This window comes from Embiotoca jacksoni, unplaced genomic scaffold, assembly GCF_022577435.1.
Source record: "Embiotoca jacksoni isolate LCO1_2020_lvr unplaced genomic scaffold, fEmbJac1.0.p SCAF_58, whole genome shotgun sequence".
NCBI classification, from domain to species: Eukaryota; Metazoa; Chordata; class Actinopteri; family Embiotocidae; genus Embiotoca; species Embiotoca jacksoni.
In genome coordinates, this window is record NW_027185412.1 from 1,173,722 (window position 1) to 1,245,063 (window position 71,342).

The window sequence follows — 71,342 nt, forward strand, 5'->3', positions numbered from 1 at the left end:
AAACACGCAACGACCAGGAAACAAAGGTATCTGAGGAGCCCGGTGTCGACATAGGAACTCAGAACAAAATAAGAAACCTGAGTGGAGTTCATCATCATCATCATCATCATCATCATCATCATCATCATCATCATCATCATCGCTGTCCTTCGAGTAGAGTTACATCTTCAAACAGAGAAAACAGCAGCTCTCCTCCGTCCTCCTCCATCCTCCACCTCCCTCTGGTCCTCCTTTGAGTCCTGACGGGTTCATATGAAGAAACCCCCCACCCGCCCGACATCAGGCGGCCAATCAGAGAGCCAAATGAAGATGCTTCCACGCTCCTGGGTCAGTGGCCGGAGGACCAGGAAGTGGTGACACAGCTTCTACACAACACACAGTTTGACGTGTCATTATAGGAAAACACAGGTGTTAGCATCACGATGCTACCTGAACTGTGACATCATCAGTAGGTGTGTCTCATTCAAATGGAAAAACAACTTTTCCAGGTCCCCAGGTTATGTTTTCTATTTTTGATCTTTTAACCTTCATTTCCTATTTCATTTTGTTACTCTCCTTGTGTCTCGTTTCAGTTGTCTTCACTTCCTGGTGTCGTCACTTCCTGCCCTAGTGTCTGATTGTCTCCACGTGTCCGGTTGTCCTCCGGCCCTCCTGCAGTCAGCGTTCTCCTGACGTCCACCTGCTCATCATTCAGCAGTCCTTCCTGAAATCGGTGAGTTTTCTACCGACCTGTGTTTGAATTCTTGTCTTTTCTCTCTGTGGTTTCTGTCTGTCCATTTTACACCTAATCCAAGTCCTGAATTTTGCAGGAGAGTTTTTGAGTCCTCCACCTGATTTGTTGCAGAAAAAGCACCAAACCGCCTCGTGTAACTCTGTTGGACTGAAGGAATTAGAACCAGGTCTTTTCTATCCAGGGGACTGTTGGGTTCTCGGTATCCTCCCTGATGAAGCCATTTAACGCTCAGCGGATTAGTGGAGTCGTATACAGAAATATAGCTGCATAACGGTGGAAGTTCATGTAGTGTGCTAATAATTTCACCAGTGAAGCATATATAACATGAAAAGATCCGGTCTGAACCTCAGACTGTTTATAAAAGAGTTCGTAGCTTCAGGTCTGTAAAATGGTTCTGATCCAGAAGTGTCTTCAGCTGTAATACCAGCGAGTGCCACTAGAGGTCGGCTCCAAAAAGCCTCCGGCTCCATAGACTCCCATTCAACTTCTCTCATCAAATCCAAAGTGAATAAAATGTGTCCATCAGTTATCTCGGTGTTGTTAGCTAAAGTCACTCCTTCTTATTAGTTTTCTGGAGGTCCATCTGAAAATAATCCCTCATTCATTAGAAAAGAAGATTCAAGAAGACCTGTTTTTGGGGGCGTGTCTGTTTGATTGACAGGCCTGTGGTGCAGTCAGGTTACAGCTATCGGTGGGCGGGACGTAGTATCGTCAGGTTTCCAATCAGATCGGTCAGATCCACCTCTGGCTCCTCCCCCAGCTCGTCCAAATATGGTCACTTCCTGCTCCAAACCGCTCCGAACTATCAAAGATGGTGACGGACAGAATCTGAACTGGAGGATTCATAACGTTCACAAACCAACGATGACATCACTGATGGTTGATGACATCACTGATGGTTGATGACATCACTGATGGTTGATGACATCACTGATGGTTTACGATTGGTTTACACACAGAGAACCGTGTGGAACTCCATCACCAACTTTTGTCATCGTTGACGTGAACATTTCTGAATTAAACCAGCCGAGTGCAATAAAACAATAAAATGTGATCGATAGCGTGTGAAAGTGAAGCGGTCTGAAAGTTTTCTGAAAAAAGTGTTTCTATGCGTTAGGTTGAAATATATTTAATATTTAGTTACTGTGACATTAATTAAAATGGAAATGAAGTATGGGTGACATCATAACGTCCCTGCGGTCCCTCAGCTGGTGATGATGTTGCTCTGAAGGCGTCAGCTGACTGAAGGTTAAAAGAAGCTGCGGAGTGTTTGAGCTCAGAAGAGCGACGGGGAAACAGAACGATGAGCGTCTCCGCTGGATGTTTTTTTCTTCCACTTCATCCAAACCAACCTCGAGCTCACGGCCGGAAACCCAACGTGACGTGTGCGAGCTAGTTGCCGTGGTGACGGCCGTCGCATCACGATGAACTCCACGCAGCTCTCGTATTTCACTCTGTCGGCCTACTTCGACCTCGGCGTGTTCAGATACCTTTGTTTCCTGGTCGTTGCGTGTCTGTACGTTGTGATCGTGGTCTCCAACGTGTTCCTCCTGGTGGTGATCTGTGTGAACCGCAGCTTACATGAACCGATGTACCTGTTCCTGTGCAGCCTGTTAGTGAACGAGCTGTATGGTAGTTCAGGCTTGTTTCCCTTCCTGCTGCTTCAGATCCTGTCGGACGTTCACACCGTTCCTGCTGCGTTCTGCTTCCTGCAGAACTTCGTGTTGTACGGTTACGGAGGCGTTGAATATTTGACACTGGCCGTCATGGCGTACGACCGCTACGTCGCCATCTGCTGTCCGCTGCGGTACGGCGCACGGATGACGTCGGGTCACGTGGGCGTGCTGGTGGCGGCGGCGTGGCTCGGCCCCGTGCTGCTCTGCATCGTCATGACGGCGCTCAGTAAGTCACTGCAGCTCTGCGGGAACGTCATCCCAAAGGTTTACTGCGACAACTACAGCGTCACCAAGCTGGCGTGCTCCGACACCGCCGCCAGCAACGTGTACGGACTCGTCGTGGTCTCGCTCAGCGTGTTCGTCCCTCTGGTTCTGATTCTTTACACCTACGTGAAGATCCTGCAGGTTTGTTTCTCCGGCTCCAGACAGACGAGGCAGAAAGCCGTGAGCACCTGCTCGCCTCACCTGGCCTCGCTCATCAACTTCTCCTGCGGAGGTTTCTTCGAGATCCTTCAGAGCCGCTTCGACATGAGCGACGTGCCCGACGTGCTGCGCGTCTTGCTGTCGTTGTACTGGCTCACCTGTCAGCCGCTCGTCAACCCGCTGCTCTACGGACTCAACGTGTCCAAGATCCGCGTCGTCTGCAGGAGTCTGCTGTTCGCCGGCGGGTCGATCACACGATGAACCGAAGCGTTTTCACCTCAACGCTTTTAAAGAAAATAACATTTTCTATTTATTGAACGCAAAACTGTTTGTCTGTAAACACATCATTTCCATGGAAACCATTCATACCTGATGAAAACAATTATCTCGACGGTTTCTGTCGGATGTTATTTAAATGTTTTTAATCCTGCAGATCTCCGAATGTTACAAACTTTCATCGTCATCATACGAACATCCGTCACATCTCAATGACTTCATGCTGTTCTGATCTTTTCTACGATCCTCAGATCGACTTCCGTGGTAAATGTGTTCAAGGAGAATCTGCAGAGTAGATCCTGAAAGGAAAATAATAATTACGTGTTTTGAAACTCGATCATCAGAACTAGTAAAACAAAGTGATTCAAATAAAAAAGTCTGATTATGTTCTGAAATGTAGAACTTTTATATCAGACATGTTTACAGTCACAAACTGTTTTACAACCTGTTTTTCCCATAAAATTCAAAATGAGCTTCTTTTTTTGTTTTTTCATAAAACAATCGAATGTTGTCTTTGGTCTATTTTCAATTAAATATGTGTTTAATATGAATAATCATTGTCTTCTGTTGTCATTTACATTTTACACCTAAATACTTTTTACTAAAAACTACGTTGTAAATACAATTTTTAAAAATACAGATTTCTCACTTAGTTTATTGAAAATAAGTTTGACTTTTTATTTGATTCATGAACAGTCTGACTTTTTCTATATTCAAGATAAATCTGCTCTTTTATTTGAGTCCAGATGAATTGATTTAATGAGTCTGTCTTTTGATCTCATCAGTCCGACCTTTGATTCCAGATCAGTCTAATTGTTTTACATGATTTGACATCAGTCTGCTTTTTATTCAATGTAATATAAATTCAACTCAATTGAATTCAATTTTATTTTATAGGTAAGGGAAGTTTATGTCTTGAGAACATTTCAACAACGACGTAATTCAGTGTTTCACGTAAAACAAAAAGCATCAAAACATCTGGCAAAAGAAAAGGACATTTAAAAACATTCACATTAAAGTCCGCACAGCAACTTTACAGCATCTTAGAGAAACCCAACAATACGACAATTCGACAATACGGCAATTCGACAATTCGACAAAACGACAATTCGACAAAACGACAATTCGACAATTCGACAATACGGCAATTTGACAATTCGACAATACAACAATTCGACAATTCGACAAAACGACAATTCGACAATTCGACAATTCGACAAAACGACAATTCGACAATTCGACAATACGACAATTCGACAATTCGACAATTCGACAATACGACAATTCAACAATACGACAATTCAACAAAACGACAATTTGACAATTCGACAATTCGACAAAACGACAATTCGACAATTCGACAATACGACAATTCGACAATTCGACAATTCGACAATTCGACAATTCGACAAAACGACAATTCGACAATTCGACAATACGACAATTCGACAATTCGACAATACGACAATTCAACAATACGACAATTCAACAAAACGACAATTTGACAATTCGACAATTCGACAAAACGACAATTCAACAATTCGACAATTCAACAATACGACAATTCAACAAAACGACAATTTGACAATTCGACAATACGACAATTCAACAATTCGACAATTCAACAATACGACAATTCAACAAAACGACAATTCGACAATTCGACAATACGGCAATTTGACAATTCGACAATACAACAATTCGACAATTCGACAATACGACAATTCGACAATTCGACAATACGGCAATTTGACAATTCGACAATACAACAATTCGACAATTCGACAATACGACAATTCGACAATTCGACAATTCGACAATACGACAATTCAACAATACGACAATTCAACAAAACGACAATTTGACAATTCGACAATACGGCAATTCGACAATTCGACAATACGACAATTCAACAATTCGACAATTCAACAATACGACAATTCAACAAAACGACAATTCGACAATTCGACAATACGACAAAACGACAATTCGACAATTCGACAATTCGACAACACGACAATTCAACAAAACGACAATTTGACAATACGACAAAATGACAATTCGACAATTCGACAAAACGACAATTCGACAATTCGACAAAACGACAATTCGACAATACGACAATACGACAATTCGACAAAACGACAATTTGACAATTCGACAAAACGACAATTCGACAATACGATAATTCGACAATTTGAAAATTCGACAATTTGAAAATTCGACAATTCGACAATTCGACAATACGATAATTCGACAATTTGAAAATTCGACAATACGAAAATTCGACAATTCGACAATTCGACAACACGAAAATTCGACAATTCGACAATTATTATTGTTGTCATACACACCCACGCACACACACAAACACACTCGCACACACACACACACTCTCGCACTCACACAGCCACTCACACACTCACACAAACGCACATGCACACACACACTCACACACTCTCGCACACACACAGCCACTCACACACACTCACACAAACGCACACGCACACACACACACACACACACACACACACACACACACACACACACTGCAGCTGTTTCTGAACATCTCACAAAAATATTATTTTTTTCACCAGACACATTCTGGGTAAAATAATTGTGGATATCAACATAAAACACAACCGTAACCTGAGCAACACCGTGAATATATTTGTTTTAAATGTAGAGAACCTGGATTTAAAAGTAAAAAAGTCTTAACTTTGATATTAATGTAAAAAAGCATTAAGGGTGTTTAATAAAGTTTACTGTACTGAGTTAATTTTAAACAGTTTCTCTTCTACCTGCTGCTGGAAAGTGTGATTAAAGACATTTAAAATAATAATTATTCTGATTGATTTTACTTTTGAAATGACAAAAGATGAAATTGAATTTCCACCAATCACAGCCTGAGGGTCGACATGTGTTTGTATTTTCCTCTCCTCCTGCACAGAGAGAGGGGCGGGGTCGGCAGGAAGAATGGGGCGGGGCCAACATAAAGCTGGGCGGGGCCATCTGTCTGGGCTGCTGAGTGCAGGTCAGATGGTGATCAGAAGTGTGAGGCAGATGGTAACAGTGTTGCTGTTTCTCGGGGATGGCCTGTCTTATGGCTGCCTGGTCCGTCCACAACCCCACCGTCACCAACTCCATCATCATGGTGAGTACAGAGGACACGTAGAGGACATAGTGGACACGCAGTGGACATAATGGACACGTAGTGAACATAGTGGACATAATGGACATAGTGGACATGTAGTGGACATAGTGAATATATTGGACACGTAGTGGACATGTAGTGGACATAGTGAATATATTGGACACGTAGTGGACATAGTGGACACGTAGTGGACATAATGGACATAGTGGACATAATGGACATAGTGGACACATTGTGGATGTAGTGGACATAATGGACATAGTGGACACGTAGTGAACACAGTGGACATTGTGGATACGTAGTGGACATAGTGGACATAATGGACACGTAGTGAACATAGTGGACATAATGGACATAGTGGACATGTAGTGGACATAATGGACATAGTGAATATATTGGACACGTGGTGGACATAGTGGACACGTAGTGGACATAATGGACATGGTGGACACATTGTGGACATAGTGGACATAATGGACATAGTGGACACATAGTGAACACAGTGGACATAGTGGATACGTAGTGGACATAGTGGACATAATGGACACGTAGTGAACATCGTGGACATAATGGACATAGTGGACATGTAGTGGACATAATGGACATAGTGAATATATTGGACACGTAATGGACATAGTGGACATGTAGTGGACATAATGGACACGTAGTGAACATCGTGGACATAATGGACATAGTGGACATGTAGTGGACATAATGGACATATTGTGGACATAGTGGACATGTAGTGAACATAGTGGACACATAGTGGATATAATGGACATAGTGAATATATTGGACACGTAGTGGACATAGTGGACACGTAGTGGACATAATGGACATATTGGACACATTGTAGACATAGTGGACACATTGTGGACATAGTGGACCCGTAGTGCACATAGTGAACACGTAGTGGACACATAGTGGACATAGTGGACACGTAGTGGGAGGTCATAGAAAGAAGTAGAGACACAACCATAAGGGACATTGGAGACATATTGGACACATGCAGGGTTAGTAGATGTAGTCAGAGTGGAAAACCACCATGTTGGACACATACCAGGAGACAGACTGGAGACAGTTTGTCCTTCTAATATTTTAATGTTAAACTGGAATCTTCTTAAAAGGAAAACGTTGATAATCAGTTTGACACGACGTCTCTTCCATCAGGATGAATTCGTACGACTAAAGTCGGAGACATATATCGGTTTAATTGATGTTTACATACAGTTTTAATATTTTAATTGACTTTAAATCTCCTAAAAAAGTCGTCCCCACCGACCTGCTAAGAAATACAGTCACAAAGAAACTGGATTCAAATCTTTTTAACGATCGATCGATTCTTCTGGAAATTAATCAGCAATAATAGTTTTTTGTAATCTTCAACAAAACTGAAATATTTGCCTCGATGAGGACGATGTTGCTGGTTATGGAATATTCAGAGTTTGGACTGCTGGTCCGACAAACGAAGACGTGTTAGTGACCAAATGATTAATCGAGAAAATAACGGCCGGTCGATAATGATGGTCGGTTGATGACAACGTTCGGTCGGTTGATGACGACGGACGGTCGGTTGATCGGTTGCTAACGACGGTTGGTCATTGATGATGGTTGGTTGATGATGACGGTCAGTACAACACATGCTGCCGTTTTTTGGTCCGTCAAACTAAACTATGAGAGTGTAACCCATGACGACCTCCAAACGGCTAGTGTTCATAATGTTCGTAGTTTGAATGATGTATGCTAACCTTGGAGCTAGCTGATGCTAATGCTAAAACAGGACGAATGCTAACGTGAGCAGTTGCATATTCTTCTACAGTCTCAACTCTACCTCCAAAGTGTTGATGGCTCGCTGGAGACACAGGAAGTTACCGACAGTCCTGATTAAATAAAAATTAATTCAAACCAGAAATGCAAATTAAACAAAACAACATCTAAACAAACAAACAAATGAATAATTTTCCGCTGTTAAAGACAGAAAAACACAAACCGCAGCTTTGTTCACGTTTTTTCAGTCGACGTCATTGCTCTGGACTTCTGTCAGGTTCTGGTTCCGGTCTGTTCTCGTTCGGTTATTTGGTGATGTAAGATCTGGAGGTCAAGGTCATCAGGTGAGCGGTAGGTCGGCCTGTGGGTCGGTGTGGTTCTGCTTACAGTGATGTGCTGAATCACAGCAGCCGGCTGGGCGGGATCCTGGCGCCGGATGTTCTTCGGGTCGGTGACTAAGCCGTCCGACACAGATTAGAGCTGCTCAGATTGCGTCCCACGTACACAACAACAACAACACACGGCAGCAGCCGACGATAATCTCACAACAGACGCTGCTCTTCTACTGACTGACCGGACCAGGACCAGGACTGAGGCTACTCTGGACCAGGAACTTGAACTGAACCAGGAACTGGACCAGGAACTGAACCAGGAACTGGACCAGGAACAGGTAAAACCTGCTGCATCTCCAATTTCATTCTCCGCAGTGACTTCCACCTGCTTGTAGACAGAAGAGGGCGTGGCGTCCATTTATGGGTGGCGGCTCCCTTTCACTTTGTAGAACACGGTGGTGTTTGGTCGAGGTTCTTACTGTTCGGCTGTTCTTGATCCTGTTACGGCAGCTGCAGGTTTTAATGAGGGTTTAAATAAAGTTAATAATAACGGAAAACCGGAATCCGGTGCAGGTGCCAGACGTCTTCTTCGCACTGCTGTTTGATGCCACCCGCCTGTCACTCAAAGCAGCCCCGCCCCTTAATTCTGTGGAACTATAAAGCTTAATCCAATATAAATGGTGAGTTCTATAAAAATTCGTACAGTCATCGGTAACTACAGAGACGAAAACTGTTTTTTGTGTTTATTTGTGCTGTAAACGTGTTTATTTTGTGTTGTTTACATGTTTACTTGTGCTGCAGACATGTTTATTTGTGCTGTAAACGTGTTTATTTGTGCTGTAAACATGTTTATCTGCCCCGTAAATGTTTATTTTGTGCTGTAAACGTGTTTATTTGTGCTGTAAACATGTTTATTTGTGCTGTAATCATGTTTATATTGTGCTGTAAACATGTTTATTTGTGCTGTAAACATGTTTATTTTGTGCTGTAAACATGTTTATTTGTGCTGTAAACATGTTTATGTCCTGTAAACGTTTATTTTGTGCTGTAAACATGTTTATTTGTGCTGTAAACGTGTTTATTTTGTGATGTAAACGTGTTTATTTGTGCTGTAAACATGTTTATTTGTGCTGTAAATGTGTTTATTTGTTCCGTAAACATATTTATTTGTGCTGTAAACATGTTTATTTCTGCTGGAAAGTTTTTAACGTGGGGTTCTGATGGAGCCGCTAGTGGACATTTGTGGAACTGCTGGTTTTGGTACTTCTGATGAATCGACACGCCCACTTCACAGCACAACGACATATCTAACCCTAACAACACTTAACACATCTTAACAAACCCTCAGCACCACCACGAGTTCTGGTTAGAAAAGGTTTGGTTTCTTATTATTGGTAATGGTTCGGTTGGTACAGGTTCGGCATTGAATGTTCGGCCGGTGAAGGTTCGGTCGGTGAAGTTTCGATCGGTGAAGTTTCGGCCGGTGAAGGTTCAGCGTTGAAGGTTCGGCCGGTGAAGGTTCGGTCGGTGAAGGTTCGGCCGGTGAAGGTTCGGCGTTGAAGGTTCGGCCGGTGAAGGTTCGGTCGGTGAAAGTTCGGCCGGTGAAGGTTTGGCCGGTGAAGGTTCGGTCGGTGAAAGGTTCGGTTGGTGAAGGTTCGGTTAGTGAAGGTTTGGTCGGTGAAGGTTCGGTAGGTGAAGGTTCGGTTGGTGAAGGTTCAGTTGGTGTAGGTTCAGTTGGTGAAGGTTCGGTTTCTTATTGTTAGTGAAGCTTTGGTTGGTGAAGGTTCAGTTGGTGAAGGTTCAGCCGGAGAAGGTTCGGTTGGTGAAGGCTCGGTTGGTGAAGGTTCAGTTGGTGAAGGCTCGGTTGGTGAAGGTTCGGTTGGTGAAGGTTCGGTTGGTGTAGGTTCAGTTGGTGAAGGTTCGGTTTCTTATCGTTAGTGAAGCTTTGGTTGGTGAAGGTTCGGCCGGTGAAGGTTCGGTTGGTGAAGGCTCGGTTGGTGAAGGTTCCGCCGGTGAAGGTTTGGTTTCCTATTGTTAGTGAAGCTTCGTTTGGTGAAGGTTCAGTTGGTGAAGGTTTGGCCGGTGATGGTTCGGTTGGTGAAGGTTCGGTTGGTGAAGGCTCGGTTGGTGAAGGTTCGGTTGGTGATGGTTCGGTTGGTGAAGGTTTGGCCGGTGATGGTTTGGTTGGTGAAGGTTCGGTTGGTGAAGGCTCGGTTGGTGAAGGTTCGGTTGGTGATGGTTCGGTTGGTGAAGGTTCGGTTGGTGAAGGCTCGGTTGGTGAAGGTTCGATTGGTGAAGGCTCGGTTGGTGAAGGTTCGGTTGGTAAAGGTTCGGTTGGTGATGGTTCGGTTGGTGAAGGTTCGGTTGGTGATGGTTCGGTTGGTGAAGGCTCAGTTGGTGAAGGTTCGGTTGGTGAAGGCTCGGTTGGTGATGGTTCGGTTGGTGAAGGTTCGGTTGGTGATGGTTCGGTTGGTGAAGGTTCAGTTGGTGATGGTTCGGTTGGTGAAGGCTCGGTTGGTGAAGGTTCGGTTGGTGAAGGCTCGGTTGGTGAAGGTTCGGTTGGTGAAGGTTCGGTTGGTAAAGGTTCGTTTGGTGAAGGTTCGGTTGGTGAAGGCTCGGTTGGTGAAGGTTCGGTTGGTGAAGGTTCGGTTGGTAAAGGTTCGTTTGGTGAAGGTTCGGTTTCTTATCGTTATTGAAGGTTTGGTTAGTGAAGGTTCGGTTGGTGAAGGTTCGGTTTCTTATCGTTATTGAAGGTTTGGTTGGTGAAAGTTCGGTTGGTGAAGGTTCGGTTGGTAAAGGTTCAGTTGGTGAAGGTTCGGTTTCTTATCGTTATTGAAGGTTTGGTTAGTGAAGGTTCGGTTGGTAAAGGTTCGGCCGGTGAAGGTTCGGTCGGTGAAGGTTTGGTGGGTCAAGGTTCGGTTCCTGAATTCAGACCTCTATTGATCCACACCAGATTCTCACCTCAGTTTCTGATCCGACCCCCAGAACACCAACGGGCCCCCGGACTTGATGCTGGACCCCCGGACCGTGTGTGTTTGCATGGATGAGGTGGTGAACAGGCATCCGGTGGGTAGCCAGCAGACGCCGCTGCTGCAGGGACACTTGAAGAAGGTGGACAACAACCTGACCGAGGCCCAGAGGTTCTCCTCATTACCTCGGAGACCGGCCGTCAACATCGAGTTCAAGGACGTCTCGTACTCCATCAGAGAGGGTCCCTGGTGGAGGAAGAAAGGTACTGCAACACACCTGGTCCGACTGATACTTTTTATTATTATATTATATCTGCTGACAGGTTCTGGATCAGAACATTTCTCTGTTGATTCCAGAGGCTGGTGAGGAAGAGTCCGAATGACGATGTGTTCACAACAGAGTTTCTGTCAGTGTTTGTTCAGAGGATCAGCTGGTTGTTTCTGAGGACTGTTTGGTTCTGACCCATCAGAGCATCGGAGGTGTTCTCCGGGTTACTGTCGGTCGGTGAACTGCAGTCACCGCAGATAAAAATAGATGAGTTAAAATATCTGCTGCATCTTTTCTGGTCGTTGAGCTTCTATTTAAAAGACCTGAAGACGAGCTGCTCGGTCAGCGGCTTCATACATCCGTCATCTTCTCACACTTGGTTTAAAGGGTGAGAGCCACCACTGGGATGAGTCTGTCTGATCAGGTCTCTGTACATCACAAATCATGTAAACCCATATTTAACTGAAAATAGACCAAAGACAACAAAACTGAGAAATGTTATTGTTTTATGTAAAATATCTTCTCATTGTGAATCTGATGTCAGCAACACGTCTCTATAAAGTTGTTCCAGAATCATGTTCACCACTGAGCTGCAACAACTCTTATTTTAACAAAACTCTGGAAACCTTTGGAAACCGAGGAGACCAGTTTCTGGAGTTTAGAAAGTGAAATGTGGTCCCATTCTTGCCTGATAGAGGATAGCTGCTCAACAGTTCAGGGTCTCCTTTGTTGTATTGTTCATGTCCTGATGCTCCAGATGTTTTCAATGATTGACAGGTCTGGACTGCAGGAGGCCAGTTTATCAGCGGACTCTTCTACTAGAGAACCATGCTGTTGGAATACGTGCAGAATATGGTTGGACGTTGTTCTGCTGAAATAAACAAGACCTTCCCTGAAAGAGACGTTGTCTGGATGGCAGCATATGTTGCTCCAAAACCTGAATATATCATTCAGCATTAATGCTTCCTTCCAGATGTTCAAGCTACCCATGCCATGTGCACTAATGCATCCTGTACCGTCACAGATGCTGGCTTTAGAACTGAGCTGACAACAAGCTGGGTGGTCCCTCTCCTCTTTAACCTGGAGAATGCAGCGTCCATGATTTCCAAACAGAATCTCAGATTGTGATCCATCAGACCTCAGGACAGTTGTCCACTTCACCTCAGTCCATCTTCAATGATCTCGGTCCAGAGAAGGCGGCGGTGTTTCTGGATCATGTTTCTATCTGGTTTCTTCTTTGGAGAGTTTTAACATCATTTGTGGACGCAGCGATGAACTGTGTTCACAGACGATGGTTTTCACAAGTGTTCCTGAGCCCATGCAGTGATGAACTGTGTTCTTTTGTTGATTCTGTCCCACAACATGTGTTGCTGCCATCAAATTCAAAAGAGGCACATATTTTTCTTCAAACAATAACAAATCTCAGTTTCAACATAAGGTTGTCTTTGGTCTATTTTCAATAAAATATGGGTTAACATGATTTGCAAATCATGACATTCAGTTTTTTTTAATATCTATTTATTTGATTTATTTAGTTCTGGTTACTGAAGTGAAAAAACCTCCGACAGTCGAGCAGCAAAACGACGGCGTTTAACAGGATGGCAAAAGACGTTAATTTAGTCTTTGGTGTTTCCCTCAGTGAAACGACAAGCAACCGTGTGTGTGTGTGTGTGTGTGTGTGTGTGTCTGTGTGTGTCTGTGTCTGTGTGTGTCTGTTTCTGTGTGTGTGTGTGTGTGTGTGTGTGTGTGTGTGTGTGTGTGTGTGTGTGTCTGTGTGTGTCTGTGTCTGTGTGTGTGTGTGTGTGTGTGTCTCTGTCTGTGTGTGTCTGTGTCTGTGTGTGTGTGTGTGTGTGTGTGTGTGTGTGTGTGTGTCTGTGTGTGTGTGTGTGTGTGTGTGTGTGTGTGTGTGTGTGTCTGTGTCTGTGTGTGTCTGTGTCTGTGTCTGTGTGTGTGTGTGTGTGTGTGTGTGTGTCTGTGTGTGTCTGTGTCTGTGTGTGTGTGTGTGTCTGTGTCTGTGTGTGTGTGTGTGTGTGTGTGTGTGTCTGTGTGTGTCTGTGTGTGTGTCTGTGTGTGTGTGTGTGTCTGTGTGTGTCTGTGTCTGTGTCTGTGTGTGTGTGTGTGTGTGTGTCTGTGTGTGTGTGTGTGTGTGTGTGTGTGTGTGTGTGTGTCTGTGTGTGTGTGTGTGTGTGTGTGTGTGTGTGTCTGTGTGTGTGTGTGTGTGTGTCTGTGTGTGTGTGTGTGTGTGTGTGTGTCTGTGTGTGTGTGTGTGTGTGTGTGTGTGTGTGTGTGTGTGTCTGTGTGTGTGTGTGTGTGTGTCTGTGTGTGTCTGTGTGTGTGTGTGTGTGTGTGTGTGTGTGTGTGTCTGTGTGTGTCTGTGTCTGTGTCTGTGTGTGTGTGTGTGTGTGTGTGTCTGTGTGTGTCTGTGTCTGTGTCTGTGTGTGTGTGTGTGTGTGTGTGTGTCTGTGTGTGTCTGTGTCTGTGTCTGTGTGTGTGTGTGTGTGTGTGTGTGTGTGTGTGTGTGTGTCTGTGTGTGTGTGTGTGTGTGGATTATCGACCTGTAATCTGTTCATCTCAGTCAGGGTCTCCTGCTGTAAATAGTTGCAGGTCAGATTAGAAGAAGCCGTGTCGCCTTTCTGCTGATCGAAAATAAACCACAGAAGAAGAAAACGATCAACAAGCTGAACATTTATCTATATATATATTTATTTATTAAATATATAGAGTTTATCTTCACATCCCACTGATTTGTTTTTATTCGTCTTAACAAACAGCAAACGACAGACTGAAGGAAAGAAAGTCAATGAAACCTCGAGGTTAATATCTGAACATGACAGAAGATTTGATGAGTCAGCGTCTTTCTGAGGAAAAAAAAGCTGAATGAGGACAGAAAAGCTCGGATCGAGTTTCAGTTCGAAACAAAGACAAAGCGAGAGGAGACACCGAAAAGACACAGAGTCCCGATGTGTCCGCTGATAGTTAACGTCTTTAAAGGACATGTTTAAATTACGTCTTTCTCTTTGCTGAATAACAAGAAATCAAATAGTTTGAATCAAGTCAGTTTTTATTCCATTAAGCAAAGCAAAGCTTCATAATCAGAACTTTTTTGCTGACTCGTCACTAACTTAAGCTAAAACTTTCTAAAAAAAAATACATTTCCACACGCGTGTTATTTTCGTATGTACGTGTTTTCTTTCTGAGGCGCTCAGTGGCAGGAAGAAGAAGGAATTAGCCGATTTCTCATTTCTGCTCACGAACTGGTGTCATCATCAAGTTCAGGTCTACACGCAACACTTCATTAACTTTTATCATAATGCACACAGCAGGACATTTAGACCAGCAGGACATTCAGACCAGCAGGACATTTAGACCAGCAGGACATTTAGACCAGCAGGACATTTAGACCAGCAGGACATTCAGACCGGCAGGACATTCAGACCGGCAGGACATTCAGACCAGCAGGACATTTAGACCGGCAGGACATTCAGACCGGCAGGACATTCAGACCGGCAGGACATTCAGACCGGCAGGACATTTAGACCAGCAGGACATTTAGATCTGCAGGACATTCAGACCGGCAGGACATTTAGACCAGCAGGATATTCAGACCTGCAGGACATTTAGATCGACAGGCAGACCGGCAGGACATTCAGACCGGCAGGACATTCAGACCAGCAGGACATTTAGACCAGCAGGACATTTAGACCTGCAGGAAATTCAGACCGGCAGGACATTCAGACCAGCAGGACATTTAGACCAGCAGGACATTCAGACCAGCAGGACATTCAGACCAGCAGGACATTTAGACCTGCAGTAAATTCAGACCGGCAGGACATTCAGACCGGCAGGACATTCAGACCGGCAGGACATTGAGACCGGCAGGACATTTAGACCGGCAGGACATTCAGACCGGCAGGACATTTAGACCAGCAGGACATTCAGAACAGCAGGACATTTAGACCAGCAGGACATTTAGACCAGCAGGACATTCAGACCTGCAGGACATTCAGACCCGCAGGACATTCAGACCAGCAGGACATTCAGACCCGCAGTACATTCAGACCACCAGGACATTTAGACACGCAGGACATTCCGACCAGCAGGACATTCAGACCAGCAGGACATTCAGACCTGCCGGACATTCAGACCAGCAGGACATTCAGACCTGCAGGACATTCAGACCGGCAGGACATTTAGACCAGCAGGACATTCAGACCTGCAGGACATTTAGATCGACAGGCAGACCGGCAGGACATTCAGACCGGCAGGACATTCAGACCAGCAGGACATTTAGACCAGCAGGACATTTAGACCGGCAGGACATTCAGACCTGCAGGACATTTAGACCAGCAGGATATTCAGACCTGCAGGACATTTAGATCGACAGGCAGACCGGCAGGACATTCAGACCGGCAGGACATTCAGACCTGCAGGACATTTAGACTGGCAGGATATTCAGACCTGCAGGACATTTAGACCGGCAGGCAGACCGGCAGGACATTCAGACCGGCAGGACATTCAGACCGGCAGGACATTTAGACCAGCAGGACATTTAGATCTGCAGGACATTCAGACCGGCAGGACATTTAGACCGGCAGGACATTCAGACCAGCAGGACATTTAGACCAGCAGGATATTCAGACCTGCAGGACATTTAGATCGACAGGCAGACCGGCAGGACATTCAGACCGGCAGGACATTCAGACCAGCAGGACATTTAGACCAGCAGGACATTTAGACCTGCAGGAAATTCAGACCGGCAGGACATTCAGACCGGCAGGACATTCAGTCCGGCAGGACATTGAGACCAGCAGGACATTTAGACCAGCAGGACATTCAGACCAGCAGGACATTCAGACCAGCAGGACATTTAGACCTGCAGTAAATTCAGACCGGCAGGACATTCAGACCGGCAGGACATTCAGACCGGCAGGACATTGAGAGCGGCAGGACATTTAGACCGGCAGGACATTCAGACCGGCAGGACATTTAGACCAGCAGGACATTCAGAACAGCAGGACATTTAGACCAGCAGGACATTTAGACCAGCAGGACATTCAGACCTGCAGGACATTCAGACCCGCAGGACATTCAGACCAGCAGGACATTCAGACCCGCAGTACATTCAGACCACCAGGACATTTAGACACGCAGGACATTCCGACCAGCAGGACATTCAGACCAGCAGGACATTCAGACCTGCCGGACATTCAGACCAGCAGGACATTCAGACCTGCAGGACATTCAGACCGGCAGGACATTTAGACCAGCAGGACATTCAGACCTGCAGGACATTTAGATCGACAGGCAGACCGGCAGGACATTCAGACCGGCAGGACATTCAGACCAGCAGGACATTTAGACCAGCAGGACATTTAGACCGGCAGGACATTCAGACCTGCAGGACATTTAGACCAGCAGGATATTCAGACCTGCAGGACATTTAGATCGACAGGCAGACCGGCAGGACATTCAGACCGGCAGGACATTCAGACCTGCAGGACATTTAGACTGGCAGGATATTCAGACCTGCAGGACATTTAGACCGGCAGGCAGACCGGCAGGACATTCAGACCGGCAGGACATTCAGACCAGCAGGACATTTAGACCAGCAGGACATTTAGACCTGCAGGACATTTAGACCAGCAGGACATTCAGACCTGCAGTACATTCAGACCTGCAGGACATTCAGACCTGCAGGACATTCAGACCAGCAGGACATTCAGACATGCAGGACATTTAGACTGGCAGGATATTCAGACCTGCAGGACATTTAGACCAACAGGCAGACCGGCAGGACATTTAGACCTGCAGGACATTTAGACCAGCAGGACATTCAGACCTGCAGTACATTCAGACCAGCAGGACATTAAGACCAGCAGGACATTCAGACCTGCCAGACATTCAGACCAGCAGGACATTCAGACCTGCAGGACATTTAGACCTGCAGGACATTTAGACCAGCAGGACATTCAGACCTGCAGTACATTCAGACCAGCAGGACATTCAGACCAGCAGGACATTTAGACCTGCAGGACATTTAGACCAGCAGGACATTCAGACCTGCAGTACATTCAGACCAACAGGACATTCAGACCAGCAGGACATTCAGACATGCAGGACATATAGACTGGCAGGATATTCAGACCTGCAGGACATTTAGACCAACAGGACATTTAGACCAGCAGGACATTCAGACCTGCAGTACATTCAGACCAGCAGGACATTAAGACCAGCAGGACATTCAGACCTGCCGGACATTCAGACCAGCAGGACATTCAGACCTGCAGGACATTCAGACCGGCAGGACATTTAGACCAGCAGGATATTCAGAACTGCAGGACATTTAGACCGACAGGCAGACCGGCAGGACATTCAGACCGGCAGGACATTCAGACCAGCAGGACATTTAGACCAGCAGGACATTCAGACCTGCAGGACATTTAGATTGACAGGCAGACTGGCAGGACATTCAGACCGGCAGGACATTCAGACCAGCAGGACATTTAGACCTGCAGGACATTTAGACCAGCAGGACATTCAGACCTGCAGTACATTCAGACCAGCAGGACATTCAGACCAGCAGGACATTTAGACCGGCAGGACATTTAGACCTGCAGGACATTCAGACCGGCAGGACATTTAGACCTGCAGGACTTTCAGATCTGCAGGACATTCAGACCGGCAGGACATTCAGACCAGCAGGACATTCAGACCTGCAGGACATTTAGACCGACAGGCAGACCGGCAGGACATTCAGACCGGCAGGACATTCAGACCAGCAGGACATTTAGACCAGCAGGACATTCAGACCTGCAGGACATTTAGATCGACAGGCAGACTGGCAGGACATTCAGACCGGCAGGACATTCAGACCAGTAGGACATTTAGACCTGCAGGACATTCAGACCAGCAGGACATTCAGACCTGCAGGACATTCAGACCGGCAGGACATTTAGACCTGCAGGACATTCAGATCTGCAGGACATTCAGACCAGCAGGACATTCAGACCTGCAGGACATTTAGACTGGCAGGATATTCAGACCTGCAGGACATTCAGACCTGCAGGACATTCAGACCAGCAGGACATTCAGACCTGCAGGACATTTAGACTGGCAGGATATTCAGACCGGCAGGACATTTACACCTGCAGGACATTCAGACCTGCCGGACATTCAGACCAGCAGGACATTCAGACCGGCAGGACATTTAGACCTGCAGGACATTCAGATCTGCAGGATATTCAGACCGGCAGGACATTCAGACCAGCAGGACATTTAGACCAGCAGGACATTTAGACCTGCAGGACATTTAGACCAGCAGGACATTCAGACCTGCCGGACATTCAGACCTGCCGGACATTCAGACCTGCAGGACATTCAGACCGGCAGGACATTTAGATCTGCAGGACATTCAGATCTGCAGGACATTCAGACCGGCAGGACATTCAGACCAGCAGGACATTTAGACCAGCAGGACATTCAGACCAGCAGGACATTCAGACCGGCAGGACATTCAGACCGGCAGGACATTCAGACCAGCAGGACATTTAGACCTGCAGGACTTTCAGACCTGCAGGACATTTAGACCAGCAGGACATTTAGACCTGCAGGACATTTAGACCAGCAGGACATTCAGACCTGCAGTACATTCAGACCTGCAGGACATTCAGACCTGCAGGACATTCAGACCAGCAGGACATTCAGACATGCAGGACATTTAGACTGGCAGGATATTCAGACCTGCAGGACATTTAGACCAACAGGCAGACCGGCAGGACATTTAGACCTGCAGGACATTTAGACCAGCAGGACATTCAGACCTGCAGTACATTCAGACCAGCAGGACATTAAGACCAGCAGGACATTCAGACCTGCCGGACATTCAGACCAGCAGGACATTCAGACCTGCAGGACATTCAGACCGGCAGGACATTTAGACCAGCAGGATATTCAGAACTGCAGGACATTTAGACCGACAGGCAGACCGGCAGGACATTCAGACCGGCAGGACATTCAGACCAGCAGGACATTTAGACCAGCAGGACATTCAGACCTGCAGGACATTTAGATTGACAGGCAGACTGGCAGGACATTCAGACCGGCAGGACATTCAGACCAGCAGGACATTTAGACCTGCAGGACATTTAGACCAGCAGGACATTCAGACCTGCAGTACATTCAGACCAGCAGGACATTCAGACCAGCAGGACATTCAGACCAGCAGGACATTTAGACCTGCAGGACATTTAGACCTGCAGGACATTCAGACCTGCCGGACATTCAGACCAGCAGGACATTCAGACCTGCAGGACATTCAGACCGGCAGGACATTTAGACCTGCAGGACATTCAGATCTGCAGGACATTCAGACCGGCAGGACATTCAGACCAGCAGGACATTCAGACCTGCAGGACATTTAGACCGACAGGCAGACCGGCAGGACATTCAGACCGGCAGGACATTCAGACCAGCAGGACATTTAGACCTGCAGGACATTCAGACCTGCAGGACATTTAGATCGACAGGCAGACTGGCAGGACATTCAGACCGGCAGGACATTCAGACCAGCAGGACATTTAGACCTGCAGGACATTCAGACCAGCAGGACATTCAGACCTGCAGGACATTCAGACCGGCAGGACATTTAGACCTGCAGGACATTCAGATCTGCAGGACATTCAGACCAGCAGGACATTCAGACCTGCAGGACATTTAGACTGGCAGGATATTCAGACCTGCAGGATATTCAGACCTGCAGGACATTCAGACCAGCAGGACATTCAGACCTGCAGGACATTTAGACTGGCAGGATATTCAGACCTGCAGGACATTTAGACCAGCAGGACATTCAGACCTGCCGGACATTCAGACCAGCAGGACATTCAGACCTGCAGGACATTCAGACCGGCAGGACATTTAGACCTGCAGGACATTCAGACCTGCAGTACATTCAGACCTGCAGGACATTCAGACCGGCAGGACATTCAGACCAGCAGGACATTTAGACCTGCAGGACATTTAGACCAGCAGGACATTCAGACCTGCAGTACATTCAGACCGGCAGGACATTCAGACCAGCAGGACATTTAGACCGGCAGGACATTTAGACTGGCAGGATATTCAGACCAGCAGGACATTTAGATTGACAGGCAGACTGGCAGGACATTCAGACCTGCCGGACATTCAGACCAGCAGGACATTTAGACCAGCAGGACATTCAGACCTGCAGGACATTCAGACCTGCAGGACATTTAGACCAACAGGCAGACCGGCAGGACATTTAGACCTGCAGGACATTTAGACCAGCAGGACATTCAGACCTGCAGGACATTTAGATTGACAGGCAGACTGGCAGGACATTCAGACCTGCCGGACATTCAGACCAGCAGGACATTTAGACCAGCAGGACATTCAGACCTGCAGGACATTTAGATTGACAGGCAGACTGGCAGGACATTCAGACCTGCCGGACATTCAGACCAGCAGGACATTCAGACCTGCAGGACATTCAGACCGGCAGGACATTTAGACCTGCAGGACATTCAGACCTGCAGTACATTCAGACCTGCAGGACATTCAGACCGGCAGGACATTCAGACCAGCAGGACATTTAGACCTGCAGGACATTTAGACCAGCAGGACATTCAGACCTGCAGTACATTCAGACCGGCAGGACATTCAGACCAGCAGGACATTTAGACCGGCAGGACATTTAGACCGGCAGGACATTCAGACCTGCCGGACATTCAGACCAGCAGGACATTCAGACCGGCAGGACATTTAGACCTGCAGGACATTCAGATCTGCAGGATATTCAGACCGGCAGGACATTCAGACCAGCAGGACATTTAGACCAGCAGGACATTTAGACCTGCAGGACATTTAGACCAGCAGGACATTCAGACCTGCCGGACATTCAGACCAGCAGGACATTCAGACCTGCAGGACATTTAGACCGGCAGGACATTCAGACCTGCCGGACATTCAGACCAGCAGGACATTCAGACCTGCAGGACATTTAGACCAGCAGGACATTCAGACCTGCCGGACATTCAGACCAGCAGGACATTCAGACCTGCAGGACATTTAGACCGGCAGGACATTCAGACCGGCAGGACATTTAGACCTGCAGGACATTCAGATCTGCAGGACATTCAGACCGGCAGGACATTCAGACCAGCAGGACATTCAGACCTGCAGGACATTTAGACCGACAGGCAGACCGGCAGGACATTCAGACCGGCAGGACATTTAGACCTGCAGGACATTTAGACCGGCAGGACATTTAGACCTGCAGTAAATTCAGACCTGCAGGACATTCAGATCTGCAGGACATTCAGACCGGCAGGACATTCAGACCTGCAGTACATTCAGACCTGCAGGACATTCAGATCTGCAGGACATTCAGACCGGCAGGACATTCAGACCTGCAGGACATTCAGATCTGCAGGACATTCAGACCGGCAGGACATTCAGACCTGCAGGACATTCAGACCAGCAGGACATTCAGACCTGCAGGACATTCAGGCGAGCAGGACAGGCAGACCAGCAGGACATTCAGATCTGCAGGACATTCAGACCTGCTGGACATTCAGACCAGCAGGACATTCAGACCCGTGAACAGCAGCGTGAGTTCGGTTCTCCGTTCTCCGTTCTGAGAGACCAGCAGCTGTTATTTTGTCCTGAGCTGCTGTTCGTCTTATTCATCGTTAATTATCGGGTGTCGCTCTTCGACGGATCCGATTTCCTGGAAGCAGCAGTTAAACTCTTTGTTTGTGTTCGGATCATTAACCCAGTTTCACCGAGAACAGTTCACACCTGCTCAGGTGAGATTACCTGCTGCTTCCTCAGGCTGCACGCAAGCCAACGCGCCATTACTGCTTATTCAACATGTTTCAGACACACGACTCTGTATGTTCTCTGACATCACTGGTTACCCATGATGCCGTTCTCAGGTCAACAGAAGTCTAAATGTGTGAACTGACTTGTCATGCAGGTTGATGAACCAGTGGTTGATCCGGATACATTGAAGGTTGAGTGTGATAATAAAGAGGTGACTGGAGTCCTTCATGCCTAATCTGAGATCTGAGTCGTTATAAAAGGAGCTCAGCATGTGAGCTGCAGGTCGGCCAGCCTTCTACCTGACAGTCAGCGCTGAGGGCAGAGAACCTGACGGAGAACCTGACGGAGAACCCACAGAAAGTTTTAAAGTATATTCTCTGTCGATCGACTGGATGTTTCATGGGTGCTATAATATTAACCAGATAATATTCACCAGATCATATTCACCAGATAATATTCACCAGATAATATTAATCAGATAATATTCACCAGATAATATTAATCAGATAATATTAACCAGATAATATTCACCAGATAATATTAATCAGATAATATTCACCAGATAATATTAATCAGATAATATTCACCAGATAATATTCACCAGCTAGTATTAACCAGATAATATTCACCAGATAATATTAATCAGATAATATTCACCAGATAATATTAATCAGATAATATTCACCAGATAATATTCACCAGATAATATTAATCAGATAATATTAATCAGATCATATTCACCAGATAATATTCACCAGATAATATTAATCAGATAATATTCACCAGATAATATTCACCAGATAATATTAATCAGATAATATTAACCAGATAATATTAACCAGATAATATTCACCAGATAATATTAATCAGATAATATTCACCAGATAATATTAATCAGATAATATTAACCAGATAATATTAATCAGATAATATTAATCAGATAATATTAATCAGATAATATTCACCAGATAATATTAACCAGATAATATTAATCAGATAATATTAACCAGATAATATTAATCAGATAATATTCACCAGATAATATTCACCAGATAATATTAATCAGATAATATTAACCAGATAATATTAATCAGATAATATTCACCAGATAATATTCACCAGATAATATTAATCAGATAATATTAATCAGATAATATTCACCAGATAATATTCACCAGATAATATTAATCAGATAATATTCACCAGATAATATTCACCAGATAATATTAACCAGATAATATTAATCAGATAATATTAACCAGATAATATTAATCAGATAATATTAACCAGATAATATTAACCAGATAATATTCACCAGATAATATTAATCAGATAATATTCACCAGATAATATTAATCAGATAATATTAACCAGATAATATTAATCAGATAATATTAATCAGATAATATTAATCAGATAATATTCACCAGATAATATTAACCAGATAATATTAATCAGATAATATTAACCAGATAATATTAATCAGATAATATTCACCAGATAATATTCACCAGATAATATTAATCAGATAATATTAACCAGATAATATTAACCAGATAATATTCATCAGATAATATTAATCAGATAATATTCACCAGATAATATTAATCAGATAATATTAACCAGATAATATTCACCAGATCATATTAATCAGATAATATTAACCAGATAATATTAATCAGATAATATTAATCAGATAATATTAACCAGATAATATTAATCAGATAATATTAACCAGATAATATTCACCAGATCATATTAATCAGATAATATTAACCAGATAATATTAATCAGATAATATTAACCAGATAATATTCACCAGATAATATTCACCAGATAATATTAATCAGATAATATTAACCAGATAATATTAACCAGATAATATTCACCAGATAATATTAATCAGATAATATTAACCAGATAATATTCACCAGATCATATTAATCAGATAATATTCACCAGATAATATTAATCAGATAATATTAATCAGATAATATTAATCAGATAATATTCACCAGATAATATTAACCAGATAATATTAATCAGATAATATTAACCAGATAATATTAATCAGATAATATTCACCAGATAATATTCACCAGATAATATTAATCAGATAATATTAACCAGATAATATTAACCAGATAATATTCATCAGATAATATTAATCAGATAATATTCACCAGATAATATTAATCAGATAATATTAACCAGATAATATTCACCAGATCATATTAATCAGATAATATTAACCAGATAATATTAATCAGATAATATTAATCAGATAATATTAACCAGATAATATTCACCAGATAATATTCACCAGATAATATTAACCAGATAATATTAAACATATTACTAGTTACTCTGTTAAACATCTAATAAGTAATTTGAATGGCTTCATCAAAGTAATACAACCTAAAACATTTGGTGGGAAAGAGATTGAATGTAATAAAAGTGATCAATAAAAGAAAACAAGCATAGTATCCGTTCAAGTGTTATGTGTGTTGCTGCATTGTGTGTTGCTGCAGTGTGTGTTGCTGCAGTGTGTGTTGCTGCATGTGTTGCTGCAATGTGTGTTGCTGCGGTGTGTGTTGCAGCAGTGTGTTGCTGCAGTGTGTGTTGCTGCAGTGTTGCTGCATTGTGTGTTGCTGCATTGTGTGTTGCTGCAGTGTGTGTTGCTGCATGTGTTGCTGCAGTGCGTGTTGCTGCAGTGTGTGTTGCTGCAGTGTGTGTTGCTGCAGTGTGTGTTGCTGCGGTGTGTGTTGCAGCAGCGTGTTGCTGCGGTGTGTGTTGCTGCATTGTGTGTTGCTGCATGTGTTGCTGCAGTGCGTGTTGCTGCATTGTGTGTTGCTGCAATGTGTGTTGCTGCGGTGTGTGTTGCAGCAGTGTGTTGCTGCAGTGTGTGTTGCTGCAGTGTGTGTTGCTGCAGTGTGTTGCTGCATTGTGTGTTGCTGCAGTGTGTTGCTGCATGTGTTGCTGCAGTGCGTGTTGCTGCAATGTGTGTTGCTGCAGTGTATGTTGCTGCATTGTGTGTTGCTGCAGTGTGTGTTGCTGCAGTGTGTGTTGCTGCATGTGTTGCTGCAGTGCGTGTTGCTGCAGTGCGTGTTGCTGCAGTGTGTGTTGCTGCAGTGTTGCTGCATTGTGTGTTGCTGCATTGTGTGTTGCTGCAGTGTGTGTTGCTGCATGTGTTGCTGCAGTGCGTGTTGCTGCAGTGTGTGTTGCTGCAGTGTGTGTTGCTGCGGTGTGTGTTGCAGCAGCGTGTTGCTGCGGTGTGTGTTGCTGCGGTGTGTGTTGCTGCAGTGCGTGTTGCTGCAGTGTGTGTTGCTGCAGTGTGTGTTGCTGCGGTGTGTGTTGCAGCAGCGTGTTGCTGCGGTGTGTGTTGCTGCGGTGTGTGATGCTGCATGTGTTGCTGCGGTGGAGGTTACTGTCGGTCAGATCAGACTTAATCCGATTCAGTCAGATTAAATTTGATAATCCCATTAAAGAGCGTTCAGTGTCCATCAGCAGATAAGCACTGCAGCGGCTACTGGAGGCCATCTTCATCACTCTCATCTGGTTTCCATGGTAACCACATCTCCATAATTAATGTGTCCAGATTGATTTTAAACATGAATTTTTCAAAGAAGCAGAACACCCTGTCAGACACTGTCTGATCTGAAGGACTGTGACGGGGAACTGGACTCGGGTCAGTCAGAGCTGAATCCAGACCTGCAGACTGAGCGCTCATCGCATTAAGTGTGTTGCACCTGTCCTGGCTCCTGTCACATTTACCTGTTACATCATCCACCATCCAAACACCAGATCAACATTAAAACCTGATCTGAGGCCGGAAGCACAACAGATCCAGCATTTTTATATCCTGTCTGTGCAGGATGAAGCCTGATCAATAATATGTAACATCAGTCAGAATCTAAGCTGATGGACACAAATGTAAGACATGTAAAAGGTTTTTCCAGGTGAAGTCTGGTTTGAATTAAAATCCCACCATTCATAGCGGTCGGTCGGGTTTGTGTGAATCTTGGCAGACTGATGTGAAAGTGGAGCGAGAGAAAAGCCTCCACACTGATGTGAAACCCGAGCCGAGGACTTGAAGACAAAGAAACCCTCTCGGTCCGGCTGGGAACCTGCACACTGATTGTTTCTCTTCTATCTCAGGTTACAAAACTCTGCTCAAAGGGATCTCTGGGAAATTTACCAGCCGGGACCTGGTGGCCATCATGGGGCCTTCAGGAGCTGGGAAGTCCACCCTCATGAATATCCTGGCTGGGTACAGGTGAGTTTCATCTGTCTGCATTAATCTGTGCTTTATTTTTTATTTAAAGATTCAGCAGAGACCTGAAGTCTGAAGCCAGATGGATATTATAGGAGACAGTGTTGACCTGATGGTTGTAGTTCTCAGCGTGTCCTGATGGGGGCGGTGTTGTAGTTCCCAGTCTGACCTGATGGCGGCGGTGTTGTAGTTCTCAGTCTGACCTGATGGCGGCGGTGTTGTAGTTCTCAGTCTGTCCTGATGGGGGCGGTGTTGTAGTTCTCAGTTTAACCTGATGGGGGCGGTGTTGTAGTTCTCAACGTGTCCTGATGGGGGCGGTGTTGTAGTTCTCAGTCTGACCTGATGGGGGCGGTGTTGTAGTTCTCAACGTGTCCTGATGGGGGCAATGTCTCTGTGAACAGGGAGACGGGGATGAAGGGGGAGATCCTGATCAACGGGCAGCCCAGAGACCTGCGCTCCTTCAGGAAGGTTTCCTGCTACATCATGCAGGACGACATGCTGCTGCCTCATCTCACCGTCCAGGAGGTCATGATGGTACCAAAACACCCCGAATCACATCAGATTCTGGTCCCTGCAGTTTGACCCGTTTCAGTGTTGTTAGCTGAACGTTGTTTTCTGTGCAGGTTTCAGCCAACCTGAAGCTGCAGGAGAAGGCGGAGGCTCGCAGAGAGATGGTGAGTCCAGACCCCCGACTACTTCCTGGTCCCTGAATGCACCCTTTAATCAGCAGGTCTGGTTCTGGTTTCTGTGTTCAGGTCCGGGAGATCCTGATGGCTCTGGGTTTGATGGACTGTGCTAAAACCAGGACATCGCACCTTTCTGGCGGTCAGAGGAAGAGACTGGCCATCGCTCTGGAGCTCGTCAATAATCCTCCGGTCATGTTCTTCGATGAACCCACGAGGTCAGAACCACAACATGGTTTAATTGGACCCGTTTTACCCCCTGATATCGATATCGACCCCTGAAATCTATAAAAGTTAAGACGCTCAGTAAACTAAACAAAAACAGAATGGGATGATTTGTAAATCATGTCAACTCACATTTAATATAAAACCAAGACCAAAGACAACATAGTAAAGACATTTTATTGTTTTATTAAAAATATATGAACATTTTGAATCTGATGCAGCAGCACGTCTCTAAAAGTTGTTCCAGGATCATGTTCACCACTGCACTGCATCACCTCTTCTTTTAACAACACTCTGTAAATGTTGGAGAACTGAGGAGACCGGTTTCTGGAGTTTTGAAAGTTAAATGTTATCCCACAGGCAAATAGTTCAACAATCTAAGAATAATGTTCCTCAACGTAAAACTACAAAGAATTAGTGGATTTCATCGTCTGCGGTTCATAATATCATTAAAAGATTCAGAGAATCTGGAGAAATCTCTGAACACAAGGGACAAGGCTGGAAACCAATATTGGATGGTGGTGATCTTCGGGCCCTCAGGCAGCACTGCATTAAAAACACACTATTCTGGAGTGGAAATCACTGCATGGGCTCAGGAACACTTGTGAAAACCATCGTCTGTGAACACAGTTCATCGCTGCGTCCACAAATGATGTTAAAACTCTCCAAAGAAGAAACCAGATAGAAACATGATCCAGAAACACCGCCGCCTTCTCTGGACCGAGATCATTGAAGATGGACTGAGGTGAAGTGGACAACTGTCCTGAGGTCTGATGGATCACAATCTGAGATTCTGTTTGAAAATCATGGACGCTGCATCCTCCAGGTTAAAGAGGAGAGGGACCATCCAGCTTCTTATAGCATTAAACTGGCCTCCTGCAGTCCAGACCTGTCAATCATTGAAAACATTTAGCACATTAGGAAATGAAAAATACAACAAAGGAGACCCTGAACTGTTGAGCAGCTGAAATCCTGTATGAGGCAAGAATGGGACCACATTTCACTTTCAAAACTCCAGAAACTGGTCTCCTCAGTTCCCAAACGTTTACAGAGTGTTGTTAAAAGAAGAGGTGGTGAACATGACCCCCTCTGTTGTCTGAGGTGAATATTGGCAGACGTCCAGAGTGTTGTTAAAACTCTTTGTCTCTGCGTCTCAGTGGTCTGGACAGCTCGTCCTGCTTCCAGGTGGTGTCTCTGCTCAAAGCTCTGGCTCAAGGAGGACGGACCGTCATCTGCACCATCCACCAGCCCAGCGCCAAACTCTTCGAACTGTTCGACAAGGTGATCGAACCCAGCAGCTTCTCGATAGACTCACCTGAAACGGCGGTCACACCTGCATCTGCTTTCATTCCACAAACTCTCCAACCCGTGTGTGTGTGTGTGTGTGTGTGTGTGTGTGTGTGTGTGTGTGTGTGTGTGTGTGTGTGTGTGTGTGTTGCAGCTGTACGTGCTGAGTCAGGGTCAGTGCATCTACCGAGGGAAGGTGTCCAGTCTGGTTCCCTACCTGAGAGACCTCGGACTCAACTGCCCCACCTACCACAACCCCGCCGACTTTGGTAAGAGTCGCCGGACGTTCTCGTCTGGTTCTCTGTCCTCGTCTGACCCCGACTGTCCTCCGCCGCAGTGATGGAGGTGGCGTCCGGAGAGTACGGAGACCAGATGCTGCGACTGGTGAAGGCGGTCCAGGACAGGAAGTCAGAGAAGGACTACCAGACGGAGCTGAACGGAGACACGAACCTCCACTCGTTCCTGTGGCAGCGCGCAGAGGAGGTAGAAAACAAACGCACCCCATCCATCCATATGTCCATCATCCATCCATACATCCATCATTCATTCATCCATCCATCCATCCATCCATCCATCCATCCATCCATCCATCATCCATCCATCCATCCATCATTCATTCATCCATCCATCCATCCATCCATCCATCCATCCATCCATCCATCCATCATCCATCCATCCATCCATCCATCCATCCATCCATCCATCCATCCATCATCCATCCATCCATCCATCCATCCATCCATCATCCATCATCCATCATCCATCCATCATCCATCCATCCATCCATCATCCATCCATCATCCATCCATCCATCCATCCATCCATCCATCCATCCATCCATCCATCATCCATCCATCCATCCATCCATCATCCATCCATCCATCCATCCATCCATCCATCCATCCATCATCCATCCATCCATCCATCCATCCATCCATCCATCATCCATCCATCCATCCATCCATCCATCCATCCATCATCCATCATCCATCCATCCATCCATCCATCCATCCATCATCCATCCATCATCCATCATCCATCATCCATCCATCCATCCATCATCCATCCATCCATCCATCATCCATCCATCATCCATCCATCATCCATCCATCCATCCATCCATCCATCCATCCATCCATCCATCCATCATCCATCCATCCATCCATCCATCCATCCATCCATCATCCATCCATCATCCATCATCCATCATCCATCATCCATCCATCCATCCATCATCCATCCATCCATCCATCCATCCATCATCCATCCATCCATCCATCATCCATCCATCATCCATCCATCCATCCATCCATCCATCCATCCATCCATCCATCCATCATCCATCATCCATCATCCATCCATTCATCATCCATCCATCCATCCATCATCCATCCATCCATCCATCCATCCATCCATCATCCATCCATCATCCATCCATCCATCCATCCATCCATCCATCCATCCATCCATCCATCCATCATCCATCCATCATCCATCCATCCATCCATCCATCCATCCATCCATCCATCCATCCATCCATCCATCATCTATCCATCCATCATGATCCCAGCTGATGAATACTGTCATGTTATTTAACTCTGCTGTACCTGTATTTCCCATCATGCCTCTGTCTTTCTTCCAGGAGAGTTCTTCGTCTGAAGGCTGTCACAGTTTCTCAGCCAGCTGTATGACTCAGTTCTCCATTCTGTTCAGGAGAACCTTCCTCAGCATCCTCCGAGACTCGGTGAGTCCAACATGTGGAGGCTGTGGATGGGTGCTCCCACTGGGATCATTCATGCAACAATTAAGACATCTTTAAGACTAGTTTAAGCTTTAATGATAATTTGCTAGATTTCAGGAAGATATTTTTCTTTTAATTCTCTTGTAAAAACCAGCTGCTACTTAAATTAGAGGATAATCACAAGAATTTATCAAAAAGTTTTGTATTTTACACTCAACAAAAATATAAACGCAACGCTTTTCTTTTTGCTCCCATTTTTTGAAGTAGAAGAACTTCATCTTGGTTCAGCGATATTAGCGTGTAAAATTTTAATAAGAACTGCTCTCATTGGTCGAGCAGGTGCTGACTCACCTGAGGATCTCGTCTCACATCGGGATCGGCGTTCTGATTGGTCTGTTGTACCTGGGCATCGGGAACGAGGCCAAGAAGGTTCTGAGTAACTCCGGATTCCTCTTCTTCTCCATGTTGTTCCTCATGTTCGCTGCTCTGATGCCCACAGTGCTCACATGTGAGTCAGCATATTTAAACATAGACTGTGTGTGGATTCATGTCGACACAGGTGATGCTCATTTACCTTAGTTTACCTAGTTTTTACTTTAACAGCAGGACATTGAACATGTCAGGACCACTGACTGTTTATAAAAGAGTTTGTAGCTTCAGGTCTGTAAAATGGTTCTGATCCAGAAGTGTCTTCAGCTGCAATACCAGCGAGTGCCACTAGAGGTCGGCTCCAAAAAGCCTCCGGCTCCATAGACTCCCATTCAACTTCTCTCATCAAATCCAAAGTGAATAAAATGTGTCCATCAGTTATCTCGGTGTTGTTAGCTAAAGTCACTCCTTCTTATTAGTTTTCTGGAGGTCCATCTGAAAATAATCCCTCATTCATTAGAAAAGAAGATTCAAGAAGACCTGTTTTTGGGGGTGTGTCTGTTTGATTGACAGGCCTGTGGTGCAGTCAGGTTACAGCTAGATTACAGATTATGTATTGATGATGCTGAACTGTATCGGTCAGATCTCCGTTTAGATCATGGAAAGGAAACATCAATGATTAGTATTGTTCAGGACGGGATCACTGACCAACCAGGTGGTATCATCAACATAGATGATGTTGGAGCTGAGTGTGTGTGTGTGTGTGTGTGTGTGTGTGTGTGTGTGTGTGTGTGTGTGTGTGTGTGTGTGTGTGTGTGTGTTTCAGTTCCTCTGGAGATGGGAGTGTTTCTGAGGGAACACCTGAACTACTGGTACAGTCTGAAGGCGTACTACCTGGCTAAGACGATGGCTGACGTCCCCTTCCAGGTAACACGACACAGCTGGATGCATCGATTGATCAGAGCATCAACAGCAGGAAATTAATCAGAAACACTTTTAATAATGAAAAGATAGTTCACTGTTCGAGTCCGAAACGTCTGTTGATTCTAAATTTTGAAATTTTTTCTGTCAAACATGAAACTGAATCCAAGTATAATGTGCAGTACTGAGTATAATGTGCAGTACTGAGTATCCTGTGTAGTACTGAGTACTTTGTGCCGTGCAGGTGGTCTTCCCGGTGGTGTACTGCAGTATCGTGTACTGGATGACGGCTCAGCCTCCGGACGCCGGGCGCTTCTTCCTCTTCCTGTCTCTGGGGGTGTTGACCTCGCTGGTGGCTCAGAGTCTGGGTCTGCTGATCGGAGCCGCCTCCACCTCGCTGCAGGTCGGTTCTCTCGTCCGCCGCCTCACCTGTGTGAGCTCACAGGTGTGTTGACCGGCCGACGTCACTCAGGTGCGTCTGTCTCCTGCAGGTGGCCACGTTTGTGGGTCCGGTCACGGCGATCCCGGTTCTGCTGTTCTCCGGGTTCTTCGTCAGTTTCGACACCATCCCCTGGTATCTGCAGTGGATGTCCTACATCTCCTACGTCAGGTGGGGGCGGTGCTCCACGACTGCAGGACCGAGCAGAGAGACGAGAGGCGTCCACCCAGCAGGGGGCGCTACAGCTCAGAAGGTCCTCAGCTGAACTGGTTGTGCTGTGTTTCAGGTACGGCTTCGAGGGCGTCATCCTGTCCATCTACGGTCTGGACCGGCAGGATCTTCACTGCGATGAAGACGACACGTGTCACTTCCAGAAGTCGGAGGCCATCCTGAAGGAGCTGGACATGCTGGATGCCAAACTCTACCTGGACTTCATTGTCCTCGCCATCTTCTTCTTCTCTCTGAGGCTCATCGCTTACTTTGTCCTCCGGTACAAGATCAGCTCGGAGAGGTAAACCGGGACCAGGACCGGGAGGACGAGTCCCAGAGCGCCCAGCATTTACCTGTAGGCCAAAGGTAGCGTGTAGCCGTGTAGTCTGTCTACATGTGAATCTACTTTGGCTCGCCGTTGTCGAGGAGACAGGATGTAAGCAGACGTCTGAGGCCCGCTGACGTAGATCTGGTTCGGGGACCGGTCCCTCTCAGGTCCTGCAGGAGCCGGAGCTGGTCTCCGGGTTCCTGAAGGTCTCACTGCGCCACAACCTGAAGGACGGCAGGAAAACTCCCAGTTTTTACTCACGTTTCTCCACTCAGCTCATTAAAATGAGACTGATTCAGTTTTTAATAAGTGTCATCAGGATGACATCATCTCTGTTACTGTAGGACATGTGGACTCAGAGACTGTATCTCAGACGCTCAATAAAAATGTAATTTCCTGAATAATCTTTGTGATTTATGTTTCCACTGCAGCTTCAGCCGAGATTTACATTCAAATCTGCTGATTGTTGTCACCTTGAACTCCAAGTAGAACGACGTCCTTATCAGCCACAGGTTTCAGAAAATAAAATGCTGCTGAGCATACGTGTACTTGACCAATCAGAGACACTCAGCCCTGCAAGCCCCGCCTCCAATTGTTCCTGAATCTGGCGACGCCCCGTTTGGGGACCAATGAGCCGAAACCTGCTGATCAATAACAGATGACGTGAATAATCTCGGTTGGCGATGAGGTTCGAAAATGTTCAGCGCTGAATAAATCAAATAAATCAAATTAAAGTTGATTGTGACATATGAGATCGATTATAATTCAACATATTATAGTTACGGTTCTGCACCCTGAACACCCTGAAGACAAAATCTAATTTTTATTTCAGTATTTTTAAATAGTTAAAAAGTTATTCAGCTTTAATTAAATATTAAATCAGCTGCAGGAAGAACTTTATTTTAGTAATTAAATCAAATAATATTCTTATTAAATGAGTATAAACTGCAGCACATTCTGTTCCATACTTGGAGCCGGCGTTGAACCTGTTCATCAGGTGAAATCAGACGAAATCTGCAGCTGGTGACGTTTTGACTGCTGGCCTCATCAGAGAACATTTTCAGGTTCTCTCGAGTCTCGGATGTTTTTCTGAGGTTTGTCTGCTTGTGACAGAGGTTGAATCGACCGCACTAGAATTTAAACATAAACCGCGTTTTACTTCGTCGGTGGGAAATTTAAGTGGAAGAAAACCTCCATCAGCTGATTTAAGAGGACGATCCACAGAGCAACATGCTGATTAATCAGGAAATCCAATCAAACTCTGTGAGGGAGAACTAACTGCTGGTCGACCACCTGCACTGTGTCCCTGTGACCAGGAGGTGGAGCTGTGGGACATCAGTGTCAACTCTGTTGATTTAAAGTCTGTGCATCTGGAGGCACCTTCTACTTCCTGGAGGCACCTTCTACTTCCTGGAGGCATCTTCTACTTCCTGGAGGCACCTTCTACTTCCTGGAGGCACCTTCTTCTTTCTGGAGGCACCTTCTTCTTCCTGGAGGGACATTCTACTTCCTGGAGCCGCCTCCCTGCAAGAAGTGTTGATGTTTGTAAACACAAACTCACACTTTATTCTGGCTTTTAATAGAATTATATTTATTTCTTCAAATTGTATATAAATGTATCCATTTAAGTCAGTTTCTTTCTACTTATATAGTGTTATATTTATCCTTTCATCTTTTCTCTGGTGTAACAGATCTACAACAAAGAATCAGGGCTGCAGTCAGAAAAAAATAACAGAAGGAATTATTTTGAGTTAATGTTGAAACATCAAGTCAAAAAGTCGAGAAGTTAAAATGAATCAGGGTTAATTAAAGTGATGCTGATGAATGAGAACGTTTGCATCATCTGCAGTGTGAACCTCTGAGACTGACCGAGAGGGAGATCGCTCGTTAATGAAGTCCCTCAGGTCAAAGGTCGTGTGAGGCATCCCAGAGGCGTCTTCACGTTCAGACACAGTTTCCACTAATTCCCTCTGAAAGAAATTACAGACGGAGCTGCTGACCGGAGGGACCAATCAGCTGCTGACCGGAGGGACCAATCAGCTGCTGACCGGAGGGACCAATCAGCTGCTGACCGGAGGGACCAGTCAGCTGCGGTCCACGGAGGGCCGAGCGGGATAACGACCTCCTCGGGACCGTTGGTCTGGCGGTGAACCGACTGGACGTGAACTGTAAGTCCCTGAAAAATGTCATCATCTCGCTGCCACTCTGAAATCACATCATCGAACAAACAAACTTTTGGAATGAAAAAATTAAAAATCTTCCAGGAAGTTTTAAAAAAGCCTTAAAATGTGTGATTAAAAAAAAAAATGTGTCCAAACTGAAAGACATCGAAACGCGGTAGTTTAGTCTCAAGAAGAGACAAGGGTTTTATAGATGACAAGGTTTTGGAAGTCGGTACCAAGAGCCACGACTCTCCATCCCAACAAAGTCAACTTGAGTTCGTTTGTTTGCTCACCGACTGTAGGCGGCCTGTCGATATTCAGGAACGGCGCTCCGAACATAACTTCATTTGTTAAATGGGGACGGTAGCTGGAGAGGTCGACTCGTTTAGTTATACGTGCAGAATGTGGTTGGACGTTGTTCTGCTGAAATAAACAAGACCTTCCCTGAAAGAGACGTTGTCTGGATGGCAGCATATGTTGCTCCAAAACCTGAATATATCATTCAGCATTAATGCTTCCTTCCAGATGTTCAAGCTGCCCATGCCATGTGCACTAATGCATCCCTGTACCATCACAGATGCTGGCTTTAGAACTGAGCTGATAACAAGCTGGATGGTCCCTCTCCTCTTTAACCTGGAGGATGCAGCGTCCATGATTTCCAAACAGAATCTCAGATTGTGATCCATCAGACCTCAGGACAGTTGTCCACTTCACCTCAGTCCATCTTCAATGATCTCGGTCCAGAGAAGGCGGCGGTGTTTCTGGATCATGTTTCTATCTGGTTTCTTCTTTGGAGAGTTTTAACATCATTTGTGGACGCAGCGATGAACTGTGTTCACAGACGATGGTTTTCACAAGTGTTCCTGAGCCCATGCAGTGATTTCCACTCCAGAATAGTGTGTTTTTAATGCAGTGCTGCCTGAGGGCCCGAAGATCACCACCATCCAATATTGGTTTCCAGCCTTGTCCCTTGTGTTCAGAGATTTCTCCAGATTCTCTGAATCTTTTAATGATATTATGAACCGTAGACGATGAAATCCACTAATTCTTTGTAGTTTTACGTTGAGGAACATTATTCTTAGATTGTTGAACTGTTTTCCAACACAGTCTTTCAGAGTGGTGAACCTCTCCCCATCTTCACTGCTGAGAGACTCTGCCTCTCTGAAATCATCTTTTTATACCCAATCATGTTACTGATCTGTTGCCATGGTAACCTCATTACTGTTGAGATGTTCCACCAGGTGATTTTTGTATCTTTACACAACTGGAAAATTTTTACATTTGGTCTATTTTCAATGAAATATGAGTTTACATGATTTACAAATCATCACATTGTGTTTTCATTATAATTTTTAGCATCCCAACTGTTTTTGGTTTTATTTGTTGTCTTCAAGTTTTTACTGAACATCTTGAATTAGTTCTGAACTGTTGGACACGACCTCATATTTGGTGGTTTGGGTTGTTAGAACCATTAATGAGACACTGCATTTGTCAATAAAAGGATGTTGTCCCGCGGGGTGAGGAGGCCGTTCAGAAGTCTGAGGGAGCCTTTAAAGTGAACGATGTCGCTGCAGCCCAGTTAGAAGCGACTGCAGCACCACAGGAGAATAATACTGAACACTGAATACTAATATTATGAATGTGTCTTTAACACGTTCAATGAAGAGGAAACAGTGACTTTATGCTGCTTGTGGGATTTTCTATCTTTTTTCCTGCGTTGATGAAATATGAAAAGATATGTTTGATGTAAACAACTGATTCACTATCAGGCTGAAAGAAATGAAGTGAAACTTTGCTTATTCAATGTTTTTAATGACTTCATCGTTTTAGAGGATGACGATGAATTCAACTTCAACTTTGTCTTATTTCATTCTGGAAGCTTATTTACAACTCGGAGCATTGCGGTATTTTTATTTCGTTCTAACTGTGATGTTGTACGTTGTGATCGTGGTCTCCAACGTGTTCCTCCTGGTGGTGATCTGTGTGAACCGCAGCTTACATGAACCGATGTACCTGTTCCTGTGCAGCCTGTTAGTGAACGAGCTGTATGGTAGTTCAGGCTTGTTTCCCTTCCTGCTGCTTCAGATCCTGTCGGACGCTCACACCGTTCCTGCTGCGTTCTGCTTCCTGCAGGTTTTCTGTTTGTACTCGTACGCTAACGTAGAGTTGTGTAACTTGGCCGTGATGTCGTACGACCGCTACGTCGCCATCTGCTGGCCGCTGCAGTACAACACACGCATGACGTTCAACACGGTGGTCATCTTCATCGTCGTGATCTGGTTGTACTCCTTCGTCAGGTGTGTGATCAACATATGTTTGAGCGTCCGTCTGACTTTGTGTGGAAACGGCATCAACAGTTTGTACTGTCAGAACTTCCTCATCGTCAGGCTGGCGTGTTCCGACACCAAAGTCAACAACATCCACGGACTGTTCGGGGTTTTTCTCTCCATCGTGGTTCCTCTGCTTGCAATCCTGTTCTCTTACACCAAAATCCTGAAGGTGTGTTTCTCTGGCTGCAGCCGGACGAGGCAGAAGGCCGTCAGCACCTGCACGCCTCACCTGGTGTCTCTGTTCAACTTCTCTTTCGGCTGCTGCTTTGAGATCCTGCAGAGTCGGTTCGATTTGAGCGATCTGTCCGCCGTGCTGCGACTCCTTCTGTCACTTTACTTCCTCCTCATTCAGCCTCTTCTGACTCCCGTCATCTACGGGATGCAAATGTCCAAAATCAGGAAAATATATCAGCACATGTTCTGTTATAAAATGTTGAGCTGTTACAAAGATCCTCTGCAGGTTCAGTGATTTACTTTAAATCTAAAATAATATTGTTATTTTTCATTGATTAATGTGTTGAATGGAAATGATTTCAGAATAGAATAGAAATGAGTCCAATGTGATGGAAGGAGTGACGTGGTGGTCTGTCGCTGCTCTCCTCGCCTGTCCTCTTTCTTCTGACCGATGTCCTTCAGGATAAATGTGACGGGACTCATTCTGCCTCTTCGTGTTGTGAACCTCCACACTTTCAACCTGATCATCTACAGAATACAAAAATATATTTAAACACTTCTTTTGTGATATAGTATTGACTTGAAGATATTGTGAATAATTTAGAATCAAATATTTGCTCGTTTTAGATGTAAATCTATGTAAATGTCATTTTTCCCGACATCTCACCATCACAGAGATACACGAGCCACTCACCAATATTTGTGCCAATATTTTCTAACGTGACTTCTTCCAGCTGACAATTTTGTCTGAGAAAATAAAAATATGCTGTATGATATTGATCTGACCGGCTGAATCCTAAAAGGCTGTTTTGTTTGTAACGATGGAAAACATGAAAGTGATCTGGTACTTTTAAAAGTGGAAAAAAAAGTCCCCAAGAAGAAATGTGAGGAGGTGTTGATCAGGGAATATAATACTTCAATACCACAGTAAAGCACAGAATTCAAAATCAGTATTGAAGTGAATATTCATAGAAAAGTTATTTGGTGACCTATTTTCCATCCCTGTTGTTTGTATTGTGTAATAAATTCAAAATTTAGGGCAAATTTATTGTTGGCAATGTCATAAACTGTCCACCAGAAGACCTATGAGGGTACTTGTGTGTCTTTTTTATACATACAGTGGAGGACCTCTGGTGAGTTTGTCCACTGACTAAGAAATGGACGGTCTATAATTGTAATGGAGGTTTATTTTAACAGAGACAGAATATAAAAAAGAATCCAGAAAATCAAATCATATAACAGTTATGAATTGATTTGTATTTGATTGTGAAATAAGTATTTGATCTCCAACCAACCAGCAAGAATTCTGTCTCCTACAGACGGTTAGAATCGTCCTCTCGCTTTAAGAAAGGACTCAGAATCTCAACCTGTATAAAAGACACCCGTCTCAACTGGTTACCTGTATAAAAGACACCCGTCTCAACTGGTTACCTGTATAAAAGACACCCGTCTCAACTGGTTACCTATATAAAAGACACCCGTCTCAACTCGTTACCTGTATAGAAGACACCCGTCTCAAATGGTTACTTGTATAAAAGACACCCATCTCAACTGGTCACCTGTATAAAAGACACCCGACTCAATACGTTACCTGTATGAAAGACACCCGTCTCAACTGGTTACCCGTATAAAAGACACCCGTCTCAAATGGTTACTTGTATAAAAGATACCCATCTCAACTGGTTGCCTGTATAAAAGACACCCGTCTCAACTGGTTACCTGTATAAAAGACACCCGTCTCAACACGTCACCTGTATAAAAGACACCCGTCTCAACTGGTTACCTGTATAAAAGACACCCGTCTCAACTGCTTACCTGTTTAAAAGACACCCGTCTCAACACGTTACCTGTATGAAAGACACCCGTCTCAACTGGTTACCTGTATAAAAGACACCCGTCTCAACTGGTTACCCGTATAAAAGACACCCATCTCAACTGGTTACCTGTATAAAAGACACCCGTCTCAACTGGTTACCTGTATAAAAGACACCCGTCTCAACACGTCACCTGTATAAAAGACACCTGTCTCAACTGGTTACCTGTATAAAAGACACCCGTCTCAACACGTCACCTGTATAAAAGACACCCATCTCAACTGGTTACCCGTATAAAAGACACCCGTCTCAACTGGTTACCTGTATAAAAGACACCCGTCTCAACACGTCACCTGTATAAAAGACACCCATCTCAACTGGTCACCTGTATAAAAGACACCCGACTCAATACGTTACCTGTATGAAAGACACCCGTCTCAACTGGTTACCTGTATAAAAGACACCCGTCTCAACTGGTTACCCGTATAAAAGACACCCATCTCAACTGGTTACCTGTATAAAAGACACCCGTCTCAACTGGTTACCTGTATAAAAGACACCCGTCTCAACACGTCACCTGTATAAAAGACACCCATCTCAACTGGTTACCTGTATAAAAGACACCCGTCTCAACTGGTTACCTGTATAAAAGACACCCATCTCAACCGGTTACCCGTATAAAAGACACCCATCTCAACTGGTTACCCGTATAAAAGACACCCGTCTCAACTGGTTACCTGTATAAAAGACACCCGTCTCAACTGGTTACCTGTATAAAAGACACCCATCTCAACCGGTTACCCGTATAAAAGACACCCATCTCAACTGGTTACCTGTATAAAAGACACCCGTCTCAACTGGTTACCTGTATAAAAGACACCCATCTCAACCGGTTACCCGTATAAAAGACACCCATCTCAACTGGTTACCCGTATAAAAGACACCCGTCTCAACTGGTTACCTGTATAAAAGACACCCGTCTCAACTGCTTACCTGTTTAAAAGACACCCGTCTCAACTCGTTACCTGTATAAAAGACACCCGTCTCAACGCGTCACCTGTATAAAAGACACCCGTCTCAACACGTCACCTGTATAAAAGATACCTGTCTCAACTCATTACTTGTATATTGTTTTACTACAAATGTTGATTTCCTTTTTTTATTCCCTTTCACAAGGAACCCTAAAGACCTTTGCTGCAAGTTGAGCTTTGAACTGTTGACGTGACATGAATTATGTATGAGCGGCGCTCCGGTGGGAATCGTTATGCAAAGTACGGAGCAGCAGATATTACCGTGGCGACGCAGCAGTGTGCTGCACAGGCAGACAAATGTTCAACTATGTGGACGCTGTGATTCATTTTTGGCCTTCACACGTTGACATGTGAACGTTGGCGTGAGACTCGGAGGAAGTGATGTTCGTGTTGTTCAGAATAATGAGCTGAGGATAAGAAATGGGAAGCAAATATTTCTCCAACTTTCTGTGCTGTTGTTCTGTGAGCTAAAAGGAGAATGATGGTAAATTCCACTTTATCTTATTTTATTCTCAGCGCTTACATACATGTAGGAAGTTTGAAGTACTTGTATTTCCTGTTGACGGCTGCTTTGTACCTGGTGATCATCGTGGTGAACGCATCGCTGCTGGTGGTGATCTGTGTGAACCGCAGCTTACATGAACCGATGTACCTGTTCCTGTGCAGCCTGTTAGTGAACGAGCTGTATGGTAGTTCAGGCTTGTTTCCCTTCCTGCTGCTTCAGATCCTGTCGGACGTTCACAGCGTTCCTGCTCAGTTTTGCTTTCTGCAGATTTACTGTTTGTACACGTACGCACACGTAGAGTTTTGCAACTTGGCCGTGATGTCGTACGACCGCTACGTCGCCATCTGCTGGCCGCTGCAGTACAACACACATATGACCTTTAAGAAGACGGTTATCTTCATCGGTGTCTTGTGGTTGTATTCCTTCCTGAAATTCTTAATAACTTTCTCCCTGAACGTGCGCCTGCCGCTGTGTGGGAACACCATCAGCTCTCTATACTGTCACAACTACCTGGTGGTGAAGCTGGCGTGTTCCGACACCAAAGTCAACAACATTTTTGGACTCTTCGGGACAGTGCTCACGGTTCTGGTTCCTCTGCTTCCCATTCTGTTCTCTTACACCAAAATCCTGAAGGTGTGTTTCTCTGGCTGCAGCCGGACGAGGCAGAAGGCCGTCAGCACCTGCACGCCTCACCTGGTGTCTCTGTTCAACTTCTCTTTCGGCTGCTGCTTTGAGATCCTGCAGAGTCGGTTCGATTTGAGCGATCTGTCCGCCGTGCTGCGACTCCTTCTGTCACTTTACTTCCTCCTCATTCAGCCTCTTCTGACTCCCGTCATCTACGGGATGCAAATGTCCAAAATACGAAATGGATATAAAAGTGTGTTCAGTTGTAAAACTTTGACTCGTTGCAGAGATGCGTAGAAGTGATTGTTTTAAAATAAGTTCTTTGACATGTTTGAGTTCACAATGAAATGTATTTTATTGTGTTATGAAACGATAGATTCTTTATAAACTTCATCATCTACCTTTTCTTCATCACTGATTACTGTGAACTAACGTGATATTTTCTGGAAAGACTTTTAATAACATAATAACATGGTCAGAGCTGGTTTATTGTATTCATGTGTTAATAATAGAAAGAATTCCTTCATATCGTTCTGAATATTGAAAGATGAAACTGACTGACAAAATCAAATGAAAAGCTCGATGGTGTTGTGTGTGTGTGTGTGTGTGTGTGTGTGTGTGTGTGTGTGTGTGTGTGTGTGTGTGTGTGTGTGTGTGTCAGTGTGTGCAGTGTTAGACCATGGCTCTAATGAAACCCCCCCCCCACACACACACACACATTCTGGTTAAGTGTTTGTGAAACCACTGAGTGCTGCTGATTCTTTTTATGCTGCAAAGCTTCTGTAAAACTCCGTCAGTTGCTCCTGCTAATGTCATCAACCATCAGTGATGTCATCAACCATCAGTGATGTCATCAACCATCAGTGATGTCATCGTTGGTTTGTGAACGTTCCGCTCCCTTCACTGGTTACCAGTAGCCGCCTGCATCCGTTTCCAAACATTGGTACTTGCGTACCGTGCTACGAACAGATCAGGTCCAGTCTACATCCAGGACATGGTCCAACCTTACACCCCACCCCGTTCACTCTGCTCCTGCTCCTCCTCCTCCTCCTCTGTCCTGGCTCCTAAATGGTAGAATGAGCTCCACCGACATCAGGACAGCAGAAACTCTGAACATCTTCCACCACAAACTAAAAACACAACTCCTCCTCTTCCTCTCCTCCTCTCCTCCTCCTCCTCTTCCTCCTTTATCTTGAACAGTAGAACTTTAGTATCTTAAAATAGAACTTACTGATAGAACTTTGTACTTTGGCTTTCTGGAAGAAATTGTATTTTCTTGATTCTTGTTGTTCTGGTTTTGAACCCTCATGGTTGAAATGAACTGATTGTAAGTCGCTTTGGATAAAAGCGTCAGATAAATGAAATGTAATGTAACGTAATGTAACGTAATGTAACGTTATGAATCCTCCAGTTCAAATTCTGTCCGTCACCATCTTGATAGTTCGGAGTGGTTTGGAGCAGGAAGTGACCATATTAGGTCTCCAATCAGATCAGTCAGATCCACCACTGGCTCCTCCCCCAGCTCGTCCAAATATGGTCACTTCCTGCTCCAAACCACTCCAAACTATCAAGATGGTGACGGACAGAATCTGAACCGGAGGATTCATAACGTTCATGAACCAATGATGACATCACTGATGGTTGATGACATCACTGATGGTTGATGGATGATGGTTGACTCTACGTCACAGATCAGAGCAGTGACACACTGACAAGAACATTTAAAAGAAACTGGCAGAATGCCTGTTGAGAATAATATCTGCAAAGTAACAACTACACTGACTGAGATGTTCAGACGGAGAAGTTTGGTCAAATAATCAGAGCAGAGATAAAGACTGAGATTATTTAAAAGACTTTAAACAACAGTTTATCAGATTTACCGCACAAATTTTAGACCTCTATTTGTCTTTTCCGACTTCAAAGTATCAGTTAATTATTTGACTTTTCTGCTTTGTGATAAAACTTGAATAAATATAAACTTTCACGTGTTCCAGATGGCAGACCACTTTATTGATATCACACACTTATACCCAACATGACATGACCAAGTTCAAACCATCATATAGACTTCAAACAATGAATTAAACAATAAAACAAAATTTAATCCATGAAGCTAAAACAACACACAAGGATAAACAGGAGCAGGAGTTAATACTAAAAAAAACATGGAACTGATGCGTTTCTGTCTTAATAAACAGTCACAACATCTTGAAATCTAAAAATCACTGCGTTTGGCTGTGATTTTGCCGGCGAGCAGCCTCCTGCAGATGAACCTGACGTTGGTGAGGTTGAGTCCGTACACCAGCGGGTTGAACAGCGGCTGGCAGCAGATGAAGTACACGGACAGCAAGACGCGCAGCATGTGCGGCACGCTGCTCATATCAAACCGGCTCTGCAGGACCTCAAAGAAACATCCGAAGAAGAAGTTGATGAGCGAGGCCAGGTGAGGCGAGCAGGTGCTCACGGCTTTCTGCCTCGTCTGTCTGGAGCCGGAGAAACAAACTCTGAGGATCCTGGTGTACGAGTAGAGGATGAGTCCAGCGAGTCCGACCAGCACGGTGAAGGTGTAGACGAGTCCGTACACGTTGTTGACGGTGGTGTCGGAGCACGCCAGCTTCACCACCGCGTAGTTGTTGCAATACAAACCGTCAATGATGTTCCCACACAGACGCAGAGACGCGTTCAGGGAGATCATGACGACAATGAAGACGACGGGGAGGAACCACGAGAGGGCGACGAGCACCGACACCTTCTGGAGCGTCATGCGGGCGTTGTACTGCAGAGGGTGGCAGATGGCGACGTAGCGGTCGTACGACATCACGGCCAAGTTGTAAAACTCCACGTTAGCGTACATGTAGAGACAAAAAATCTGCAGGAAGCAGAACGCAGCAGGAACGGTGTGAACGTCCGACAGGATCTGAAGCAGCAGGAAGGGAAACAAGCCTGAACTACCATACAGCTCGCTCACTAACAGGCTGCACAGGAACAGGTACATCGGTTCATGTAAGCTGCGGTTCACACAGATCACCACCAGGAGGAACACGTTGGAGACCACGATCACAACGTACAGACACGCAACGACCAGGAAACAAAGGTATCTGAGGAGCCCGGTGTCGACATAGGACCCCATGATGAAGAAGGAAACCTGCGTGTAGTTCATCATCATCATCTTCTATTTGATGCAGAGAAACAAGATGTTAACGAAATATTCTCACTGATGACAGACAGATCAAAAACAACGTTTCAAAAACAACGTTTCAAAGACAACGTTTCAAAGACAACGTTTCAAAGACGTTTCAAAAACAACGTTTCAAAAACAACGTTTCAAAGACGTTTCAAAAACAACGTTTCAAAAACAACGTTTCAAAGACGTTTCAAAAACCATGTTTCAAAAACAACGTTTCAAAGACGTTTCAAAAACAATGTTTCAAAAACAACGTTTCAAAGACGTTTCAAAAACAATGTTTCAAAGACGTTTCAAAAACGTTTCAAAAACAACGTTTCAAAGACAACGTTTCAAAGACGTTTCAAAAACAACGTTTCAAAAACAACGTTTCAAAGACGTTTCAAAGACATTTCAAAAACAATGTTTCAAAGACGTTTCAAAAACGTTTCAAAAACAACGTTTCAAAGACGTTTCAAAAACAACGTTTCAAAGACGTTTCAAAAACAATGTTTCAAAAACAACGTTTCAAAGACGTTTCAAAAACAACGTTTCAAAAACAACGTTTCAAAGACGTTTCAAAAACAACGTTTCAAAAACAACGTTTCAAAGACGTTTCAAAAACAACGTTTCAAAAACAACGTTTCAAAAACAACGTTTCAAAAACAACGTTTCAAAGACGTTTCAAAAACAACGTTTCAAAAACAACGTTTCAAAGACGTTTCAAAAACAACGTTTCAAAAACAATGTTTCAAAGACGTTTCAAAAACGTTTCAAAAACAACGTTTCAAAGACGTTTCAAAAACAACGTTTCAAAAACAACGTTTCAAAGACGTTTCAAAAACAACGTTTCAAAAACAACGTTTCAAAGACGTTTCAAAAACAACGTTTCAAAAACAACGTTTCAAAGACGTTTCAAAAACAACGTTTCAAAGACGTTTCAAAAACAATGTTTCAAAAACGTTTCAAAGACATTTCAAAAACAATGTTTCAAAGACGTTTCAAAAACGTTTCAAAGACGTTTCAAAAACAACGTTTCAAAAACAACGTTTCAAAGACGTTTCAAAAACAATGTTTCAAAAACAACGTTTCAAAAACGTTTCAAAAACGTTTCAAAAACAACGTTTCAAAAACAATGTTTCAAAAACAACGTTTCAAAAACAACGTTTCAAAAACGTTTCAAAAACAACGTTTCAAAAACAACGTTTCAAAAACAATGTTTCAAAAACAACGTTTCAAAAACGTTTCAGAAACAATGTTTCAAAAACAACTTTTCAAAGACAACGTTTCAAAAACAACGTTTCAAAAACGTTTCAAAGACAACGTTTCAAAAACACTTCGTAAAATCAACCGACCGTTCTTCTTCTGAAGAGATTCAGTTACAGTAACATACGTGTTCACCTGAAGTCACAGTAACATACATGTGCGTGTGTTCACCTGCAGTCCTGATCCAGTTGGACTGAGTCTGGGACTCTGCCTCCACTTCATTTATCCTCTCTGACAGCATGACGTCGTCACCAGAGGACAGACAGACAGACAGCCGTTCTCCGAGCTCGTCCTGCTCGCTCACCTTTCTACTCCTTTTAGATTTTTTTTATAGCAGATAATTTTCCCCAAAAACATTTTTGGAATTTGTTTTGCGGTAAAGCTGCAAAACTAAAATACATCTTTACTTTTTATAACTACCTGATCAACATTAAGATATAATATACGGAAAAAAAATTAAATCATGGCCTCGATTTAATATTTCGTGGCCTACATTTAGTATTTTACGGGCTTGATAAAGCAGTTTGAGTCCTTCATTTAATATTTCATGGCCTCTGTTTATTTTTTCGTGGCCTCCATTTAATATGTCGTGGCCTCCATTTATTATTTCTTGGCCTGTTTAGTATTTCGTGATCATATTTCCTTTTAATATTTGCTGGCCTCCGTTTAGTATTTCGTGACCTTGATTTAATATTTTGTGACCTGTTTATTATTTTGTGCTTACAAATAAAATATATGGGTGATGTCACTGCTGGTTGCCGCTTGGTGGTAAACAAAAGTTTTTTTTAATTTGATGTATTCCTCTGATCATTCGGCATCGGTGGGCGTTAACGAACTTGAAGAGGTTAAAAGCAGCAGAGCAGAGTTTCAGCTCAATCAGGAGGGACTCAGTTCAACTGCAACATGTTTCTGTTGTTTTAAATCCAGAATGCCTTCATCTTCTGCAATGCTTTTCTTGGTGAACTCTTCTTTGGTGTCTGCAGGACGATGAGAAACTTCACACAGGTGTCATATTTCACACTTACTGCTTATTTTGACGTTGGGATTTTTAAATATCTGTGTTTTATTGTTGTCATACTGCTCTATATTCTAATCGTGGTCTCCAACGTGTTCCTCCTGGTGGTGATCTGTGTGAACCGCAGCTTACATGAACCGATGTACCTGTTCCTGTGCAGCCTGTTAGTGAACGAGCTGTATGGTAGTTCAGGCTTGTTTCCCTTCCTGCTGCTTCAGATCCTGTCGGACGTTCACACCGTTCCTGCTGCGTTCTGCTTCCTGCAGATTTTCTGTTTGTACTCGTACGCTATTGTTGAATTTTTAAACTTGTCCGTCATGTCGTACGACCGCTACTTCGCTATTTGTCATCCTCTGCAGTACAACGCATGGATGACCCACGGCAGGATTTCCCTCCTGGTTGCTCTGGTGTGGTTTTATGCTGCTGTCATATGTTTTGTTCCGATATCAATAAGTTTCCATCTGCGGCTGTGCGGGAACATCATTAACAAAGTGTACTGTGATAACTACCCCATCGTCAAACTGTCCTGCTCCGACACCACCGTCAACAACATCTACGGTCTCATCACCACCTCTGTGACCATCTTATGTCCTGTATCTCTGATCCTCTACACCTACATGAGGATCCTCAAAGTGTGTTTTTCTGGATCCAAACAGACCCGACAGAAAGCCGTCCGCACCTGCACACCTCACCTCGCCTCTCTGCTCAACTTCTCTCTTGGCTGCTTTTTTGAAATCTACCAGAGCAGGTTTAATATGAGCGGCGTACCGAACATGTTACGGATATTTTTATCCGTGTACTTTCTGACATGTCAGCCGCTTTTCAACCCTCTGATGTACGGCCTGAAACTGGCAAACATCCGAGCCATCTGCAAAAATCTGATTTTTGCTCAAATGCAAGAGATTATTTTATGAAAAGTTGTCTTTACATTCATAACCGGTGTATTTTGTTATATGATGGAGAATAATCTAACATATACTTTGTTGTGTGCCGTTGACACCGTTTTGCTGCCGTAACAACCGGTTACACCGTCAGCTGTAGAAATGGTCATAACTTACTGTAGATTTTTGAAAGCATTGTGTCAAATTGAGAAATCACTTGTGTTCATTAGAAGAAGACAAAACAAAATATACATTGTAGTTGTTTGCATGATTTATCTTTGTCTTCAAATAATAAACCGCTCACCAACCGCCTAAGATTTAATGTCTTCTGGGCTTTTCAGGGACTGAAACAGGAGCTTGGATAACAAAGAAGTCTGAATATATGAGCCTTTCTTTAGCACCACATCATCTGTTACCTGATATCCTGGAGCTGACCGGCGGCTTTCTGAAACCTGTTCAGTGATGTGAATAATGGCTCTTTGAATAGATTCACATCTTAAGCCGAGACATGACTAAATACGAAACACGACTTAATACGAAACACAACTTAATATACTGAAACACGATTTAATAGGAAACACGACAAAATATGAAACAATACTTAAGACTGAAACACGACTAAATACGAAACACTGCTTAATACTAAATACGACTAAATACGAAACATGACTTAATATGAAACACGACTTAATACGAAACACAACTTAATACTGAAACACGATTTAATAGGAAACACGACAAAATACGAAACAAGACTTGAGACTGAAACACGACTAAATACAAAACAACTTAATACTGAAACACGACTAAATACGAAACATGACTTAATACGAAACACGACTAAATACAAAACAACTTAATACTGAAACACGACTAAATACGAAACACTGCTTAATACTAAACACGACTAAATACGAAACACTGCTTAATACTAAACACGACTAAATACGAAACATGACTTAATACGAAACACGACTAAATACAAAACAACTTAATACTGAAACACGACTAAATACGAAACACTGCTTAATACTAAACACGACTAAATACGAAACACTGCTTAATACTAAACACGACTAAATACGAAACATGACTTAATACTGAAACACGACTAAATAAGAAACACGATTTAATAGGAAACACGACAAAATACGAAACAAGACTTAAGACTGAAACATGACTAAATACAAAACAACTTAATACTGAAACACGACTAAATACGAAACACGACTTAATACGAAACACGACTAAATACGAAACATGACTTAATACGAAACACGACTAAATACAAAACAACTTAATACTGAAACACGACTAAATACGAAACACGACTTAATACGAAACACGACTAAATACAAAACAACTTAATACTAAACACGACTAAATACTAAACACGACTAAATACGAAACACGATTTAATACGAAACACGACTAAATACAAAACAACTTAATACTAAACACGACTAAATACTAAACACGACTAAATACGAAACACGATTTAATAGGAAACACGACAAAATACGAAACAAGACTTAAGACTGAAACACGACTAAATACAAAACAACTTAATACTGAAACACGACTAAATACTAAACACGACTAAATACCAAACACGGCTTAATACTAAACACGACTTAATATGAAACAAGACTTAAGACTGAAGCATGACTAAATACAAAACACGACTTAATACAAAACACGACTTAATACTGAGACACGATTTAATACTGAAACACTACTAAATACGAAACACTACTAAATACGAAACACAACTTAATACGAAACACAACTTAATACTGAGACACAACTAAATACTGAAACACGATTTAATACTGAAACACGACTAAATACGAAACACGATTTAATACGAAATATGATTTAATACTGAAACACGATTTAATACTGAAACATGATTTAATACTCCCTATTTAATTTTCCCCATTATTTTTGTGAATATGTTTTTTAGTTGTACATTCGTCTATTTATGTTTTACATGTCTATTTGTCTTTTTCTTTGTTTGCAAGTTACAACCGGAGTCAAATTCCTTGTACTTGTAAACATACCTGGCCAATAAAGCTGATTCTGATTCACGAATAAATAGGAAAACATGACATGAATACAGAAACACAACTTAATACTGAAACATGATTAAATGGTAGACCTCTACTAAATATTAAAACTCGACTAAATACTGAAAGTCTACTAAATATTGAAATAAAACTAAATACCAAAACATGAATAAATTCAGAAACACGATTTACTATAACACGTGTAAAAAACACCGAAACACAACTCAGTATTGTAACAGGACTTAAAACCTAATGAGAGAAAGGCTGGATAAAATCGTATTATTGCAACATCCGTGTATTTTGCGTGACAGCAAGTAATAGAGTAGAATATTATAATTCTTTATTCAAGCGTGATATGAAACGTTATTATCCTCTTATTATCTGTTCTCCTGACAAAAGAATAACAACTATAAACCTTCATGGAGACCGAGGCATACAAAAAATAAAGTCTTTAAAAACAAAATAATACTGTAAACATACTTTTTCTTTTCGTTCTTTCCTGACGTGGATGTTTAAAATGAACCAGCAGTATGAATGAGTGATGTCATCCGTGGTGACGCTGCTGCTTCTCCTGAAACCTTTAAAAGAGAAGCGCTGGGTTTCCGTTCAGTCCGGACGAAGTCGGAGACGACGGCAGCTGAATCCTACAAATCACACCGTCACCTCTTTGGTTTTTCTTCCTGTCGTTGACTCTCGAGACAGATTTGTGTTTCGTCGGCTGTGATGATGAATGTCTTCAGTGTTACTACGCTGAGGAATATTCCCGTGTGCTTCTTCGTGTGTGAGCCGCTGGACTTTAAACAAACTGCATTTTTACTAACATATAAAAAAAAGTCGACATCACTGTTTGTGTTCATGTTGTTGGTCTGAAGAAGCATCGTGATGAACGCCACGCAGGTTTCATATTTCACACTCGCTGCCTACTTTGACACCGGGGCTTTAAAATACTTATATTTCAGCGTTATTCTGACTGTGTACGTTGTGATCGTGGTCTCCAACGTGTTCCTCCTGGTGGTGATCTGTGTGAACCGCAGCTTACATGAACCGATGTACCTGTTCCTGTGCAGCCTGTTAGTGAACGAGCTGTATGGTAGTTCAGGCTTGTTTCCCTTCCTGCTGCTTCAGATCCTGTCGGACGTTCACAGCGTTCCTGCTGCGTTCTGCTTGCTGCAGGTTTTCTGCGTTCATTCCTACGGAGCTGTAGAATATTTGAACTTGGCCGTGATGTCGTACGATCGCTACGTCGCCATCTGCTGTCCACTGCAGTACAACGCCCGGATGACGTCCAGGAGGATGGCGGCGCTGGTCGCCGTGTCGTGGTTGTTTCCCTGCTCGGCGATGCTCGTCTCCTTGTGTCTGACTTCCCGTCTGCAGCTGTGTGGCAGCGTCGTCCACAAAGTGTACTGCGACAGCTTCTCGGTGGTGAAGCTGTCCTGCTCCGACACCACTGCCGTCAACGTTTACGGACTCGTCGCCACGTTCAGCACCATCGTCGGCGCGTTGGTCATCATTCTTTACACGTACGTGAAGATTCTGGCGGTGTGTTTCTCCGGTTGTGAACGGACCCGACAGAAAGCCGTCAGCACCTGCTCGCCTCACCTCGCCTCCATCCTCAACTTCTCCTTCGGGGCGAGCTTTGAAATCCTCCAGAGCCGGTTTGACATGAGCAGCGTGCCCGACGGGGTACGAATCTTCTTATCGTTATATTTCCTCACGTGCCCGCCTCTTCTGAACCCCGTCATGTACGGCATGAAAATGTCCAAAATCCGTGTCGTATTTAAAAGTCTAATATCAAATGTTTAGTATTCATATCAGGTTGCCCTAAGAACTGTCTGTTGTTTTATAATGTGACAAATTCATGACATGAACTTCACTCTTCCACCTGTTTTTTTCCTCCTTGAATTGATGAATGTCCACATTAAAGATGACGAAGCTCCTGTTAGCCGGTCTGTAAAATAACAGCACGTTTTGTTTATTGTCAGAAGGAACAGAACCCATGTTCATTACACCTAAATGTAGGTAAGGAAGACGTGTGGACATTATATTTATCGTCTTATAAATTGTCTGCTATTGATTGAAATGTCTCAATTGTTTTTACATTCGATAATATGAATTCAACATTATTACAGATTAGTGGTGGGAATTGTTCTCTATGGTAATATAAAAGTTGTTTTTTACCAAAATACAGCAGTTGTCATATTTATGAATGTAGTTATTTATGAATTTACTGTTGCTGCTATCCAATCCTTGTATCCTCAAACAGCCACAGTCTCCACGGTAACATTTATTCCATCAAGATTTTTCAAATGTAAACAGTATTTCCAAGTTCAATAAGTCAACCTGTGTCCTGGCAGCGTTTATCCTCCCGGTCACAGGCCATCCTTCCACAGTTCCCATTCAAGCACCTCTTGCAGGTAAAGTTACATTAAAAAAACAAGACATGTAAACATAATATTATAAGTATAATTTCATTTTTACAACTCTCATCGTTGCAGAATAAATAAGCTAGTCCGCAGATCATATTGATAACAGCATGTAGCAACAGCTACACACATGGACTAAAGTGTTGGTACCCTTCCATTAAAGAAAGAAAAACCCACAATGGTCACTGAAATAACTTGAAACTGACAAAAGTCATAATAAATAAAAATTTACTGAAAATTAACTCATGAAAATCAGACACCTGTGATGCTAATTAGAGGACACCTTAGTCTAACATGTCCCTATGGCCAAATTATTTTCAATCTTTTCTAGGGGTACCATCATTTTTATCCAGGCCATTTTCATTAGTTTGTTTTTTAAAATGTTTCTGTTGAACCACAATTCAAAAGCAATGTCTGATTTTCATTAGTTAACTTTCAGTAAATTTTTATTTATTATGACTTTTGTCAGTTTCAAGTTATTTCAGTGACCATTGTGGGTTTTTCTTTCTTTAACGGAAGGGTACCAACACTTTAGTCCACGTGTGGACATTGCTTTTAAATTGTAAACAACAACATGCTATGAAAGTCGATGGCATACCCATGATATCAGCATTTAGGGTCGAAGTGACATTTGCCCACACGAAGACCCTGCTATAAGTAAATATGAATCTCATAATAATGTCACACTATAGCATGTCGTCTAAAATATGATAAAAAAGACAAACTATAGCGTGTCGTCTGAAATATGATGAAAAAGTCAAACATGTCGTCTATAATATGATAAAAAAGTCAAACTATAGCATGTCGTCTAAAATATGATGAAAAAGACAAACTATAGTGTGTCGTCTAAAATATGATAAAAAAAATCAAACGTCGTCTATATGATAAAAAAGTCAAACATGTTGTCTAACATATGATAAAAAAGTCAAACTATAGCATGTCTAAAATATGATGAAAAAGTCAAACATGTCGTCTATAATATGATAAAAAATTCACACTATAGCATGTCGTCTAAAATATGATGAAAAAGTCAAACATGTCGTCTATAATATGATAAAAAATTCAAACTATAGCATGTCGTCTAAAATATGATAAAAAAGTCAAATATGTCGTCTAAAATATGATAAAAAAAAGTCACACTATAGCATGTCGTCTAAAATATGATAAAAAATTCAAACTATAGCATGTCGTCTATAATATGATAAAAAGTCACACTATAGCATGTCGTCTATAATATGATAAAAAGTCACTATAGCGTGTCGTCTATAATATGATAAAAAAAGTCATACTATAGCATGTCATCTAAAATATGATTAAAAAAAAGTCATACTATAGCATGTCGTCTAAAATATGATAAAAAAAAAGTCACACTATAGTATGTCGTCTATATGATAAAAAAAAGTCACACTATAGCATGTCGTCTAAAATATGATAAAAAATTCAAACTATAGCATGTCGTCTATAATATGATAAAAAGTCACACTATAGCATGTCGTCTATAATATGATAAAAAGTCACTATAGCGTGTCGTCTATAATATGATAAAAAAAAGTCATACTATAGCATGTCATCTAAAATATGATAAAAAAAAAGTCATACTATAGCATGTCGTCTAAAATATGATAAAAAAAAAGTCACACTATAGTATGTCGTCTATATGATAAAAAAAAGTCACACGAGAGCGTGTCGTCTAAAATATAAAAAAATAAAAAGTCATACTATAGTATGTTGTCTAACATATGATAAAAAAAAAAGTCGTCATTTTTTTCACATTTTGGACGATAGTATGACTTTTATTCATCTTTTGAATCATGAAATGAAAAATACAACAAAGGGGACCCTGAATTGTTAAGTAACTGAAATCTTCTATCAGGTAAGAATGGGACCACATTTCACTTTCAAAACTCCAGAAACTGGTCTCCTCAGTTCCCCAACATTTCCAGAGTGTTGTTAAAAGAAGAGTTGATGCAGCTCAGTGGTGAACATCATCCTGGAACAACTTCATAGAGACGTGCTGCTGCATCAGATTCACAATGAGAAGATCTTTTACATAAAACAATAAAATCTCTCAGTTTCAACATTTGATGTTGTCTTTGGTCTATTTTTAATTAAATATGAGTTTACATTATTTCCAAATGATCATATTCTGTTTATTTACATTTCACATGACGTCACTACTCTTGGAAACTGGATTTCACTTTATGTTTAACAATGCACAGTTAAAATGATACAAGGGTTCAGTGACATTAAAGAAAATCTTTAAATCAGCTTGTAGGCTGCTAAAACTAACAAGATACATGTCTTATGAGAGTTTTACATGCAACACGGATCTTAGACAGTTTCAGGCCGTACATTACAGGGTTGAACAGCGGCGGACACGTAAGAAAGTAAACTGACATGAAAATCCGCAACACATTCAGTACATAGTTAATATTAAACCGGCTCTGTAAGATTTCAAAACAGGCTCCAAAAGAAAAGTTGAGCAGAGAAACGAGGTGAGGTGTGCAGGTACTGACAGCTTTCTGTCGGGTCTGTTTGGATCCAGAAAAACACACTTTAAAGATCCTCATGTAGGTGTAGAGGATTAAAATCAAAGGACCAAATACTGAGAAAGCACTAAGGAAGAGTCCATAAATGTTGATGACTGTGGTGTCGTAGCAGGCCAGTTTAACTACAGAATGGAAATCACAGTACACTTTGTTAATGATGTTTCCACACAGCTTCAAAGGAACAATCAAAGGCAGTGTAAAAAAATTCACAAGGATCGGGGATAACCATATTAGAGCAATAAGAAAGGCAACTTTGTTGTAAGTCATGGATTTATTATATTGAAGAGGATAACAGATAGCGAGGTATCTGTCATAAGATATGATGGATAAGTTTAAAAATTCTATACTTCCATAAGAATAAACAAGGAAAATCTGCAGAAAGCAAAAAGGAGCAGGAACGCTGTGAACGTCCGACAGGATCTGAAGCAGCAGGAAGGGAAACAAGCCTGAACTACCATACAGCTCGTTCACTAACAGGCTGCACAGGAACAGGTACATCGGTTCATGTAAGCTGCGGTTCACACAGATCACCACCAGGAGGAACACGTTGGAGACCACGATCACAACATACAGACACATTATAATCATGAAATATAAATATTTCAACACTCCAGTGTCAAAATAGGCACCAAGATTGAAGAATGAAACTTGACTTGAGTTTATCATGAGTCTCCTTTTAGTTCTCAACACAAAGCAACGCCTCCTTTACATTCTGTTGTATATTGAAGTGCTAGTTATAATGCAACTGTTTTAAACGTCTTCTTGATTTGTACAATGTACAGCTGAAACATCAAGCACATATAAACAGAAGTCAACATCATGATATTAAACACATTCATCATCATTGATGGAGTATTAACAATCAAACCCAAACAGACCATTTGGTTTTCAAAGTCAATATAATGTTCAGGTTATAAATTAGAAAACAAACATGGTGACGCTAGATATGTTGAGTTTTCACCTGCTGCAGTCAGACTGAGTCCGTCTTCACTGAGCTGAAACTCTGCTTCATTCAAACCTTTAAAGACAGAAGACGCCCACAGCAGCAGAGAGACTTCATTATGAAAGGTCCCACCGGCTGCTCAGAAAAAACAACACTTCTAACCTTCCATGTTACTCAGTATACTTTATTAACACTTTGTAGTGTTTCACAGTGCAGACACCTGACGCACTTTGTGTTTGCAGGGAATTGATGGTACAAAATCGAAAAACTTCCAGTGGGCGTCGGCCTCTGCCAGGTTCATCACTTGTTACCAATCGATTTGTTTATTGTCAATGACAGTATTTTAAGGCACAAAAGAATTCATGACAACAGATCTTTATCTGATAATGGTGTGGCCAAATTTAAGGAAGAGATTTCACACTTATCTACTTCAGCGCCATGTGTCAACACAGTAGAGGGCAGCTACCTCAACCATACTGCCACACAAAGGGATCGACTTGTTGATAGTGCTGCAGCCTCTCTGCATACGACACTCGACAGTGTCGCCTCTCTTAAAAACTATTAAAGCAGAGGAGGCCAATTCACAAATACACTCGTTAAAGCAGACATCAAGAACACTGGAAAGGAAGTGGAACTTTAGTCATTTAGAAGTTCATCTGGCCCGGAAACAGTCTATTAACATCTTAGAAAGTCCTCCATAATGCCTGAATCAAATCAAAGTGATGCTCGGGTTAAGTAATAATTAATTAAGTATCAGGAGGAGGTCAGTGGAGTGCAGCTGTGCCAGCAGGCCAGAGGAGTGGAAGAGGGAGGAGCCTGAAGAGGGAAGCAGAGAGGCCACATCCACCAGACACGGACCAAAACAAAACGCACATGGAAACAAACACGGAGATGTTAAGGTGTGTGTAGATAAACGGACCCAAAAGCAGACACACAGCAAAAGTCTCTTTGGAACCAGGTATTTATTTCTCCCCGGCAGTGAGAGCAAACAGGAATGCACACCAAGAGTCTGAGTCCCAATCCGAGCCAGAAGTTGGCTCCTCCGCGAACGAGGCTGGCAGGCTGATGGACGGACGGACAGGCAGGCAGAACCAGCGGGGCGTGGCTTCGCTGGGGGAATCCCGAGGTCCTCCTCAGCAAGCGACAGGCTGACGTAGCAGGGTGGGCGGAGCTTCGCTGGGGAATCCCGAGGCTTCTCCACAGCCAGCGGCTGACTGACATGGCTTGGTGGGAATCCCGAGGTTCTCCACCAGCGCAGCCAATTGGCAGGATCGACTGTGTGACACCCGAGGATCGACACAGGATGGCCAAACCTTCGACAGCTGATCTCCGAGGAATGAACTGGAAGGCTTCTTCGTACAGGTGATACCCGAGGCTCGACACTGGACGGCAGGAAACAGGAAACAGGAAACAGACGGGAGTCAGAACCGGAGTTTCTCAAGAACAGAGACAGACAGACTTACGGGATGTGATGTCGGTAGGTTAATGGACGGACTGACGGTGAGTAGACAGGAGACCGGGGTATTTAATCCAGCTGGAGGTGATCAGCGGAATGTGCTCCAGCTGGATCTCTGGAGACCGGTGTGAGAGTGGGTGGAGCTCGGAGGAGGATACTGTGGAGGAACACAAAACAAAACACAAGCACGTGGCAAATAACTACAAACAGACAGGGAAATGACAGCACACATGAGGAGAGGTAATCGGGGACAAAAAAATAAAGGGAAATACAGTAGGATCAGACAGGAATCCTCAGGAGAATGATGGAAACGAGAGGAAAAGAGATCGGAGGAAACAAAAAAGAAAAACACTGTGACAGACAGGGATCCTGACATGTTGTCCAAAATATCATTAAAATGTAATACTACAGTATGTAAGATGTAAGATAGCGCCGTGCTAGCGGCAGCCTGTTACAGCAGCGCCCCCCGAGTGTGTTTTTGTTTTAAGTATTTTTCTTTCTTCTCTCTTCGGAGTTGTTGTTTTCTTCTCTTCACGTGTGTTAAGTTAACAGTCAGACAATGGACCGTAATTTTTCCACTTTTCTGGTTGGGGGCAATTGTTATTGTTTACTCGCGTGATCAGCTGATTGCGCTGAGTAGACCTCTACTGCTGCTGCCCGGAGCGACGCCTGAGATCCCCGACGAACTTCGGAGAAGACGTCGGGGTTGCAGAGCTGGAGCTAAGCTGAAGGCGAAAAGGAGGAAATATAAACCATCGGTACCGGCGATCTTAATGGGGAACGTGAGGTCGTTGGCCAACAAGACGGACGAGCTCGGCGCTGGTAAAGACCCAGAGAGAGTACCGGGAGTGCAGCATCATATGTTTCACCGAGACATGGCTGCACTCACATCTCCCGGATCACAGCACGGCCGTATCCGGCTTCAGGACTGTTCGGGGGGACGGAGACGTTGTTCGGAGCGGCAAGAAGAAAGGTGGAGGGATTGAAGTCTATGTGAACGAGAGGTGGTGTAATCCCGACCACGTGTGTGTGAAGGAACGTTTTTGTAGCCCGGACATTGAACTGCTAGCCGTGGGGATGCGTCCGTATTATTTGCAGAGGGAGTTCACGTCCGCCATTGTTATCGCTGTGTACGTTCCTCCATCAGCTGACGTAGAGGCAGCAGTGGACACCATCTACTCCACTGTGTCTAAACTTCAGACTAAGCATCCCGGTGCATTTTTGTTAGTTACTGGAGACTTTGACCAGTCTGGATAAAGTACTGCCAACTTTGCACCAGTATGTGAACTGCCCCACAAGGAACAATAAAACTCTGGACCTACTGGATGCTAATGACATGGATGCATACAGTACTACTGCCCTTCCCCCCCTTGGTAGATCAGACCACAACCTGGTCCTGCTGACACCCAAGTATGTTCCTCTGGTGCAGAGGCAGCCTGTAACCACCAGGACTGTGAGGAGGTGGACACAGGAGGCTAAAGACGCCCTGCAGGACTGCTTTGAGTCCACGGACTGGGACGTGCTGTGTGGACCGCATGGGGAGGACATCAACAGCAGGACGGACTGTATCACAGAATACATTAAATTCTGTGAACACACCACCGTACCATCCAGGACTGGACACTGCTTCCCCAACAACAAGCCGTGGATCACCAGTGACCTGAAAGTTCTTCTTAATAAGAAGAAAGCAGCCTTCAGGTCTGGGGACAGGGAGGAGCTCAGGAGAGTGCAGCGCCACCTGAAGGAGAAGATGAGGGAGTGTAAGGACTCCCACAGGAGGAAGCTGGAGGCCAAACTCCAGCAGAACAACGTGAGGGAGGTGTGGACCGGTATGAAGGAGATTACTGGGTTCAAGGGGAGAGAGAGACAACCAGGGGGAACCTGGAGAGGAACAACCAGGGGGAACCTAGAGAGGAACAATCAGGGAGAACCTGGAGAGGAACAATCAGGGGGAACCTGGAGAGGAACAACCAGGGGGAACCTAGAGAGGAACAATCAGGGGGAACCTGGAGAGGAACAACCTGGGGGAACCTGGAGAGGTCCAATGAACTAAACTGTTTCTTCAACAGGTTTAGTTCACCACCCTCATCTGTCTCCTCCACACCTTACACCTCCCAAACACCTCTGCTGCCTCCACCCCTCCTTCCTCTGCCCCCCCTGGTGAGCTGCATAGAGTCCTCAATCTCAAAGGGCTCTTCCTCCATCGACACCATGACCCCCCTCCCCCCACCCCCCTCTCTGTGACGACTGGCCAGGTTAGGAGACAGCTGGAGAGACTCCACCAGCACAAGGCTTCAGGACCTGATGGCATCAGCCCCGGGGTCCTGAAGACCTGCGCCGTCCAGCTGGCTGAGGTCCGACAAGACCTCTTCAACCTGAGCCTGAAGCAGGAGGAAGTCCCGGTGCTGTGGAAGACGTCCTGTCTGGTTCCTGTCCCCAAGAAGACGACTCCATCCGGCCTCAACGACTACCGACCGGTTGCCCTCACATCTCATGTGATGAAGATGCTGGAGAGGCTGGTCTTGGCCCACCTCAGGCCGCTGGTGAAATCTTCTCTGGACCCGCTGCAATTTGCGTACCAGCCTCATGTGGGAGTGGACGACGCCATCATCTACCTGCTGCAACGAGCTCAGTCTCACCTGGATGGAACCGGTGACTCTGTGAGAATCACTTTCTTTGATTTCTCCAGTGCATTCAACACCATCCAACCACTGCTGCTGAGTGAGAAGCTGCAGGTGGTGGGGGTGGACGCGTCCACCGTCTCCTGGATCAATGACTACCTGACAGGCAGACCACAGTTTGTCCGTCTGGGCAGTGTGCTGTCTGATACGGTGGTCAGTGGTACTGGAGCTCCACAGGGAACTGTTCTGTCTCCTTCCTGTTCACCTTCTACACCACTGACTTCCAGTACAACTCAGAGTCAAGACATCTGCAGAAGTTCTCTGATGACTCTGCAGTGGTCGGATGTATAAGGGATGGACGGGGGGGACGAGTACAGGGCAGTAGTGGAGGACTTTGTGGAGTGGGCAGGAAGAAATCACCTGCTCCTGAACGTGGCCAAGACCAGAGAGATGGTGGTCGACTTCAGGAGGAAGACGACGGCTCCACAACCGCTGAGAGTTCTGGGAGATGAGGTGGACATGGTGGAGGAGTACAAGTACCTGGTGTCTCCATGACAACAGACTGAACTGGAAGACCAACATCAACGCTGTCTACAAGAAGGGGATGAGTCGACTCTTTTTCTTGAGGAAACTTCGATCCTTCAATGTGTGCAGCGAGATGTTGGAGATGTTCTACCATCTGTTGTGGCCAGTGCATTGTACTTCGCTGTGGTCTGCTGGGGGAGCAGCATTGGAGCCGGAGACTCCAACAGACTTAACAAACTGGTTAAGAAGGCCGGCTCCATCATCGGCTACAAACTGGACAGTCTGGAAAAGGTGGTGGAGAGGAGGACGCTGAACAAACTATTATCCATCTTGGATAATCCTGACCACCCTCTCCACCACCTGCTGCAGGGACAGAGGAGGACGTTCTCCAAAAGATTCCTCCAGCTCCGCTGTCACAAGAACAGATACAGGAGGTCATTCCTGATACAGGAGATCATTCCTGATACTGGAGATCATTCCAGATACAGGAGATCATTCCTGATACAGGAGATCATTCCTGATACTGGAGATCATTCCTGATACAGGAGATCATTCCTGCCGACCGCAATAAGACTGTACAATAACTCACCTCTGGCAAAATCCATCACACAACAATAACACTGTTGACTGTGTTTCTTGGTTGTTTGTATATAATATATATAGATATATACTGTACTGTATATACTGTGCATTTCATATTTTATATTTTTTCCTGCTATTTTATTGCTTTCTATTATTCTATTATTATCTTATTGCTTCTGTATGCTGCTGTAGCGAAAAAAAAATTCCCCTCGGGGATTAATAAAGTAACTACCTAATCTAACCTAACCTCCAGTATGTCGTCCAAAAAGTCATAAAAAAGTGTTGGTATAGCATGTGTTCCAAAATGTTAAAAACAAGTCATACTATGATGTCACCAAGTACAGAGGCCTTGGAAACGTGTTGTAGAACTTTGTCATTAGTATTGTGGAGGTCAAGTCTCTGTGTTCATACAGTTGAAACAAGACAATGAAGTACGAGGAAAAAAGTTGGGACGCTGTGAAAATGCAAATAAAAACAATGCAATGATTTGCAAACCACAAGAACCCTTATTTAAATGAAAATAGACCAAAGACAACATGTTGAAATCGATAAATTTAATTGTTTTATGAAAAATATGTGCTTATTTTGAATTTGATGCCAGCAACACATCTCAAAACAAGTTGGGAGAGGGTCAACAAAAGACCAGTAGAGATCAGCAACATGATTGGGTATAAAAAGATGATTTCAGAGAGGCAGAGTCTCTCAGCAGTGAAGATGGGAAGAGGTTCACCACTCTGAAAGACTGTGTTGGAAAATAGTTCAACAATCTAAGAATAATGTTCCTCAACGTAAAACTACAAAGAATTAGTGGATTTCATCGTCTACGGTTCATAATATCATTAAAAGATTCAGAGAATCTGGAGAAATCTCTGAACACAAGGGACAAGGCTGGAAACCAATATTGGATGGTGGTGATCTTCGGGCCCTCAGGCAGCACTGCATTAAAAACACACTATTCTGGAGTGGAAATCACTGCATGGGCTCAGGAACACTTGTGAAAACCATCGTCTGTGAACACAGTTCATCGCTGCGTCCACAAATGATGTTAAAACTCTCCAAAGAAGAAACCAGATAGAAACATGATCCAGAAACACCGCCGCCTTCTCTGGACCGAGATCATTGAAGATGGACTGAGGTGAAGTGGACAACTGTCCTGAGGTCTTTAAAATGCATCAAATTAAACGCAAATAGAGTTAAAATATAAAATAAGCAACATGCATTTTAAAGGCAATGTAGTTCAAGTACCAGAGAGAGCTTCAAGAGTAACTAGTTAAAGGCTAAAGTAAAAAGATATGTTTTGAACATTGGTTTGTGAACGTTATGAATCCTCCAGTTCAGATTCTGTCCGTCACCATCTTTGTTAGTTCGGAGCGGTTCGGAGCAGGAAGTGACCATATTTGGACGAGCTGGGGGAGGAGCCAGCGGTGGATCTGACCGATCTGATCGGAAACCTGACGATACTACGTCCCGCCCACCGATAGCTGTAACCTGACTGCACCACAGGCCTGTCAATCAAACAGACACGCCCCCAAAAACAGGTCTTCTTGAATCTTCTTTTCTAATGAATGAGGGATTATTTTCAGATGGACCTCCAGAAAACTAATAAGAAGGAGTGACTTTAGCTAACAACACCGAGATAACTGATGGACACATTTTATTCACTTTGGATTTGATGAGAGAAGTTGAATGGGAGTCTATGGAGCCGGAGGCTTTTCGGAACCGACCTCTAGTGGCACTCGCTGGTATTACAGCTGAAGACACTTCTGGATCAGAACCATTTTACAGACCTACGAACACTTTTATAAACAGTTTGTCTCCCATTGAAAAAACACCAAGTTCTCTCCTGAAATACAAAGTCAGTAAATGTTTCCATCAGTGTCATTAGATAAAGTCTTTCTGATCAGGGTTCTGGTCCTTCTGGAAATGATTCATATGGACGGAGGGAGGTATGCTATCAGGCAGGCGCGCCATCAGGTGGACAAGACTGATACTACAGCAGCCTAAGTCAAAATAGAAATAGGGGAGGTGGTTCTTTAAGGCTGGCAGGTTACTGCTGACAGTTCAGAGGTCGGTTCTGTCCCAGCAGGTACGAGGGTTTGACCGTGTAGCGCTGCACATGACCGGGTACAGCCCGGTGGACGAGGCGTGTCCGGCTGTCAGACGGGCAGTTAACAGACCATCATCTGCTCCAGAGGCTCCACTGCATGAAAGATACCAACACTCCAATACCACCTGGCTCCCTGGTCCAAGGCAGGCAGCGAGGCTCGGTTCAGTAGATACGAGGATGGATCAGCAAGATCCAAGTCTGCTTATGTTGCGCGTGAAAAGCTTGCACATAATTTTGCATAAAAAAACAAGCTAAACTTAAGTTATCAACCTGCAAACAAAGATAACAAACACATAATTTAGCAAATCGTCGCTTCATCGCCGTAGACTTTCTGAAACATTTCAGTTTGACACACATAAAACAGCCATGATTCTGTCATGGAAATCACTGCTTGGGCTCAGGAACACTCGGCTGTAAATGACAATAAACGTCCTGTTTTGCGTTCACGTGACTTCCTGGTCGGTACCGAGGGAATCCGCAGAGGTTAGGACTCACAGGAAACCTATTAAAGTGCTGAGTCAGAGGTTCAGCGGGGACAAATGGAGGATCGGCTGCAGACAAAGATGACGAACTCTCCAGCAGCTCTTCGTGTTGAACTCCTGAGATTGGATCTTCTTGGACTTCTGGGTACCAGTTAAAATACGTCTTGGACCTGCTGATGTTTTCAGTGTTTCTGTGAAGTTTGATTACCGACATGTTTCCCGATGTTGGTTTATTTTTTCTGCCTTTGCAGATATTTCATTTTAAATCCTGCAGATACAAGATTTCCTCCCTGTTGATTTATTTGCTGTTTTCGGTGCCTTTTTTCATTTCTCTCTTCCAGATTCTCGACTTCGGCTCTTTGTGGAAATGTGCTTATGAATCTGATTTGTTGCTTCTTCCTCTATTGATCTCGGCTGTTGAGCTTTTTCGAAGTTCCGGTGAAGCCGTAGTGACGAACCAACACGTTAAACGTGTTTTCGGTCAGTGTGTTTTCTGAAGGAAACAGATGTGTGAAACATCGTCTGTTTCAGACGGGTAGACGGAGCTGAGGAGGAATTATCAGGACTCACAATGCGACTTATAACGAGACAGTTTCAGGCTGGTTGTTTCAATGAGACGACAGTACGGCAAAGAAATTAAAGGAGGAAGATCTTTTGGGGGATATTTAGCATTTTGAAGATAAAGTAAAAATGTTGAGCATCGGCTGAAGCGTGTTCGGACCTGTCCTCTTTGTGTTGCTGCAGGTGTTTCCATGGAAACGCTCACATCTGTCCATCTCCATCGGTTTCAGTCACTTCCTCTGAGTTTCTGTTTTTTTCTCCAGACGACATGAAACTTTTTTACCAAACTGTGTTTCTGTGATAAAAGAGAGCGAATTTACTTTATTTTCTTTTTTTAATTAAAAATGATTCCGAAGAACAACAACACGAGTTCATCTTGTAAAATCAGATGCACAAAGGAAGTTTGATTTATCCTCGAAATTTAAAATCAACATGATTCTCGACATTTCAAATTTTTTTCTCAAGAGCAAAACTTTTCTTCAGTTAAATTAGTCGTTCAATTCAGTTCAAATAAATTAAAATTCACATATAAATGAAGAAAATGAATTCTATATGAAACTCTTTGTTGTCTTTGTTTCTCCGTATGTTTATAAATTGTTTCTACGTCTGCTTCTTCTTCAGTTTAATGTTCAGATCACCTCAAAGATGAGAAAAATGTGTTTCCTACTGAATATTAAAATCCTCTCAGAGATGAATTAGATGTAGTTGTTGGGTGGTTTACTCGAATAATTAACAATAATAATCAGCTCCAGTTGTTTGATTTGTTTTGATGTTTATAAGATAATTATTTCAATCCAAAAACGGGAATCTGAAAGAAAAGTAGTTTGTATTTGGCTGGAAGTTGATTTTATTTTGTCTGTTTTCAGGCTGACTTGAAGATAAAAGCGAAATGATGGAGAACGCCTCGTCACACGACCGCTTCATCCTGGACGGCTTCGCCGAGCTCGGCGCTCTCCGTCCCGTCCTCTTCCTCCCGTTCTCCGTCATGTTCTTCGTGTCTCTGTCGGCCAACTCGCTGCTGCTGTACGTGGTCGTCTCCCAGAGGAGCCTCCACTCGCCCATGTGCGTCCTTATCGCCGGCATGGCGTGCGTGGACCTGAGCCTGCCGCTGTTCTTCGTGCCCAACATGCTGCTGAGCTTCCTGTCGGGCTGGCGGGGGATCTCTCTGATTGGCTGCCTGCTCCAGATGTTCGTGGTTCACCTGCTGGGAGCGTTTCAGTCCACGCTGCTGGTCTGGATGGCTCTGGACCGATACTTCGCCATCTGCACGCCGCTCTACTACCATGAGAGCATGGCGCCGCCGGGGTTCCTGACGTTCGTGGTCCCTCTGCTGGTCAGGAACGTGCTGCTGGTCGCCGTGGTGACGGCGCTCGCAGGAAACCTGTCGTTCTGCGTCGGGAACGTGATCGAACACTGTTTCTGTGAGCACATGGCGCTGGTGGAGCTCGCCTGCGGGAGCACCGCCGTCAACAACCTGGCGGGGCTGCTGAGCGTCTTCCTCATCCCGGTCGCCGACTTCGTCTTCATCACGGTCTCGTACGTCGTCATCTTCAGCTCCGTGCTGCGTTCGGGGAAGTCGGGACTCCGAGCGCTTCACACCTGCGTCACCCACATCGTGGTGATGACAGTCAGCCTGATCATCGTACTCGTCACCTTCCTGTCATATCGGATCAGAAACCGCCTCCCCGCCGCCGCCCGGGTCTTCTTCAGCACCATGTACCTGTTCTTCCCGAGCTGCTTCAACCCGATCATCTACGGCATCAGAACCACCGAGATCCGGCAGCACATCCTGAGGACGCTGACGGGCCGTCGCTCCGTCTGAACGCTGCACAGTTCTTCAGAAAAACACGTTTTGGGCCCTCGCACACCGCCGCCTGTCGGGGGGGCAGCGGGTCGGCCGCGTACGTTGATTTTTCAGCGTGCTAGTTTGTTGACGTTGTGTTGTGAGTGATGGCGGTCATGACATCACTTCCTGTGTCCAACAAGTGCCGCTGTGTGTAGCATCATTCAAGTCTTCAGGCCTTTTCTTGCTCAATTTGAGGCGCATCTCTTCAAGCTGCGACATGAAACATTTAACTTCCTGTTGCCAGTAGGTGGCGCCACGACCGCGACCAACAATTAAAATGTAAACACGTAAAGTTTGGGGAACATCGGAAGATGAACGTCAAAGTTACAGAAACTTAAAGTCACAGCGTGAGACGGAAACAAAATATTTTCTTAACTTACGTAACTTTTCGGAACAAATTTAAAGTCGTCCGATGGATGAGTTCTGTGGGAGGAGCTTGTTCAAATCACAATAGATGAACAGTAAAATCAAATATAGTTTTACCATTCACATTCAAACCTGTTAGAGCTGCATGTAAAGTTTATGTGTACATAAACACATTATATTTTTAAATGTATTTTGTTTTTTATTATTCACTGCTTGTTTGTGAAACCAGATATTGGACCACATTATTGATGTGTAGATGTTTGTCCATGAATATACATGTAAACACATGGAGGGAACAAAACGACTGTAAAAAGTCAATAAAGTACAAATAACATGAATATTAAAGATAACTCGTTGGTTCAGCATTAAATCAGCGTGTTGCTGCTCTGCCTGTTAAAAGATTTTCATTTCCACTCAAATAAAATCTTTTTAAGGTCATGATGTGTCATAACCGTTTGATTTACTGTTTTTTAAAAAAAATTTTTTTTAAAAGAAGTGGGTTATTGTCCAAACTAAATAAACAATAATCATAAATATATGTAACTGTGACATGAAAGGAGAAGAAACTGAACAAATATTCCTGCAAAACACTAAAACAATGTCAGCACAATAGTATTAAAATAAATTATCCAATTTAAAATACATTTCTCCGTAATGAATCAAACAGTTTGTAGTTTCCAAGGCAACAGAAAGCTGCTCCTGTCTTTCATTTAAAAAACTAAAAGCATCATACAGGCATCTTATAACACCTGATAATTTAAACACTTAATATTATAAAGTGTTTTTGAAGCCTTCAGCAGACTGAAGGAGCATCAACGGCCGTGAACCAGCAGGTGTGTTTGTCCACCACCAGGTGGCAGTATGATGCTTTATATCTCCTCATAAACTCATGTAATAACAGGAGTTCTCAGAAGCATCTATCTTTATCTGTGATTTATCATCGAATATGTTCAGGTTTATTGTTATTCAGTTTCATCCGATTTAAACATAAAAAAAGAATAAATCTGTAAAAGAATAAGGAAATGAATGTGGAAATATAAAGGGGAATGAATACATTTAAAAAATGTGGAAATATAAAGACAAATAATAAAGTTTAAAATTGTATTGATTTTGCTCATGTGTCGTTTCTTTTCTTTTCAGGTCACTTATATTATATTTAATATTATTATTATAATATTTATATAAATACTATATATAAATATATAATATTTTATATATATTATATATATATAAATTATTTATTATATATATTTATTATTATTATTACTTATTTAGTTTAAACAACGCGAACTGGAACTGCAGCAGAAACACATTAAACGTTTTTCATTTATCACCATGTAAATGTTTGATGTTAAAGACGTTAAACTTTGGATTGAACTTACTAAAATATTAAATTATATATTATATTATTATATCATAAAATATAATATGTTGTCCGGGGCATCAGCCCCTGGTAGGGTTTCCAAAGGCAAACTGGTCCCAGGTGAGAGCCTAGACAAAGAGCGGCTCACAAAGACCCCGATGAACAGCAGCCCACAGACTGAAGCCACCTCACCTTGATCAGGGAAACTGGGGCACCCTCCCGGAGCCAGAGCCAGACCCAGGAGAGGAGCTCGCCGGCGAGCGTCTGGTGGCCGGGCCTTCGCCGATGGGGCCCGGTCGGGCCCAGCCCGAAGAAACATCATGGAGCAGCCACCCTGTGGACCCACCACCCGCAGGGACAAGCATCGGGGTCGGGTGCAATGCATACCGGGCGGCAGGCAGATCGCCGGCAGCATAGACTAGCTCTAAGGACGTGGAACGTCACCTCGCTAGCGGGGAAAGAGCCGGAGCTGGTGCAGGAGGTGGAGTGGTACCAGCTAGATATAGTTGGGCTCACCTCCATGCACAGAACTGGTTCTGGAACCAAGCTCCTGGAGAACGGCTGGACTCTATCCTTTTCTGGAGTTGCCCAAGGTGAGAGGCGCCGGGCGGGAGGGGAGGCTCACGAGCCCCCGGCTGAGCGCCGACGTGTTGGAGTTCTCCCCGGAGAACGAGAGGGTCGCCTCCATGCGCCTGCAGGTTGCAGGGAGGAAGACTCTGACTATTGTTAGAACCTGTCCGGGAGGTCTTCAACTCTCACCTCCGTAAGAGCTTCTCACGCATCCCGACCGTTGGGGGCATTGAGTCCGAGCGGACTGTGTTCAAAGCCTCTATTGTGGACGCGGCCGCTAAGAGTTGTGGTCGGAAGGTCATCGGTGCCTGTCGCGGCGGCAACCCGAAAACCTGGTGGTGGACACCGGGGTGAGGGAAGCTGTCAAGCTGAAAAAGGAGGCCTTTTGGGCCTGGTTGGCTCAGGGGTCTCCGGAAGCAGCTGACAGGTACCGGCAGGCCAGAAGGGCTGCAGCTACGGTGGTCGCGGATGCTTAAACTTGGGCATGGGAGGAGTTCGGGGAGGCCATGGAGAAGGACTTTTGGTTGGCCTCAAGGAAGTTCTGGCAAACCATCCGACGACTCAGGAAGTGAAAGCAGGGACTGCCCCAAGCTGTTCTCAGCGGAGGGTGGGGGTGGGGGTGGGGGAGGTGGAAAGAGCACCTTGAGGAACTCCTAAACCTGACCAGCATGCCCTCTGGAGAGGAGGCAGCGTCTGAAGGCTTGGGAGGGGTCGCACCCATATCCCTAGCAGAGGCCTCTGCCGGGGGTGGATGAGATCCGCCCTGAGATGCTGAAGGCGCTGGACATTGCTGGGCTGTTTTGGCTGACACGCCTCTTCAATGTCGCACGGGGGTCGGGATCAGTACCGTTGGATTGGCAGACCAGGGTGGTGGTTCTCATTTTCAAAAAGTGGGACCGGAGAGTTGCTCCAACTATCGGGGTATCACACTACTCAGCCTCCCAGGCAAAGCTTATGCCAGGGTCCTGGAAAAAACTCCGACCATTTGTCGAACCTCAGATTCAAGAGGAGCAGTGTGGATTCCGTCCTCGTCGTGGAACAGTGGACCAGATCTTTACCCTCGCAGGACTACTGGAGGGTCCTGGGAGTTTAACCATCCAGTCTACATGTGCTTTGTGGACTTGGAGAAGGCTTTCGACCGGGTCCCCCGGGGTTTTTGTGGGGGGTGCTGCGGGAGTACGGGGTGCCGGACCCGTTGCAAAGGGCCATCCGGGCTCTGTACAACTGCAGTAGGAGCTGTGTTCGTATTCTCGGCAAGTCAGACTCGTTTCCGGTGGGCGTGGCCTCTGGTGGGTGTTGGCCTCCACCAGGGCTGTCCTTTGTCACCGATCCTGTTTGTGACCTTCATGGACAGGATATCTAGGCACAGCCAGGGGGAGGAGCACATCGGGTTCGGGGGTCTCCGGATCACATCTCTGCTGTTTGCAGATGATGTCGTCCTGTTGGCCTCTTCGGACCTCCAGCACTCACTGGGGCGGTTTGCAGCCGAGTGTGAAGTGGCGGGGACGAGGGTTAGTACCTCCAAATCTGAGGCCATGGTTCTCTGCAGGAAACCGGTGGATTGATCCCTCCAGGTGGGGACGGAGCTCCTGCCTCAAGTGAAGGAGTTGAAGTATCTCGGGGTCTTGTTAATGAGTGAGGAGAGGATGGAGGATGGAGGATGGAGCGGGAGATCGACTGCCGGATTGGTGCGGCTGCAGCAGTACAACAGGCGCTGCACCGGACCGTGTTGGTGAAGAAGAACCGGGGCGGAAGGCGAAGCTCTCAGTTTACCGGGCGATCTATGTTCCGACCCTCACCGATGGTTAGAGCTCTGGGTCGTGACCAAAAGAACGAGGTCGCGGCTACAAGCGGCCGAAATGAGTTTCCTCCGTAGGAGGCCGGGCTCAGCCTTAGAGATCGGGGGAGGAGCTCGGACATCAGGAGGGAACTTGGAGTTGAGGCGTTACTCCTTCACCTCGAAAGGAGTCAGCTGAGGTGGTTCAGCATCTGATCAGGATCCTCCTGGACGCCTCCTACTGGAGGTTTTCCGGGCACGGCCAACTGGCAGGAGACCTCTGGGAAGACCCAGAACATCTGGAGGATCATATCTCCCGCTGGCCTGGAAACGCCTTGGGATCCTCCAGGATGAGCTTGCGGGGGAGAGGGAAGTCTGGGTCAACTTGCTTGGCCTGCTGCCACCGCGACCCGACCCGGATAAGTGGAAGATGATGGATGGATAATATATTTCATAAAACTCTTGTCATGCCTGTTCAGACGCATATGATCAATTACAACAAAACAGCCACAGTTACAACAAAAAAATGATTTAACAAGTAACTCTGAACATCTATTTGTTTGATGTTTTTTTTTTAAAGTTTTACCAACCGTAGCTAAAATGTGATGATGACACAGACACGGAGACAGAAATGTAAAATCTGATCGGCCTTCGACCGACTGACCGACAACATCCTGGATCCTCTTAAGAACATCAACTCACCTGGAAGATTCTCTGTAATGCACATCGAGAGGACGTAGACTTCATCAGAGATAATCTAAAGTTCATAAAAAAACAGAAACGCAGTTTAAAGTGTCCACAGCATCATCAGTGGAACCTGCTGTGGTCCAGAACAGACCGGCTGGCTGCCACGGCTGTCCAATGTTTGTCTAGAAGCCTGAAACTGGGTTCCTAACAGTCCAAAACCGGGTCAAAACTAGTCCAAAACCGGGTCAAAACCAGGTCAAAACTAGTCCAAAACCAGGTCCAAAATGACACAACTAGAACCCCCCAGCCGTCCCCCTCCATGTCTGTTCAGACTCATAGAATACATGTAGTGAAGAAGCTGATGTTCAGGACCGGTCGACAGTTAGCGGAAATATTTAGTTGCAGTTATTTCTGCACGAGGAGGTCGAAGCAGATGTTCATAGCAAAGGTTCACATACAGCTGGTAGATATCCATCCATCCATTATCTACACCCACTTTATCCTGAACAGGGTCACGGGGGGCGGAGCCTATCC

At 44.2% G+C, this 71,342-nt stretch overlaps 10 protein-coding genes across 13 annotated transcripts in view; 7 read left to right on the forward strand and 3 right to left on the reverse strand.

Annotated features, from left to right (window-relative positions):
* The window catches only part of LOC138212614 (olfactory receptor 11A1-like), a 957-nt gene extending 832 nt beyond the window's left edge, over positions 1–125 (reverse strand). Inside the window, exon 1 of the mRNA XM_069173068.1 lies at positions 1–125. This exon is cut by the window's left edge and continues 832 nt beyond it. Within this exon, the coding sequence (XP_069029169.1) occupies positions 1–125 (125 nt within the window).
* Positions 126–1,954: 1,829 nt separating this feature from the next.
* LOC138212664 (olfactory receptor 4B13-like) lies at positions 1,955–3,101 on the forward strand. Its single transcript, XM_069173139.1, has one exon. The coding sequence runs from the start codon at positions 2,158–2,160 to the stop codon at positions 3,091–3,093; it is 936 nt and encodes a 311-aa protein (XP_069029240.1). The 5' UTR covers positions 1,955–2,157; the 3' UTR covers positions 3,094–3,101.
* Positions 3,102–11,355: 8,254 nt separating this feature from the next.
* abcg1 (ATP-binding cassette, sub-family G (WHITE), member 1) lies at positions 11,356–33,263 on the forward strand. 4 transcript variants are annotated; one of them, XM_069173203.1, is made up of 14 exons: positions 11,356–11,593; positions 26,599–26,716; positions 27,115–27,247; positions 27,337–27,387; positions 27,469–27,614; positions 28,779–28,902; positions 29,063–29,177; positions 29,246–29,415; positions 30,506–30,652; positions 30,989–31,157; positions 31,845–31,945; positions 32,184–32,342; positions 32,431–32,549; positions 32,665–33,263. In XM_069173203.1, exons 1-14 carry the CDS (start codon positions 11,371–11,373, stop codon positions 32,891–32,893), a joined length of 2,004 nt encoding a protein of 667 aa, XP_069029304.1. In that variant the 5' UTR covers positions 11,356–11,370; the 3' UTR covers positions 32,894–33,263. The 4 variants fall into 4 exon arrangements, with proteins under 4 accessions (XP_069029304.1, XP_069029305.1, XP_069029306.1 ...); XM_069173204.1 differs by having other exon boundaries at positions 29,246–29,391; positions 30,551–30,652; XM_069173205.1 differs by having other exon boundaries at positions 29,246–29,382; positions 30,551–30,652.
* A 1,543-nt stretch (positions 33,264–34,806) lies between these two features.
* LOC138212615 (olfactory receptor 11A1-like) lies at positions 34,807–37,877 on the forward strand. The gene is made up of 2 exons (XM_069173069.1): positions 34,807–34,830; positions 36,909–37,877. Exons 1-2 carry the CDS (start codon positions 34,807–34,809, stop codon positions 37,875–37,877), a joined length of 993 nt encoding a protein of 330 aa, XP_069029170.1.
* A 3,028-nt stretch (positions 37,878–40,905) lies between these two features.
* LOC138212616 (olfactory receptor-like protein DTMT) lies at positions 40,906–41,853 on the forward strand. The gene is made up of 2 exons (XM_069173070.1): positions 40,906–41,565; positions 41,668–41,853. Exons 1-2 carry the CDS (start codon positions 40,906–40,908, stop codon positions 41,851–41,853), a joined length of 846 nt encoding a protein of 281 aa, XP_069029171.1.
* A 1,726-nt stretch (positions 41,854–43,579) lies between these two features.
* LOC138212657 (olfactory receptor 11A1-like) lies at positions 43,580–44,758 on the reverse strand. The gene has a single exon (XM_069173125.1). It carries the CDS (start codon positions 44,723–44,725, stop codon positions 43,772–43,774), a length of 954 nt encoding a protein of 317 aa, XP_069029226.1. The 5' UTR covers positions 44,726–44,758; the 3' UTR covers positions 43,580–43,771.
* Positions 44,759–46,972: 2,214 nt separating this feature from the next.
* On the forward strand, positions 46,973–47,914 carry LOC138212618 (olfactory receptor 10J5-like). Its single transcript, XM_069173071.1, has one exon. It carries the CDS (start codon positions 46,973–46,975, stop codon positions 47,912–47,914), a length of 942 nt encoding a protein of 313 aa, XP_069029172.1.
* A 2,891-nt stretch (positions 47,915–50,805) lies between these two features.
* On the forward strand, positions 50,806–51,753 carry LOC138212619 (olfactory receptor 52D1-like). The gene is given in 1 exon segment (XM_069173072.1): positions 50,806–51,753. A coding segment is annotated over 1 exon segment (948 nt).
* Positions 51,754–54,658: 2,905 nt separating this feature from the next.
* Positions 54,659–55,588, reverse strand: LOC138212620 (olfactory receptor 11A1-like). The gene has a single exon (XM_069173073.1). It carries the CDS (start codon positions 55,586–55,588, stop codon positions 54,659–54,661), a length of 930 nt encoding a protein of 309 aa, XP_069029174.1.
* A 9,500-nt stretch (positions 55,589–65,088) lies between these two features.
* Positions 65,089–66,021, forward strand: LOC138212621 (olfactory receptor 52L1). Its single transcript, XM_069173074.1, has one exon. The coding sequence runs from the start codon at positions 65,089–65,091 to the stop codon at positions 66,019–66,021; it is 933 nt and encodes a 310-aa protein (XP_069029175.1).
* The last annotated feature ends 5,321 nt before the right edge of the window (positions 66,022–71,342 follow it).

Bases quoted from the DNA above. Each gene is read 5' to 3' on its own strand.
- abcg1 (XM_069173203.1), top strand. From the start codon at position 11,371: ATGCTGGACCCCCGGACCGTGTGTGTTTGCATGGATGAGGTGGTGAAC. The intron at 27,248-27,336 runs GTACCAAAACAC...TTTTCTGTGCAG, and splicing joins CCGTCCAGGAGGTCATGATG to GTTTCAGCCAACCTGAAGCT. The intron at 27,615-28,778 runs GTCAGAACCACA...TCTGCGTCTCAG, and splicing joins TTCTTCGATGAACCCACGAG to TGGTCTGGACAGCTCGTCCT.
- LOC138212616 (XM_069173070.1), top strand. From the start codon at position 40,906: ATGATGGTAAATTCCACTTTATCTTATTTTATTCTCAGCGCTTACATA. The intron at 41,566-41,667 runs GTGTGTTTCTCT...TGCTGCTTTGAG, and splicing joins CTTACACCAAAATCCTGAAG to ATCCTGCAGAGTCGGTTCGA.
- LOC138212664 (XM_069173139.1), top strand. From the start codon at position 2,158: ATGAACTCCACGCAGCTCTCGTATTTCACTCTGTCGGCCTACTTCGAC.
- LOC138212620 (XM_069173073.1), bottom strand. From the start codon at position 55,588: ATGATAAACTCAAGTCAAGTTTCATTCTTCAATCTTGGTGCCTATTTT.
- LOC138212618 (XM_069173071.1), top strand. From the start codon at position 46,973: ATGAGAAACTTCACACAGGTGTCATATTTCACACTTACTGCTTATTTT.
- LOC138212615 (XM_069173069.1), top strand. From the start codon at position 34,807: ATGAAGTCCCTCAGGTCAAAGGTC. The intron at 34,831-36,908 runs GTGTGAGGCATC...TCATCGTTTTAG, and splicing joins AGTCCCTCAGGTCAAAGGTC to AGGATGACGATGAATTCAAC.
- LOC138212657 (XM_069173125.1), bottom strand. From the start codon at position 44,725: ATGATGATGATGAACTACACGCAGGTTTCCTTCTTCATCATGGGGTCC.
- LOC138212621 (XM_069173074.1), top strand. From the start codon at position 65,089: ATGATGGAGAACGCCTCGTCACACGACCGCTTCATCCTGGACGGCTTC.